Source organism: Melanotaenia boesemani, chromosome 7, assembly GCF_017639745.1.
Source record: "Melanotaenia boesemani isolate fMelBoe1 chromosome 7, fMelBoe1.pri, whole genome shotgun sequence".
Taxonomy (NCBI): Eukaryota; Metazoa; Chordata; class Actinopteri; order Atheriniformes; family Melanotaeniidae; genus Melanotaenia; species Melanotaenia boesemani.
In genome coordinates this window covers 26,548,090-26,607,181 of record NC_055688.1, presented here as the reverse complement: position 1 = coordinate 26,607,181, position 59,092 = coordinate 26,548,090, and the positions used below count along the sequence as shown (strand labels likewise).

The 59,092-nt window shown below is 40.5% G+C and overlaps 2 protein-coding genes across 3 annotated transcripts; both read left to right on the top strand.

Annotated features, from left to right (window-relative positions):
* The first annotated feature begins 411 nt into the window (after positions 1-411).
* On the top strand, positions 412-44,789 carry LOC121642758 (bifunctional heparan sulfate N-deacetylase/N-sulfotransferase 1-like). Of its 2 annotated transcripts, none has more exons than XM_041989653.1 (15): positions 412-579; positions 30,652-31,673; positions 33,368-33,850; positions 34,592-34,679; positions 35,050-35,204; positions 36,006-36,191; positions 37,175-37,303; positions 37,885-38,067; positions 38,352-38,448; positions 38,693-38,816; positions 39,082-39,256; positions 39,370-39,540; positions 41,826-41,935; positions 42,748-42,850; positions 42,958-44,789. In XM_041989653.1, exons 2-15 carry the CDS (start codon positions 31,128-31,130, stop codon positions 43,075-43,077), a joined length of 2,670 nt encoding a protein of 889 aa, XP_041845587.1. In that variant the 5' UTR covers positions 412-579; positions 30,652-31,127; the 3' UTR covers positions 43,078-44,789. The 2 variants fall into 2 exon arrangements, with proteins under 2 accessions (XP_041845587.1, XP_041845588.1); XM_041989654.1 differs by lacking the exon at positions 412-579 and adding an exon at positions 4,754-4,848.
* Positions 44,790-49,032: 4,243 nt separating this feature from the next.
* On the top strand, positions 49,033-53,306 carry cd74a (CD74 molecule, major histocompatibility complex, class II invariant chain a). The gene is made up of 9 exons (XM_041990485.1): positions 49,033-49,236; positions 50,490-50,659; positions 51,161-51,255; positions 51,417-51,473; positions 51,544-51,627; positions 51,733-51,811; positions 52,123-52,323; positions 52,417-52,479; positions 52,574-53,306. Exons 1-9 carry the CDS (start codon positions 49,148-49,150, stop codon positions 52,579-52,581), a joined length of 846 nt encoding a protein of 281 aa, XP_041846419.1. The 5' UTR covers positions 49,033-49,147; the 3' UTR covers positions 52,582-53,306.
* The last annotated feature ends 5,786 nt before the right edge of the window (positions 53,307-59,092 follow it).

Genomic DNA, 59,092 nt, shown 5'->3' with positions numbered 1-59,092 from the left:
TATTTTATTATCCAAAAAAGGTATGTTGCCAAAACTAACAGAAATGTATTCATTAAAAAATAAATAAATAAATGTTGCACTAGGCCTTTGTTGTCTTATCTGTATGCTGTGGTGATAAATCAATCACAACTGCCCCTGAGCACATTTTTACGAGAAATGGAAATCATTAAAACTTTCAGGATATTTTAACTTCCCTAAGCAATTACATTGCTTCAAGAGGGGTAGCACACAGGCCGTCAAGTCCTTTTAATCCCAGCACTGAAGAGCACGGATACAGATAAGCCCCTGCAGGAATATGTTCGCTCTTGAGGACTTCAGCATGCATGCATGCGCATACGAAACAAAAAATGTGCTGCTCTTGCGCCTCCCAACGACAGTTATGGGCTACTGCCGGTGCACAGAGCTGCAGAAAGAGAGGGGCTTTCTCACATTTCCCGATTTCTCCCAGCCGAGTCCGCCGCGCCGCTACCGCATCACGGCCGACAGCAAACCGAGACGACGACGTGCACCCAGCGTGCTTTCAAACCCGCGTTCATTCCAGGCAGCTCTTGTCTCTCGTCTCAAATCCACTTAAACAAGGTGAGTACATCGACACAACACAAGTCTGCTCGTGGTTCATCTGCTTTTGTTCGGTAAACGACCGAGAAAGCCCCGCCGCTCGGTCGGTCTCCCAGGCCGGGCTAGTGTACGCTGTCTGGCGCAGACGGGGATGAGGCCAGTTTTTTTCCGGCCTGACTCTGCCCCCCAACTCCACTCCGGTTGGAAACATAAAGCCCCGGCGATGTAGTGGAGGCTCGGCGCGGCTTCCAGCTTTCCTCGTATGGCGGCGGAGAAGGAAAAGCTAACGCTGTTGTTGACGCGGGTCAGGTCGAAGTTTGTCCCCGGGATAGAGCTGTGTCCGGATGCTTTGCTCTGTGATTTAACACCGGAATTCCTTTATCGGGTCGAGTCCCGTGATGCTACCCGGGAACCAGCGACAGCCGAGCAACTTGTTTTTGCAAGTTTGTAGCAACTGCGGCGTGTAGTCTCTTATCAAATGCTCGCCTCAAGTTCTAGTGTTTGGGAATCAGACACGCAGTGTAACAATGTCCCCGCTGTTACAGCCTCTCACAGTTTAAAAGGACAAACGATTTTATGTTTAAGGAAATTAACGTTGAAGGTGTGTAAGTCTGCACATGACAGAGATTGACAAAAGACCAGAATAGGAACGCAACGACTGCTTCGACACTATCGTTTCCCTGTAGGATTTGCTGGAATTTGGCTTGATTATCAGCTGTAATAACAGGCAGCTTGTTGTGATATGATGCATTAGATTATCACGATCTATATGAACCCCTTACAGTTTATTGTACATGAATATTCATATTTAATTTGAGTTAAGCTTGTGGATAAAAATCAAATGGGATCGTACTGACTATGACACACGATTCTCCAAACCGAGTTGCTGAGAAAGTGGGACGATTTGATCTTCAAAGATCTAGTTTTAATATGCTTATTATAGAATGCAGCAGCCATGCAGTGTCTTACTGCATGTGTCTTTGCTGCGTGAGGCTGTTTTGCAGATCTTATATGGAGTAGAATGAAACAATTGTCTGGCTTCACCAAAAACTCTTATCTATTTAACACTATAAACACTTGACTCCCTTCTGTACAGGGTGGAGGGGCAGTTCAGACCTGCCTAAAATCCTTTCCCTTGGGGTGTGTGCATGCAAGCGGCCCCTAAAGTGAGTAAGAGATTACCAAAGAAGAATGACTCACGATCAAAATGTATTTGGCAAAGTCACAAGGACTTTTCCCTGCGTTTCGCCCTCAGCTGCAGAACACATTCTTGCAACTGCAATGTGCTGTCCCTCTGGTTTCATGAGATTTATTTGACCAGTGCTTTGCATTATTGTTATTTCAAAGCCATGTGTTGTTTATCACATGCTCCACCCTGCATTTGTTGGAAGAGGAGAAAAAAATAGGGCTTATTCCATTTGGAGATTACATAAAAAAAATAGAGGATGGTCGCTGTCATTTGTTTGTCAAATTTGCAGAGAGTTGAATCTTAAGTTGTGTTCTGTTTATGCGTGCCAACTGTTTGTCTGGTTGTTTTAAAGCTCCATCTGACTGCTCCCACTGGCTGCCAAACATGCTGTGATCTCGAGCTTTCGGCTGATGAAGGACTGTCACTGCTGCTGCATTCATTTGATCAAATATCAGCATCTTTTCACTTAGATATACCTGCAGAATGGTGCAATGGAGTTACAATGTCTTTGTGTACAGGCTGATAAGGTACCACAGATATGATAGTGTATGATGAATGGCATCGCTGAGTGGCATTTGGAGGTTTTGATAGAATGAGAAACAGGGAGGCGTTTTGTTAGATTTTTTTGGGACTGTTATTAATCAGAGCTTTGGCTTCCTTTTCGCAATCACCATGCAGAGGAGGATGTCAATTTTAATTGTGCGCAGTGAGTCTACCATCACATTTAATGCTACGCAGAGTAATTGTCAGGAGCTACAGGGCCCACAACATGCCAGCTCTTGTATTTTTCCATGTCAGTGCCCCTTGTAGGAACTCTGTGTGTGGGGAGCAGACCTCTCTTTAGAGTGTGGCTAAAGCTAGGCATCTTTCCAAAACTTGATTCCCCTCCTTCCAACATTCTCTGCTGGGTATAAGCACTGCTTTGTGTCTCATCATGGTTCTTATTCATATACTACTACTACAACTGCTACTACCCCACTTTCCCAACTTATTGGAAGCATACACGAAATATCCTGTTGCATGTCAAGCAAACATTCTTCAGTAAATCAAGCTAATGCATTAAAATGCAAGAATGTCTCCTGCAAAGTATGTTGTATTAGAGTATTTCTGTCTAGAATGTGTGGATGTGGTATTCTTTTGGCTTAGGTTGTGCTGTCATGAGGGGTGTCGGAGTAGTAGCAGAGTAAATACATTTCAAACAGCTCAGCAAAACCGAGTATTAGCAAATGATCCGATAGCATCTGTAATCCTCAGGAAAACCTGGAGAGTTGTTTTTGAATGGTGCTAGTGTCCATTAGACAGTTGGCAAGCACTGGGGGTGTCCACATGTGTGACTGACTGGCTAGGCTAGCGGCGCGGCTGAATGCTACAGTATGCAGGCAGATCAGATTACTGAACGATTAGCTATGGACTCCTATCCGCGGCCCAGGGAAATGATTTTCCACTGTCATAATTCCCTAGACTGAATTACGTTGGCCGGTGACTCAGATACTCTGTACTATGGGCCTGAGTGCTGCATGGCATAACTGTGGCTTCTCTGGAGAGAGAAGATATGTTATAACATAGTTGGAACAAAGCGCAAAATAGTTGCGCAATTTGAATTATTATCTGAGCTCTTTTGCTTACTTGTAAGCAATGATTCACAGTGTGACCCTGCGACAACAGTGGATGTGTAGAGTTTTATTTTAAGCTGGAGCTGCAGTCCCAGAACTCTTAACTGTCCTCTTACTATGTGACATACATCAGAAATGAGAGCACATGACAAACAGGGGATGAGAGTGTAAATCAAGCAGGCCTCTGGTGGAATTTTGCTGAATGGAAACAGGAGGTGGGGGGTTAGCTGGCTAAGGTAGGACCGCGTTTCCAAGGTGCATACCCCCCTGAGGCAGGAATCTGATACATTCCAGAGGCTCCTGTATCCAGACGAATAATGGCGAATGGGGTGTAGCGTTTCATCAGGTGACACATGACTAGGGCAGAAGAGCTGGGAAAGTAAGAACTATGTCATAGGCTCAGAGCTGGCCAGCTCTGGTTGCTTGAGGGATCAGGAAGAGTGCCATGAGAGCTGGAAAGGTCATGTGAGATATGGATTTATCTCCCTAGTAGAAGACTGGCTGGTTTTTATAGCTTATCGTCCTTATTTCCCCTCACCACTGTTAAAATGAGTTGTTTTAGATTTTCAGGTAATGCTCTGATTCATAATAAGGAACAATGAACAAAGATTATTTTTAGATTTTTAAACCTGCCACATTTGACTTTTTGCTTTGAGTAAATTTTCAGAAATCTCTTGTTTTCTAGCTTTTGAGCTAAAGGCTATTTTTACTGCAAGACACAAAAAAAAGTGGCCTGTTTTATTTAGTGGTCAAAAAGCAAGCCGTCCGGTGTTAATGGACTTCACCTCAGCGTTTCTGATAGACCCTTGGGGTACTGTGCGCTCACATGCTCGGCACTGGCCTGTTAATGAAGCCATTTTCAGAGATGGAGAGATGCAGTAATGGGACGGCACCACTTTACTTCTGGATATTCTAACCCTGTCCTCATCGTAAGTGCTCTCAGTCATCCGATAAGATTACATTTTTTCCCTCTTTATCCATTTAGCTATTGGAAAGACTTTTTTCCAGCCTCAGATATGCAGATGAGTGCCTGTGTTGGGTTAGTGTAGCATTGAGATGTATATGGTGTTTATAATGAGAAGAGTGACTAATTGTTTGAAGACTTTGCCCTGCATAACAGGAAAGCTTTGATAAAACTGTTCTGCCAGTGGATGTGCAAATGTTTCTCTGTCTGTGCACAGTGGACTTTAAACTCACATTACTGAACCCAAAGTTCAGTAGGGGGGGAAAAAGGTAGAGGGGGTTTGAATGTTTTTACAGTTGTCTGGTGGCCTCGGCTGTGTGTGTGTGTGCACTGCAGATACCACACACACACTCTTGTTGTAGAAGTGTGTGTACTCTTGCCCATGCATGCCTCACTCTTAATACAATGTTGTTGCAAATGTCATCCAACGGATACAGAGGGGACGCGACCCTGAGAAACACATTATGGTAAAGTTTTGCACAAGTGGACTTTGAATGTTTTTGGTGCTAAAATAACTGTAACAGGTGAGAAAAGATAGTTAACTAAAAGACAACTTGCTCCGTGATGCAGTTTGATTCTTGCGAAATCAGTCATGAGTACAAAAAAATTCCATCTGTGGTCAGAACAAGATGACAACCTCTACTGGCAGCAATAGATGAGCTTCAGCTGTGACGTCTGACAACTTTAGCGACTCCTGTTCCTGAACTTGTTGAAGCTGATTTGTGATACGCACTTTATCAAATCTCCCACACAGTATGTTTTATTTTAATTGCTTGCCCTTTTCCACACAGTTTTTACCAAGGACCTCCCAGATTGTTCTGAGTTACAAACTGTCTGCTGCATCAGGGTACAAGTCAAGAGCCCTTATTATCTTTCATGTTTGCAACAAAATAAAAGAGATTTTCTGCAGTTCATTTTCCGTTCACCTTTATAAGCTTTGTCCACTATGTAGAGAAGTTCTATAACATGGTGCAGTTTTGATGTCAATGTTTATTTATGTGGTTTAGATTTTCTATGTAATAAAGGCGATGATAATGTTGCTGTGAGCTTTTAGTTAAGAGAGAAAATCAGCTTCAGCTTGAGGAAATTGCACTGCCTCCTGTCCATCAGCCACTGCAGTTGTCTGTAACTGCTGCGATGCAACAAGTGAGAGTGTAATCGGTGTCATTATATAACAGTTATGTTGATCTTTGCCCCTGTTTGACTGTTCTTCCTGAGGCTCAAACGGCATTGTAGCTATGACCTGATACTGTTTGGAAACTCCTGCTCTGTGTTTACCAGCCAGAGTTTGCTTGCAGCGCTGTCATGATGAGCAGTGATACTCTCAGGAAAGCGAGAAGCGAACACCTACACAGGGTTGTGCATGGGTTTCATTTCTCCTCTGTTAGCCTGTGATGACAGAGGTTGTTGGAAGATAGGACAAGAGCACGGCATAAGAGCAGGAAGGTCTGTTATGTGCTCTTCCACTTCACTGTTTGATGTGTTGGAGCAGACTAGGCTCGAGTGTTATGGCATCCCGCCTGGACTGAGTAAAATTTAGCAGGGCATCTGGTGCCCAGTGCCCCTGTTCTCCTCTTTTTTTCACCTCTCCACACAGTCTTTGCCCCAGAGCAGACCAAACCACCACAGCTCAGCAGGTCATCTGGTGTTCAGTCAGCATCCATCTGTGAGTGTGTTTGACTTCACTGCAAACAAAGCACTGTGGCGTGCAAGCATTACATCAAACCAGCTCAGCTCTGCAATCTAACCTAATTGTTGAGTGGAAACTGTAAGTGCTTGGCCAGAGATATGGATCATCTCCATTTCAGATCAGTATGTTTGTTTGGATAAAGTGACCATAGCCGACGACATACCTACTTTCCATTTTGAATCGCTGAAGTGGAAAGGATTGTAATGGTCGGTGCAGCCCCAAGTGTGCCCCTCCAGTGATCCGTGGCTGTGCTGTCTGCCCAGCCTGCTGTCTCATCCATCCTGGGTGGTAGGGAGATGTCAGTGCTGGTGTGCGCTTTGAGTCGGTCCCTGTCTGTGCAGGACAGGTGTTGGCAACCCAGAGGTCGGTTCAGACACAGCTGGGGCACCTAAACAGAAGGAAGCTTGGAGACTTTGAATGACAGCAGGAATGAGTTTTGTTTTGCCAAGTTTTGACCACTTTTATTTGGAGAATGGCAGCTTTGCAGCTTTTAGTGGGGGTCCATTGTGATGGTCAGGTGGTGTGACGGCTGGCTGCTCCAAGCTGAACGTGCCACAGCAACAAGCATTTGGTCTTTACATAGGAGCTTAAAGGCTGTGTGGAGCTAAATTTAAAAGAACTTTAGTGGGGCGTACAAGGCTGCAAACACAAACAGTATCCTACTCCCTCTGTGAAGTGTTAAGTGGCCGGATATGAGTGGTGAATGGGACACAGGTGTCTGGACTGAGCTGTGTGTGCTTGGCCAGAGGTCTGTGTTTGTTTTCTCTTGGTAATGCCCCACCTCCCCAAACTCTCTGCTGCAGCTCGACTCAAGCGTTTTGGCTCTCAATCGTCTGTGTGGAGCCCCCACTTTTTCTTAAGCTGTGGGATGACCTCCAGTCAAGAATCTGATAATGAAATTCACCATGACATCCCACAGCACAGTGTTGTGGCCATACACTGACAAGCTTGGTGGTTTTTAGGTTCCCCTTTCTATCTTTTTTTCTTTTCTTTATCCCTTCGTTGCGTCTGATCTACCCCAGCAAAGCAGCCATTTGAAGTTGGCAAGGCTCTGGCTTTACTGTTGAGACCTCAAAGTGCTTATGTGACAGGTAGAGAAGAGCTGGAGGGGAGTAACGTGACTCGACCATAATCCACAACCTCCCCCATCCCCATCGTCCACACCCTCATTTCCCACTTTCCTCTCTTGCACAGGCTTCTGTGCTGACGTCACTTCACTAAGCTCCCCATTGTTGAGTAATAGCCCAAAGGTGGGCTTTGAGGTTTGAGGAAAAGGCCCAAAACGGCAACACAACTCTGCACTGCGCCTCCTCTGGCAGTGCAACAGGGTGAGGTAATGGCTTGTTAACCCCTCCACCACCTCCAAGTTTGTATGTCATACTGTCAGCAGTGGCTACTATCCACCACTCTGATCTGATTGTTTGAGTAACCCTGTGGCCTCCCCAGATGGCCAGGCTTCAGAGCTGGTTTATGAAAACCACACAGTTAATATCTGGCCTACATAGCAGTCTCCCAGCTCCTTACCCACCCCTCCGCCCCCTTCTCAAACTCTGCTCTCATTTCTCTCCGCCACCCTCTGTGCCATTGTTTCTGATACCTTCTGAGTGCCCTGTTTTATTTCTTTATTTTGCTCATCTTTTTAAATTCCAGAATCCATTTCTTTTGCCCCCCAGGTACAGTGGGTGATGGCTAGAGACAGTGTAGCAAATTAAATTTGATCTTCCTCTCTCTTTCTTTTTTTTTTTTTCTTGCTCCCCATAGACTTGGGTATGATGGAACAGTGGAAGGAGAATGGGAGTGAAGGAAGCTGGAGGAAAAAGCCCATTTCCCATGCATTACTGTCTCTTTCCTCAGGGTCTACAGTGGAGTTACACCAACACCTCTATTGCTTTTTCTCTTCTCTTTAATTTTCTTTTACTTGCTCTATTGCGCCGCTGCTGCTCTTCACGCACAGCCTAACCTGAAGGTCTCCCTGCTCATGCTACCACTGCCAACACAGTCTGACCCACTTTATTAGTTTGGCTCTAGTGAATCATTAATCGAGGTTATCTAACTGTTCCCGTAATGATTCTGCTGTGACTCGTGTGTCAGAGACTTTCTGTGTTCATAACCATCAAGCTGTACCTACATGCTTCTTCCTCTACACATTTGTTCTCTATCACAACATCTCTCAAAAAGAAAGGATTAAAAAAAACATTGTTCCTCAACCTAGACTATATGTTTAATAGGTGTGCTGTGCACTGTAATATGTCATTGTGTCAGAGTACAATACGAGGACTAAGTGCCCTGAATGCAAATTAATCTTGTGGGATGGCAGCCGCTGAATAGAGTGTGGTTTTGGGGCAAGGAGGAGATAGAAGGGAGGGACAGAAGGAGGGCTAATAGTGGCGACAGAGAAGAGAGGGAGAGAAAAGAGCATGTGAGGATGAGGAGGAGGGTGGGGGGTGTTGTAGTCATAGCCAGGCCCATTCATCATGCAGTGCCTGCTGGGATGCGCTGGGGTCAGTCCCGCACAACACAATTACAGCCTGTTCTGGTGTGTTGTGCTCGGCACCACTGTGTTCCGACTCTGTTCTGTTGTCTTTTGTTAGATTCTCTCTGTTCCAGCTCTTGTTTTTCCTGTCTGCATGTTTTCTTCTCCTTCCGTTTAGTGGCATGGCTCATCGCTTTCTTCTGCTGCATATTTTTGAACTTGCGTTATCACTGAAGCAGCCCCTTTGAAGTGAGCATCTCAATTAGCTGCGCATTTGTTGTTTTTATTTTTACTTGGACTCTTAAATGCTCTTCTTTCTCTCTTATAATAATTTTATTTATTTTATTATAATAAATTTATTATATAAAGGGGGGGATGAGGGGGCTCATTGCTGTAACAGCCATTGCTCAGCCTTTTTATCCACATATGAAAAACAAAGTCTGCATTGATTTATCCAGTTGTCAGGCCTGGTTATGGGGGTGTGAGATGCAAGGAAGCATGTTTATCCTGCATGCCTCCATGAGTCTACAGATGTTTCCAGAAAGCTGTATATATCTGCTGTGAGCTGTAATGCCAGTTGACAGCATATCCGATCATAAGGCTATCTCTGTCTTCCTGTCCATGTCTGTGCTTGGTGCTGTAAAAGAATTTTCCCTGCTGGGAGCCTTAGGTGATCAAAAGATCTTAATAAAACCTCTCGGAAGGTCTGACAACTCCAGCTTTTAAAGGCTGATCCAGATATCTTTGTTAAAGTGCAATGTGATTGGACTTTATGCTGTTACCACAAGAACATCTGCTTGTTTCTCTCTGCTGAAAACAGATTTGCTTTATAGATTGATCATCTAACTGGTTTTTGATTCATGCTGTCACATTTGTTTAGATGCTTGTATTCAGTGTTTATAATAAAGAGATCTGGGTTCATTTTTGCTATTTGCGGTCTTATTTTGTTGTTGAATATATTGTAAACTACATTATAATAGATATTTTTAGTAGTTTGAAATAAAAGAAATCTCTAAATTGGGATCAGAATGATGGCTCACTATAGCTGTGATTAGCTTTTTCAACTGGTGTGTAGAGTACTTTGGTAATCCTGCACAGCTTAAACTGTTGCCAGCTGAGCTGCACATGAGGGCCACTGCCTTAACAAGAAAAAAGGTTGTTTTTACATTTCAGTGATATGAAAAATTATTAAGTCAGTTCAGATAACCTTATGATGGAAGCATGTTATTCAGCAAATTCTGGCTTGTAGAATAAACTCACCTTGAGTTAAAACCAGCTCAGTCTAATGCTTCATTAAAAATATTTTACAGATTCTGCTTGTAGAGTTGTTCTTTCACAGCTAAAATTAAAATCTTGTTTAAAATCATGTCTTTACATCTGTACTGTATTTCTATATATATATATAAGATACAGACCAAGAAACTCTCCACTCAGCACCACGTTTGGCCCAAAATAATCTAACTTCAAAATTTTTTCAGCTCAAGCAGAAAATAAATCTCATTTAAGGAACTAGAACTGGGAACTCATTGGAAAAAAAGCCATTATTTTTGTTTCATATGACACTTTAAGATATAATGTAACTAAAATGGCATTAGCTGCTGTGTAGTTTAGTTTGTCTTGGTAGTTAATAAATTGTAGTCAGTTGTAGTTCAGTGTTTACAGTTTTAACAATGGGAAAGCTACTATTTTGCTCTTAGTACAAAATGGGCCCTTGTATGTATTCTGTAATACATTGTTGGTTTTAGTTGAATATTATGAAGCTCCATTTAGCTTTTAGGCCTTACATTTAATTAACCTGTCATGAAATGAGAAGAATTAAGCATTAATTTAAGAATGATTTCCCTTAAAGAAATAAAACTTTTTTGTTTTTGTTGGTAAATATCGAGCATGAGTTTTCATTCCTTAGATTTGCGTTGTCAGCAATGAAATCATGTCCAGTTTTTACTGAGAGAGAAACAGGAGAAAAGGCCGATGCACTCAAGAAGTTAATTTGCCCGGTGAGGATGTATTGGGTGGTGGCCTGGCTGAGGATAATTTATAGGAAGCACAAAGATTGAAAGAATGAGGAATTATTGCCAGAATATGCAAAAGCACTGAGCATCTGGAAGCTATTTGAAACAATGGATTGTCTTTAGCATATCCGTCAGACTGCTTTAACACTCCTCTTTCCAGACTTTGATTTTTTTTTTTTTTTTTTTTTTTTTTGCCTCTTTTGACAACTTAGATGTTACCGTAAGACTGACTTGGCATTCTTCAATTTGATATGCAGCTCACAACCCATCGCTGACCCGTGTGTGTGATGAAAACCGTTGGTAGATTGTCAGATAAGCATCTTAGACTTTATACTCATCCACCCTTAAACCTGACAGATTTTAATGCTATCCTCTTTCCAGACATGTCAGCTGTTGCTGGCTTTGGCTTAATGCTTTGACCCCACCTTTTTAGGTTCATGAGTAGATTTTAATAATGGGTAGACATCCTGGGATCCCTGAGCTCTAGTCAACAATAAGCCAAGTGAAACCGACAGAGGCTGTGTTTAGTGTAAAGTGGCCTTTGAGCTCCTTTTATAACCCCTGCAGCCAACAATAAACCTAGCCATATTGTATTATCTAGGACAAGCCGTACCTAGTCCCATGGTGACAGGGTTGCGAAGTACACCTGCTCAAGTGCCTCCCAAACCTGCAGACACAGCAGCCTGTCTGTCATCAAGTTGTCTTTTTGCATGCCCTAATGAAGCTTGGGAGATGTGACGACACGCCTCACATTTCACTCTTCACCTAATTGTGTTGATGTGCAGGCTGATATTGTGGTTGTTAATCTTCCCTGTGAGAGGAAATGGCAGAGTCATCAAGGGACACAACACTGCTAATTACACTTGTGTATGATTTCATGTTTGAGTGGAGAGGTGGGGCTCAAGTGGCATCTGTCAGAAAGTACTGTAAGTGGAAAAAATTACTTTTTCTGACCCAAATGAGAGTTTTCATTATTTAAACGAAAGCGGAAAGTTTTAATTTATTTTTTTTAAGTTATGGCCTTGAATTTGTGTCATGTGCTTTGAATGTTGTGACAGCTTCGAATTTCTGACGGGGAGCACAATGGGAAAAGTTCAACATTCATTACCACCTGACATGTTCGCTTTTCAGCAAATCTCAGTTTCAAAGAGTCTGAAATGAAAGTAATTTGAAGTTGCTCCCACAGCTGGACCACTGGTGTAATGATTCAGTTTTTGACTCCATCCTCCCCCAAAGGAAAGTTGCTTGTAGGTTTTTAACTGCTTTGGGTTTGATGCTTCTTGCTGTCAGGATGACTGAAGATGAAACTTCAGGCCTTGTTACTGGAAAAATCTGAGGTAATGAATTAGTGATAAACATTTTAAAGACAGCACCATTAGAGGAGCTGTCAAAAGGAATTGGATTGCTTTTTCTTAGCAATTTGCCAAGCAGGTAAATTGGAGTTGAAAGGAACACAAAAATCTTTTGCATTTATTTTTCATCTTCTCTCATCTCCTGTTTTTCCTGCTTTGTGGCCCCCTTTGGCATTAAACTATTAACCTACTCTCCGCTCCTATGTCCTCATGTGACCTAGAAGTCATCGTTTGTGAGAAGTGGTCAAATGTTCTGCTGCTTCGGGTGAACGGCCTCGCTGGAGTTCTTAATGCATTACGACTCCACTGCTTGGGGGTGGGCGGATTGAATAATATATTAATATCATGTTGTGAGCTGTCACTCCCCACTTGGGTTGAGAAGTCCTATGCCAGCAAAAAAATTCTGCAGAGTCATACCCTGATAGGCTTTTTTTCTCCTTTTGAAAAGACTGCCTTAGGCCCCGTTTTGATTTTATTCTAGATTCCAACTCATTGCAGATGACATCCACCCCCCTCTTCTCATCCCCAACATTTACCGCCATCAGCACGCACACACACACACTGCATTCATCCATCCGATAGAGGCACCCTGACGACCCACGCTCCAGTCACTTGAGGGATAAACTGTATGATGGAAACTTATCCTCTGAGGTATGCGGGGGTAAATGCAGACTCTCCATTGCCTCAGCTGTTTTGTCCCTGCCGACGGGAAGGGCACAGCATGTCTCTGTTTCTGTTATTGGAGGAGTTATAGGAGCAGGGCAAGACTTTTTTAATGCTCATGAAGAGGTTTAACGCCTCTTTGTCTAAATTTGGGCTGTTGTGTTTCTTTGTGGCAGCAGTTTTATTTCACTTTGCATTCATTTATTTACACAAACAAATATCCAATTTCAATGTCGAGAATGTAACGTTTTGTTTTGTTTTGTTTTTTTTAAATACATTTAGAAATGAATGAAAACTTGGGTTTCCTTAAGCTGTCTCCACAGTTAACCTCTTGTTCGCATTGCTTGTCTTTAAAACGTGGTCGGTGGTAACAGTTTTAATGGCCACGGCAGCTTGTCTGAGGTTGGCCTCTTTGTATTGTTAATGGCAGTTTTATTTTTCCCCTGACTCAAGCTTTAGATTTGAATATGTTATGACTTAAAACTAATCAACAGAATTGTTTATGATAAAAATGCTGGATATTATGAGCCCAGGAATGAGCTTGGAAGTGACTTTAAAATCAGTCATTCTTTAGGGATTGCTGTATTTTTCTTTGATTTGAAAAAATCTCAGTAATGTTATTTAGGATCTTTTTGACCACTTAATTGTTTGTGTTTAAGCTCCACTGAGATTTAAAATATTTTTGTTTAGGGATGTGCTGCTAGAGTCCTGGATGACACATAATTTCCAACTTTCAGCTTGGTCATGACCTGACAGATCGGATACTATGCTGGTCAGATTTGCACATGAGCTCCCTGATGGTTCCTGTAATGTCTGTAGTGATGCAGACTGTAACATCACAGCGGAGTACACACCCTAAAGGCCCATTTATGCTCCCTTATGTACGTAAATCGGGACATCCGTTTCAAATGTTGTCATACGCCGCCGTCCTCATACTTCCATGCCTCTTTCATGTTGCCATGGTTTTTAAGTCAGGTCCTCCACTAGTGGGCAAGGCTGAGTTCAGAGTTCACTCCTGGACTCCGACATCAGTTTCAGACACCAGCTGACGGTGGAAGTTCATCTCTATAAAGTGGTTTCCAACCACCCAACATGCCCTAACACTCGCATAGTCTTTTTTTTTTTTTTTAATCGCACGATTTTGAGCGTTGTTGTCCTCGTCTTCATTCTTTTTCTGCTTCTTTCTTTTTTTCCTTCCTGTTCCTCTTCTTCTCCGGTTCTCTGGTTGCATGTCAGCTATTCTGCTCAGCACTGTGATTTCCAGTGGTATTGCTCCATCTTCTTAGTCAAGCCCAAATGGGCCTTAACATGTTTTTCACTGTGAGATAAGAAGATGCAAAACTCCCAATTTATTACAGAAGCTCAGTGTATTATGTGTGTTCTTACATGTGTTTTTGTGGTTTATGTGAACTGCTGATTGAATATTGCAGTACAGAGGTAATTTCTGGTTCATCCCTAGTTCGTCCTCTTATGTTGTTCTAAAAATCAGCACATAACATAGTCCATTAGCAGCATATGTTCTCAGACGGAGAGAAGATGGTTTGTGTGCCTTTAAAGTGGACTATATGAGCCTGCAGGCTGCAGATGGCAGACCTTATGTGAGGGAAAATTGTTTACCCTTGTGAGTGTGTGACTCGGATCGCATACTGACCCAACAGACCATGCTGCTTTACTGTTCAAACTTCATGGAACAATAATCTATAAGCACAACTTTGTTGCAAGCCAAGTGTTCCCTCAAGCGTAATTATTTAGACAATGAGCTGTAACCTAATATTCATCAAACAAGCTGTCCTCTCAGCTGGACAAATAATGGATGGCATTTACATGCTGCAGGTTGAAAGAGACTGGCAACAAAATGGAGCACTAATTTTATTTATACAAAAACATTTTTGACAATAACTTGAAAGGCTTTATTGTTAGATTTGTTTGAATGATATGAAGAGGTCTTCTTTTGTGTAGGTTTTATTATTTATCTGTACTGTATTTGAGAAGCTAACTAAAGAAAAATCAGTGAAGCGTGTCTGAATAGTCAGTTAAGAGTTCTTAACAAAGGGGAAACCAGAATCAGATAAATTTAGTGTGGGTCGGTCAGATTTTAATGGACTTTTTTAGTGGTTGGTTTTTAGTTAGAAATCCACCATTTAAGATGCAGGGAGTTGAGCTTTAATTTAAAGGTACAACATGTAAGAATTACTGACATCTAGTGGTACATATGGGAATAGAAATTACTTCAAATGCAAGCACAGTTGTGAATGAACGGTGGCCATCAGTGGCCAAAGTTCTTTCAGCCATAAGCATGTTTTCATCACTGAGTGGGTCCAGTGGTCTCAGGTGCAATGATGACTGTGCTACAGGTGTTGCCTTTTAAGGTGTTACTTATCCCAAACAGCACTCTAGCACCTATTAAAAAAAGCCATTACTGCAGTTTTAAAACTCAGCTGGTACTCATTTCACATAAAGTTTGTCCATTCAGAGATACCATAGTAAATATGGTTGCACAAATATTGCAGCTGTGATGTATGTGGACCCACAGCAAGTAGATATAAAGGGTTAATTCTAAGAGAATAAAAATATGTTATTTTATTAAAGTGGTTCAGTACCAATAGAAACACAGTTTTTAATGATATATAAAGTTTTTCTGCCTTTGATTTTGTTACATGCTGCACCTTTAAATGGGAGTGTTTTCATGATGTCATTTATATTTTTAAACTTGTCAAGAGAAACAAAAAGTAAAATCTTTGGTGATGTATGAAACAGTTGTCCTTCCTGTTCTTCCATTATAGCATAACCAGCACATGGCATTTCAGGCTATTTTTCCAGATGTCCATGTCTGTATTCTCTTTGTTGTTCCAAGAAAGTCTCTTTACTCCTGGGAGACAGTGAGTGACAGTCAGCAAAGTGATGGGATGCTGGAAATTTACATCATTGCCACTGTTGGTACTAGCTGCGACAGCTGGACAGCGAACATCACCCTGCCCCGATACACCTTTCCACAGCTTCGCCTTTTCAGTGGATGCAACTGTGACATCACCCTCTCATAATGTAATCCAACCATCCTCTTGGTCCCGCCCTGCTCTCGTCAGCTGCTCTGCTCTAATTAGATGAGGGTGATTTCAATAAAGTTAGTGCCGTCCCCACTCCATTAGTTATATTAACACTCGGATTCCAGCCCTGGAGTCCTCCATCTATCGTCCGCTTTTCATCGGTAGGGGGGTATCCTACTCTTTTCATGGATCTATGTAACCTAGTTACTGAGGCCCGGCAGGGAAGGCCAATCAATTAATGAACAAAGAAGCCCGCTAACTGAGCAGCGGCCCAAGACTGGGACTAGGGCGCTCCTAAAACATGGTTGCTGTCAGTTCGGTGCAGTTGTTTTGCTTTGTTGTTTTGTGTGTGTGTGTGTGAGAAAGTGAGGCTACTATTTTTAGAAGACAAATAAAACCAGGATATATTATCTGTTTGAACACACCACAACACAATATTCATTCAAGAGAGAGAAGAAATGAATTTGTTTTTGTCACTGTGTTTCAGCATATTTGAGATGTAGGTAAATGGACTGTGGCATTTTCTATCTTGGTGGTGTGAAAGGACTGGAAATAAAACACTTTTAAAGCAGCACAACTCCTAAAGTTTAGGAGCTGTGCTGCTTCCTTCAGTCAAAATATGGAGCTAAACTAATAAATTAGATATGTGGTCAAAGGTTAAACCTCCATCTTCAGAGGCTGCCAGAAGGAGAACTCTGGCAACAGGCAGATTGGGACAAGCAGTCTTCTGCCCGTTTCATCCACCTGTACTTGCTCTCTGTCTTTCACCACTTTCTCATCCTTCCATTTTCTCAATACCCCTTTCATCCCACTTACCCCCACCTACACACACACACACCTCACCTTTTTTTTCCTGTCCCTCAGAACCTTCCCTTATTCTTTTCTATCTTTCGTCTCTCTAGCCTCCCGGTATCTGTCATCCCTTTTTCTTAATCCGTCTATTCGTCCCCAGTGTTCCCCTCCCTGGAGTTTCCAGCTCTGTCTCCCTGTGTGTGAGATTAGGGAACAGGCTGTCGTAACAAGCTGTTGAATAATGTAAGCGCAGGGCTATGGACCAGAGGTTCAGTTAACCCTTTGATCTCCGATCACACAGCGGGTTTGGTGGACATATAGATGACAGCAGGGAAAAGCAGCCCAAAGGCCTTTTCTCTTCCTTCAGTCTTTACCTAAAGGGTAAAGTTTCCCCATCCGGTTTCATTGTAACCGCCTTTGTAAGCAGGAAAACACTGAGCGTCCTTGGCCTTTGTTATTCTAACATTGATGTATAATTAAAGGGTTAGCAAGGCTGTGCTAAATAATTGATATGATAGCAAAGATGTCGCGGCATTCTGAACCTTATTGTACTACGTATATTTACAGATAAAAGATTTACCAGTTTGCTTTCTTTAATGTCAATCTCGCTCAGTCTGCCTTGATTTAATGTGGCATTGTGCTGAAGCGCTTTGTCATTAACTCAGCTTTATTTCACCTTTTGTGCATATTGTACTTGTGTGAAAGCACAACACCAAAGACCTTTAAAACAGTTGCAGTGAGTCCTAAACATTGCATGTGCCTTTAGGAGTGTTATCAATTTGTTTTAATTAACTGACAAAGTTGTGCCCCCCTCCCAAAGAAAACTAAAAAAAAAAAAGCATAGCCAGCACAGAAAGTCTCATTAACTCTTTGTAATCAATACATATTTCCCTCTCCTTAAGTGCTTCTAGTTAGCTTTAAAGCCTTATAGCCAGAGGCTAGGGTGTATTGATCTGTCAAGCCGATTGGAAGTTTCCCCTCAGGAGAAAGATGGCAGTGGGACGAGTACGCCTTGGCAAGAGAGGAGTCTTCAAGACTGGATCAGCTTTCCCCCTCTTACCCCCACTTCTTACACCACACCTGTTACAGCTAGCAGAGAAAAAAGCATGCCACCAATCTATGTGTCTGTCCAAATGGGTTGTGTGTGTGTGTGTGTAAGATGGAGAGTGTGCTCAGGAGAGCAAATGGCTGAGGGGCGTATCAAATGAGAAATGTGTTACATAGGGTTTATGGTGACGGCGTGTGCCTGACTGCATCGACGATGGCAGCTGCCGGCCTGCTATGGATGGCTGGCAGGAGGGTTTTACAAAGCTATGCCAATATGTTTGCCTTTGTGATCAGGTGATTGGACCCATAACCACTGCTGATTCGCATGCACATGCTCACACATACATGTTTCGTACTGCACACATGAGTGCGCATATATACATACACACCATTAAACTGTCAGGCAGAATGTGTGTATATATGATGCTACGCAGTGGCATTTAATCCATAACGCTGACAGGCTGCTCTCCAGCCTTGAACAGACAGGGAAATACATTGCTCACTTCCCACATAAATACACAAACTTCTCCCTTTTTCCTGCACTGCTTTGGCCTGTTTCCTTCTCTAAAGAAGAAAAATGAAATATTGTTTGAGTTTAAAAGTGTTCCAAGACATTCACCAAGCATGTAGCCGTGTGAATGCTTGACCATGTGCACAGCCTCCAGCTACCCCCCTTTCTGTAAACTGATACGCATGTGTGTGTACGTGGTGTCACAGTCAGATACACAGCAGCTGTAGAGGCGGCAGTGAAAAGGGGAAATGGGAATAGCCAGCACAGTAGACAGAGCCCAGATAGACCTGTCAGCTCTGTGACACCCACACATGCCTCACACTCTGGTCCAGGATGAGAGCAGAGGGAGGGAAAGCAGCTTGGCTGGGCACAGGTAGAGCGCTGCAGTGAGGAGCTGAAATTGAGTGTTGAGCAGTGGTGAAGTTAAGGCTAAAGCTATGAAAGAGATAATGGTAATTTGTGGCAGAGCTGTGTTTTATTTCAAGGAACGTAGGAAGACATGTGGAAGAGGGCTGGAGATCTGCCAGATACAATGTCTCAAAGTATTTACTGTCTTTGAACTTTTTTATGTTGTTTATTACACTCTGGGTATAATTAGCCTTTTTTCATTGCTGATCAAAGTATAAATACTAACTGGATGTTAAAGGTAAAAACAAAGCTAATTTACATTTAGAAAAAACTTTTTTCTTTTTAATGTTATATTTTACGTTTATAGCTCTTGTACTTGGAACAGTTGCAGCTTGATGTATATGTTGCAGGGCTTTTGAGGAGTATGGACTGGCTTTTATTTGCAGTCATGACCCTCTGAGCCTGCAGTTGGTTGACTTTAGGCACATTACAAAGCTGCTTTTTCATCATATACACTGCTCCAAATTAGCTCATATTTTAATGAACTCACCTTCCTGATTGTAAACAGGCTATAAAATATTGTAAAGAAAAATAGAATTGATTGCTTATTTTAAAACGTAACAAAGACTTTATTAACAGTTTGATGTTATTTATCTGATTTACATGATGGCGTGTCATAGCTGTTCTGTGTCCATGGCAGAGTTCTGTCAGCGGACAGAATGCAACATGCCAACCAGCTGAAAATCAGACAAAACTATCAGAGGTTTTTTTTATATCTATCAGGGAGGTGAAAATGGAAACACTTGCGCTCCAGCAAGAAGCATTCAGAGTATTTCTCCTGCTCTTGTGTTACGCTGAGAACTTCATCACGGGAACAAGTACAGCTGAACAAGCTGAATCTTCCGTCATTGTAGTCATTTCTGAGCCGTTTTACATCCTAAAGTGGATCCAATAGTTATAGTTTTTACCAACATCAATACGTTATCTGAGATCTGTACTTTAAGAATATTTAGAACAATTCCACTTCATGAAATGGTCTTCATTTAGAAAGTTCTTGGTCACCGCAGAGTGGTCATTTATGAGAAATTGGTCCGCGATGAAGTCTAAAAACGCAACATGACTGAGTGTAGCTGTCACGTGATGTGTTGATTATTTTTTCATTATCAGATGTGTCATATTCACATGGTTACATGAGGTTTTTTAAATCCGGAATTAATTATTTGGAATTAAATAAAGTATTTTATTTCATGTTTACATGGAAATAGTCATTCCAATTTGAGGTTTACATGAAAAACATGTTTAATCACATTTATTCATTTCTGCTCAACAGCTGGGGGTTGGGAGAGGTTCTGATTGGACAGGGGGCCGACATGATGTATGTACATCTACCAGAAGAAAGTCTTGTTCCGGCTTCTTTTCTTTTCGGCTACAACATAGAAAGACCACATAATAAGAACCATTTTTGCTTTGATTATAGCTTTGAAGCAGCAGCTCAACATTAGCACACTACGTCACTTTCATCTACTGAGGAGGAGGAGGAGGGAAGGAGAATGTGCGTCATCGCAACAGGACAGGAAGAAAACGAGCATTTGTAGCACAACTGGAATTAATTTCAAGCGGAATGAACGTATACGTGATCGAGAATTCTTCGATTCGATTCAGATTTAAATTTAAATCAGATTTAAATCTAAATCAGTTGGATTTAAGTTTAATTCGGAATAGCCATTTTCATTCAGAATTAGGTTTTTAGGTTTATTCTTTTTAAAGAGGATTGCATTTTTTCTGAATTAAAGGGGAATTAAAACTCATTTAAACGTTGCTGTAATACTGTAATTACATGTTACAGCTACTGAGTTCCTGAAAACATGATTCAGCTTATTTTAGATTCCTGTTTACTACGCTTGTATGTAAGTTACATGTATGACACTAGAGTTTCCATGCCACACGCATCCACGATATGGATGGATGAATGGATAGATGTCCATCTGGACGGTGTTGTCATCAACCCCACCCCCCCCAAGGCTTTGAACCTGGGGGAAGCACTGTAAATAGGCTTCATATTATGGCAAGAAGTTTAATCCTTCACAGGGGCACAAGCCAGTGTCCTCTTTGTGCTGGTCCCAAATCCAGAAAAATGCGGAGGGTTGTGTCAGGATGGGCATCCAAACCTATGCTAAGTCATCAGTTCAGCCGAACAGGGAAAGAAGATAGTTATGGCAAGAAGCTCCTTTTGTTATTTTAATTAAATTAGACAGTGCTCAAAAGTTTTACTCAAAGTTAATGTATTGTACACTGCCTGGCCAAAGAAAAAGTCGCCACCAAAGAATAGGTCACACACTCCAATATTTTGTTGGACTGCTTTTAAGTCTGATTATGGCACGCATTTGCTGTGGCATTGTTTTGATACACTTCTGCAATGTCAAAGGAATTATTTCCATTTAGTCATTTTGAATCAGTTGAATTATTTTTCACCAAGATCATGTATTGATGATGGGAGAGTCTGAGTGTCATCCCAAATATTCTCAATGGGGTTCAGGTCTGGACTCTGTAGTTGTCAATCCATATGTGAAAATGATGTCTCATGCTCCCTGAACCACTCTTTCACATTTTGAGCCTGATGAATCCTGACATTGTCATCTTGGAAAATTCCGTCCCATCAAGGAAGAAAAAAATCTATTGATGGAATAATCCTCTCATTCTGAATATTTAAGTATCAGCTGACCTCACTCTTTGGGCACATAATTTTGCTAAACCTAGACCTGACCACCTGCAGCAACCCCAGATCATAGCGCTGCCCCTACAGGCTGTTACAGTAGGCACTAGGCATGATGGCTGCATCACTTCATCTGCCTCTCTTCTTACCCTGATGGAACAGGGTAAATCTGGACTCATCAGACCACATGACCCTGTTCCACTGCAGACTCCAATCTTTTTGCTCCTAAGAAAATTGAAGCCTTTTTCTCAAGTTAGCCTCACTGATTAGTGGTTTTCTTATGGCTACACAGCTGTTCAAACTCAGCCCCTTGAGTTCCCGTTTGCATTGTGCATATGGAAATGTTCTTACTGTCTCTATCAAACAAAGCTCTGAGTTCTTCTGTTATTTTTCTTTGATTTGATTTCACCAAACATTTAAGAGATTGCTGATCACCATCATTTAGGATTTTTTTTTCCAACCACATTTCTTCCACGAAGATGATTTTTCCCCACTCTAAATTTTAACAGTTTTTAACCCAGTTTTAGCTGTTTCTACAATCTCCTTACGTGTTTTCTGCATGATGCATGCCAATGATTTGACCCTATTTAAACGGACTAACCTCTTTCCCAAGACCACAAGGTGTGTATTTCAGCATAGTTGTTTAAGGTATGAGAAGCTACTCATTGTATCAGTTTGGGTTAAATAACTTGTTTCCAGCTGAAAGATAATCGGCCAATAGGAGGCTCGTACCTATCTGCTAAGTTAAATCCAGGTAGTAGCCTTTTCATTTATTCATTCATTGGCCAGGAACTGTATAACATGTACAAGTAATTTTCTGGTGATCTTTTTGGAGGTTATGCCTCGCTTTACTTCATCACCCAAGCACTCTGAGGTTCCAACTGTTCTTAAAGGGAGTAGTCGACTGTTTGGCTAGCAGCTAGAGCTAATGGGTAACCCTGCATGCAGGCTTATCATGTAATTCCACAGATGCTGCTTTTGTTTCATCTACTGCAAGTTTAAAGTCTTCAACTGACTGGTGATGTGACAAAGCTACTTTTAGGACATAAACACTGCTGTGTTAAAACAATCCCCATCTCCTCTGTGTAGGAGTGATGTCTTGCTGACATCTAAATCTTCTCCAAATTCACACTCTCTTTTTTTTTTTTTTCTTCAATGTGATGGAAGAGTTTTATGGCATAATGATATGTTAAGGTGACACCTCACATAGCATTTAGTGTAACGGCCAAAGAACTTCATTCTGCTCAAATTTTAAGCCTACTTCTGTTCAGGATTGCATGCCCTCTGGCAAATGCTAGTAGAGATGTCATCAGTTTCTTTTTGCATGTCTAGTATGAAACCCTCTGGTGACTCACCCATTCAGCAGTTATTGATTTAACTATCATGAAACTGTTTAAGACTGAACTTGCTGTACTGAAAGGGATCACTTTGAGATTTTCTTTGTACTTTCTTTTGTTTTAGTAGATTTCTTTACCTTATATGCAGGGTTTTGTGTTTTCATGGTTTTTGTAGGTTTTTGCCTCTTTAAGATATTTACTGAATACATTTAGCAACCTTAGAAAATCAGTTGCACTGCTATGGAGTTGCATCCACTTTTTTAAATGGTTGAAAACATACATGGAAGAAAACCGGGCTGCAGTGAAAAACTTGACTGTGGTGGTCTTTTTAAAAAAAATACCACTGAAGCAGAATGTATGAAAGAGAGAAGAAAAGCTGGAGTTGAGGCTCAGTTTAAAAAACAGGATTTATAATTGGATTCAAGATCGGGCATACAACTGGGATTTTAATTAGTTATTCGTGATAGGCCAATCATGAGGTTGAGTTTTAACATGTTTAGTTTCCTGGAGTTGTTTGGGCGGGGGGGGGGGTATATGTGTGACATGTGTGCTGTTTGTTTATGTAAAACACAATGTAGACAAATTTCCTCTTCCAACCATTTATCTGTGGTTCCTGATTGTGCTTTGAAGGCAAGCTGATGATTATGAGTGGGCTTTTCATGCAGGAGGAAAAATCCTATCCGTTTGATCTCGCAGGCAAAAATATGGGCAGCACAACAGAATCTCATTTCTTGTGTCAGCTTTTCTTCAGCACCGTGATATTCCCATGGGAACGCATTTGTGCTGCGCAAATCACAGACAGATCAGTGCGGGCCGTTTCTTATCTGGACATGAAAGAAGGGGAGACGGAAGAGAGAGGTGAGAAAGAGAAAGGGAGAGGAAGGACTCCCCTGGGTACCATAATACCTGAATTTCGTGGGCAGCCTCTTGAATCTAGCTCATCATGATTTCATGAGCAGGTATTGTACTTATCCATTTGCCGGGCCAAGACACGTCTTCAACTCATTTGTTTTCCCTCAGATAGATTGAATAGATTAGATGGTAATATTGTTTATGTGAGCGTCACAGCCCTGTTACAGCAAGCAGAGGATTTTATTTGTTTGAAAGTTTTCTTTTATTCATATGCAGCCATCGTGAGCATTGTTATTGTTTGATAGTGTTCTGCTTTGGGTTAAGCCAGCAAATCTGTTGCTGCGGCAGGTGTTCGAGTCCTACTAATACTGTGTGCTGTAGTCAGACGTTCTTCAGAGCACTACATGGGTTAATTCAACTGAATGGGTATTTAAATTTGATTGGCAGACTTTGTAGAATGAAACCACTGGACAATCACTGTTATGTCAGCTCATGGAGCCCCAAAACTCCCACACCTATTCACACATTCACCCTCATCCACGAGCAGTTTGACTTTCAGCTCTGAGTGATGTGTATTATCTATATGATGTGGGGACCCATTACGAATCCTCTGTCCCAGTGGAGACATTGTGCTGCCCGCCATGCCCCCTTGTCCTTCAGTCGTGTCCTGAGATGGCAGTGGATAAACAATGGGAACAAACAGTCACTCCCACCAGCATTGATCTGCTTCTTACCCCTCCTTGCTTTCACCACCAACACCACAATGATTTCACCTACACTGATAATATATGAACCCCCCCCCCCCCACACACACACACACACACAAAACACACACCTCCTTTCTCTTGCAAGACTGACAAAAATGATAAATGACCGACCCCCGTCTTCCCGCTGCCACCACCTCCCTCTGCCTCACGTTGGATGTCCGAGTCACTACAAGCTTATTTCTACCATCAGAAATTCAACGGAAGTGTGCTTTTTTTCTTCTTTTGCTGAAAGAGTCGGGGTCCACCCTATAATTTCCACACATAAACATGTCACTGCCATAATTTCAGCCCTACAGGACATTCATATGCATGACATCTAAGAATTAAAAGAAAAGGAGGGGGGGGGGGGGGGGGGGGGGGGGGGAATGAAGGAATTATAATGCATTTCAGTGATCACTCATCCTGCGGCTACTGCTTAATAGCCTGCAATGTCACTCAAAGATGAAGTTATGTGCGCATTCTTTGATGTGAGGTCAATTATTTCCATCCATTTCCATCCGTTCTCTTATGTGATCATTATCTGGATAATTTGTCCACCGTGAATCAAATCAATTAGATTGTAGTTAATTCAGACATCATCCTGTATACAACAATGGTGCCACTGTCCAGCTGCATAGAGATTCAGTTTTTGAATACCCACCCCCCCCCCCCCCCCACACACACACACACACGCACACACACATATCCAGTGTCCCCCATGCTTGTAAATGGGACACATGGTGTCTATAAATAGCTATAATGTGCTAGCATGCTGCCGGTGGTAATGAGCGTGAAGGAAGGTTTGTGGTCGTGTGGTTCTACGCTGAACTGATCGAGGCCGTTGATGGAGTTGTTGGTTTCCGTGAACTCTCTGTTCTTCAGTGACTCTCACTCCTTCTCCGCCCAGATGCAGTTTTCCCATGGCTCCTGCAGCTCATCCGCACTGCTCTTCCCTCTGTGAAGTAATTCATTTTATACTTCCTGTTGCTCTTGGATCCCCCTGTCCCCCTAATTCCTTTTGAGATCTTAAGTACCCTGCAGGGTTAGGTACCTATCTGAGATTAAAATAACTCAGAGCCATGTATATTTTATTTCCAGCCTTCCCTGTTTCTTCATCTTCGTCCTAGTCATCCTCACATAAAATGAATGTGTAGCCATGCCTTGATGTCTGTGCCTGTTAAGGTTATCTTTCCTGAACAATGATCTATGTTGGTGGTTTCTCACATGATTCCTTTAATGGAAGTCTTAAAGGTTGGATCTTGCTCTGTCCTGTGCAGAAATTACAATGCCATTGTGGTGCCAAGTGTTTTCTCTAATTACCGTTGAATGCACTTTTGCTGTCTTACCATTCTGTTGATAATTGCTCTTACGAAAAGATTGCAGTCTCTTGTCTGTATTTGAAGATGATTCTTTCACTCTTTTTTCCCATTACTGTGTCAAAGACACAACATTGCAATCATTTCAATTACAACAGTGCTGGGATGGCGGTCTCAAGTAGGGCCTTGAGATGTAATTGGAAGGGCACGGGCGAGTTGAGGAAAGGCATTTTTCCTCTGTGAAATTGCCTCAGTCTTGGGGACAGCAAATTGAGTTGTTGAAAAATGATGTGATAATTCAGCCACATGGTTTGGTCGAGTAAATTGTCTGAAAGTCACTTTCTGGAGAATTAGAAAGCAAAAGTACATTTCCCTTCTGAGTCCACTGTCCTTCACGCAGTGGCATGAAATGAATTGATGAGACAGAGAGAGAGGGAAGCATCGCTGTAAATGTTTGCAGCTCAAATGAAGCCGCCTGCTTGCGCATTCAGATTGGCTGAAGGGTAGGAGGCGGAAGCTGGAGTGAGGACATGGCACCTCTTTCTACGCTATTTCACGGCCTAAGCCTTTAATCGCCGCAACCGCAATGAATGCACAAAATGAAATTCAAATTTCAGATTGATTGATTGTGTATTGGCGATTGCCAAGGCTGGCTTAAGAGAGAGTAAGAAAAAATTGTGACAGTGGCTTTAAATGTAACCTCTTTAAGGAGCCGAGTCCTTGCTTCTTTCATGTGCTTGTTGTGTCGCCTTAGATGTGCTTTAAAAGAAATATGAAAATCCTTGCTTTTTGAAGTTTAATCTCCTGCAAGTAAGGGTAGGAGGCTGAATGCAAATGCAGAATTTTGCTTTAGTTTAGCTTCTCATTGCTTTTGGTGGAAGCCTAGTGATCTAGTTGCACCTATAAAAGGGAAAAAAGTTTGTTCCCTGTAGTCTCCTAAATGAGGAAGCTGCAGCAACTGAAAGCAAAACTTGAGAGTAAATATAAATATAATTTTAACCTCTCTACTAATATCTTATTGGAACCGCTCTGTAGTCATGGTAATGTGTCTCATTTGTTAATCCCTTCAAGACATCTCACACAGTGTCAGAGCTGGCATAAGCACATTTGGTACTGTTTGCAGTATCAAGATTAACAGGATTACAGTTTGGGGATTACATTTGTGTCTTTCTTCTCCATTTAACCTTGACCCATGCCCCGCTGAAACATTAAATGCGGTCAGAATAAATTGGTTTATTGTCTTTCATAAGACTGAAGTGTTAGATAAATGCTGAGGAGCATTGTGAGGGGAATAAATACAAACAAGTAGACCTTCTAATGAGCCTCTTGGGTCTGTCTCTTCTGTGGTCAGGCCTATTTGGCGTACCCACATCAATACACGACTAAGACAGAAAAGTGACAACAGCAGCAGCCTTTTGATGAGTGTCCTATGGATTACTGCTCTTCCCTTTGCACAGTTTCCCTGCCTCTGAAAACGACGCATCTCTAGCGTTTCCATGGAGAACGTGTGGTTGCCAAGGCCTGTGGCAACTGAACGCAGAGGGTCATCGTTTATTTTTGTCAGTCAGCAGCAGAGAGGGGACAGATTGGCGAGAGGACAAGGGCGGGCACCGTTGGGTCCTCAGGGGTTTGCAACAGTCCGGCTATCCTTTATAAGTTTATTTGTCCAAGAGAGCACCTGCGGGTAGTCTGACTTTGGTTGATGGTGTTAATGTACGGACTTCTCGCAAATCCCTGGGCCACTTAGTCTTATTCACACTTTAAACAAAGTGTAGCAGCAGTGTCGGGGAGGGAGAGGTGGAGCAGGGAACAGGATGTGTGAGGAGGCTACATATGGCCAACCGCAGCGTTGTTTATCCCGAACGTTGTTTCAGCTGAGGACCAGCCTCCGTCCCCCTCCTCCTCTTCATCTCTCATTAATCTAGCAGTATGTTTCTGGACTGCTACCCGGGCTGTTAAGCCAGCAGCTTTGAATGACCACCCACTCGGGGGAAAAACATTAGTCTACCCTCCTGGCCATCACCTGCTATTTATGCCCCCAATTCATTCTCGCACTATCTTTCAGCTGCTGTAAAATAATGAGGGGAATATTTTAATTGAGGTGTTCAAAGCTTTGAGATTGATGGTTGCCTGTAGGGGCTATTTTCTTTTTAAATGTCTCATACCGAGCTGATTTGTTTCTCAAGGTTTTTTTTTCTGTTCTACTGTCCATCCTTTTCTGTTGTCTCCCTTTCCACTCAATCCTTTCATTTGGTGGCTCTTTTTTTTCTTTCCTTGGTCTGCCTGCCACCTCTATTTAGGGAAACTTCAAATCCACGTGTGCAATTAGATAGCTCATTTTCAGTCGGCGCTCCTTCGATCGCTGAGAATGAAAAGGTTGGCTAGCAGATACACATATGTTTCCATCCCCTTCTCTTTCATGCATGAGTTAAGACTTTGGCATCCTTAACAGTCTGAAAGACTGTGTTACCTCCAAACCTTTTGGCTTTTCCTTATATTACCAATATGACTGCTGGCTATACCTCTCATTGACTTGAGCAAAAGAAATTAAATATTCATGTTCGCTTTTCTTCCCTCTGCATTTTTGCATCAGTTTTTTTGGAGAAAGGAGAGCGCAGACATTGGCAGGCTTCTCTTGGGGTACATGTTGCACAGAAAGCGGAAAGATGCATTAGGTGAGATGAGCATGGAGACATTTCAGATCCATTAGCCATTATTCTGTTAAGTCAGCACTATATCGTCATTACAGACTAATGTATTATATTTCTTTAGCCAGGCTGATATCACTGCTTCACACTTGAGGCCTTTAAGTTTTATCTGTCCCAGCAGCTCTCACTTGCCATCTAAGGCCATCACCCTTTCTCACACCTTCGTCCTTCTATCCTCCTTTAGTTGTAGCTCTGTGCATCTCAGTCTGAAGGTCAGCATCAGGAGGCGGTCATCTCTACTGTGAAGTGGGCAAGAAGTGAACCTCTACTCTGTGTGTGTTTTGTCACCATTAAGTCTACTCCCAAGTCATGTCAGCAGGATCATTAGAGTCACAGCAGAGCTTATTGTGTCCCTGCAGACGTTGGCCAAAGATGGATGTCTTCAAGTCTGAGTGTTTATTAACAGAAAATAAATATAAAAAAGCTGTATCCTCAAACACTGAAGGCACGACACAAATAGAACTTTTCCAAGCTATAAGATAATATTTATCTATGCAATATTTTTGATGGTTGAATTATGTTTTTATTCTAATGTTTTAATAGACGGACAATTAATGCTGCAGTTTACCCAAATACACATTTCAGCGCTTCTTTATGCAAATCTTGTCGACCCTGATCTTCAGTATATCACAAGAAAATTAGCTAGCATGGTAATGAACAAACCACAGCAGATTTTTAAAATATTTATATTAGCAAATAGTGATCTTTATTTTTACATAGTAATCCTGGAAGAGAGTTTTGTGAATTGGTCTAAACTGAGCCATCTTCAGCTCTGCATCATCAAAGCAAAAGTGCTAGGGGTGAACTTCAAGAGAGCCAGAATATTTTAATATTTTTCATATTAGTTTTACAGCTTAAGGATCTCTGTTATTGTATCAAATGATTTTTAATTCAAGGAAAGTTAAAGTTCTATTTATTCTTGTTTTGTTTTCTCAGTTTTTATAAGGCTAAATCACATGATTTTGCTAAAAGCAGATGAGTAATTATCTCCAATTACTGCATCTAAATTAAGTTTTTTTTTTTTTTTTAGAAGTTTCTCAAGTCCTTCACCCAAAAAGTCTAAAAAAGACCCCTCAGAACTACTCAGCTTCTGTGTCGTGTTCAAACTTGTCACTGTCGCCTTGCCTCCTGCCTCGCTGTTTCCTGCAGAAGTCACTTCCTGTGACTAATCATATTTTGATATGCCGTGGCACAAACCTCTGGCTCCCTCAGAAATGAACAAACAAGGTAGTCAGGGGATCTCGAGGCGACCAGCGCTGTTGGTTTTTGTCTGCTGCACTGTGATACATTCTCTGAACGCCCACTGTTTTTTCACGGCCTCTCTTTACATTAGACTCTGCATCCCTGTGAAGAGGAAAGTTGGACCCGTCTCAGAGAGAAAGAAGTGTGATTTCTGCCGCTGCACTCGCGGGGAGATTTAAGGCATCCTTAATCTTAGCTGGAAGGATGGAGGGTGCAGAGATATTTGCCAGAATTATGGTCTTGATTACATTAAAGGGATACTGTAAGAGCTTGATTTTTTTTCCCCCCAGATCAGTTTCCCAGTGTCGCACTGTCTACATGAATGATAACTTCAGTGATCAGAGGATTATCTTTAAGGAATTGTGTTTCACTGAGGTGTCATGTCAAATCTCGTACTTTTAATGTTATCCACCTTTGATTAAACCTTGATTTATAATTAAATGAATTAATGAAAAATACTTTATTTATCTCAGAAGGAAATTTCAATCCCAGAGTGAAGTGTGCAAGTATAAGTACAACTATAAGTGTGTTATAGAGCAACTAATAAACCTGAATGGCATTATTACATCTATTTTATGTCCACTTACGTTTGAGTCTTGATGAGTTTTGTGGTCAGTGTTTAATGTGTTTGTGTTGAAGAGGATGTGTCTCTAATGTGGTGCCCAGGGTTTCATAAAGGGATATGTGCACCATGATAGCTCTCCAGTTTAATGGTCAGAGGATTTCCATACAAAGGTAATGATGCTCTGCTCATTTCTCTTAGCCGCCCTCTAAATGGAGAAATGATGTTTTTGTAAGTGCCTAGCTCACACCATTCTCATGCTGCACCCTGGTCCTTTCACACTTGGTTTAATGGAGATAGACTAAAGGGCTGGGATATTATGTCAGATCTCTAGAGGGTATGGATATGTATATTGAGTGCACTGAGAATTTTTTTTTTTTTTTTACCCTGTCAAAGAGGAAGGGGTCCTATTGTTGCCAAGTCTGTCTGTCACTGTTATCCACGCCTCTGCTCTTGGATTGCTTTCCTTATATCAACATGCTTTTGGTCTTGGGACTGAGAGGGTTTTAGAGGAATGGGAGGCGAGGGTACCCGCGGGTGATGGCTTCACTTGTATTCAGTCACACACTGAATTTGGAATTAGCTTGCTGCAGAGCTTTGTTGTCACTCACTTTCTGTTTATTGATTATGTGGAAGCTGCGTGAGCAAGTGAACCCCCCAACTTTTTTTTTTTACTATTGGGTGTGTGCGTGCATGCGTATGTGTAGAAGGAATTGGCAGCTCTTAGCTTGAGTAGGTGATAGCGAGAGCTACTTTAGAGTGAACTTTTAGAGCATTAGCACCAGCACTATGCAAACGTCTCCCACACACCACCAAACCTACACAACAAAACAATGCAGTATGCTGTTTTGTCTATAGGAGCTGGCGTCGTGCTGCTGCATTTTAACATTATTTTCTCTTTCTTTCTCTTTTTTGCAAGGTCAGAAGATTTGATCCTGAGGGAATGATGCTGCTGAGATGACCTGTGTGGCCTGTCTTTCCGCAAGAGATTATTCTCCAATCAAACGAGTGAGGCAAACTCCAACCTGGATATGGTTGACAGCTTCACATGACAGACATGTGATGGAGTCTTCCATCATCTTTCTCCCTCAGTGACTTGGCCTGCCAGTCCTTCCTCTGAGACACAAGCGTGTATCAGCGGTCCAAGGCCCCCCTATTTCTCTGCCATGGTGACATAAGCAGTGCAGCAGCATGAGGGAGCGCCAACATGACCGTCTCATTACCTTCTTCAGTAGCTGCTGCAGCTGCTACCTTAATGCCATTTGTGTTTAGCTCCATAACAATGGAGACTTTGTTGTGAATAATTCCTGCTCGTGTTTTTCTGCCCACGCTGAGAGAGACTGTCCCTGAGGCGTGTTGCTGGGCCGGTGGGGCGGAGCGGTGCGGTGCGAGACGATGCTGGGATGCGTGACACGCCTCCGTCGGCTGGTCCGCCTCCTCCCCCTACAGACCTCCCTGCTCCTCCTCTTCCTCTTCTGCACCATCAGCGTCTTTATCTTCTCTTACTTCCTCTATGGCGTCAAGCGGGAGCCGGAGCCGTCTGGAGGAGGCGTGTCCGGGGCCGAGGGAGCTTCCGCAGACTCGGACGACCCAAGGGTCACACCGTCCCGGTTGCTACCTTTGCGGGGCGTCTCTGGGGGCCCCGGGGTGGAACCCGGAGGGGCCAGGACAGATCCTGTGGTTCTGGTGTTTGTGGAAAGCCAATATTCTCAACTGGGGCAGGAGATCGTGGCCATCTTGGAGTCTGGCCGGTTCAAGTACCGGACTGAGATCTCTCCTGGTAAAGGAGACATGCCCACACTGACAGACAAAGAGAGAGGGCGTTTCACACTTGTGATTTATGAGAACATTCTCAAGTATGTTAACTTGGACGCCTGGAACCGCGAGCTGTTGGACAAATACTGTGTGGAGTATGGAGTGGGCATCATTGGCTTCTTCAAGGTTAGGACAACACCACATTCCCTGTGCCTCCCTCCCTCCTTTCCCTCCTCTCACTCACACCTTCTGCCCTGTCCATCTGGCTCCACCGTCTCTAAGGAGATGGGATTTACAGAGTTGGAAACACGTCTGGCTTAATATCACTCAGTACCTCTGCACTGTCTTGCATGTTTCTCTTCTGTTCATTTTATTTAGTTTTTTTCTTTTGTTCTGCAATTAGCCCTTCTTAACCTTTCATTTCTAGTCGTTTAATTCCCGTTTGTTGTTTTTCTTTGCTATGTCATAGTCTCTCTAGGTTTTCAGGCCTCTGCCTCTTTCTCACTTTCTATCTTTTTCTCCTTCTCCCTGCCAGTAATCCCTGGAGGCCCGTTTGCCCAAGGCCAGTTTTCAGGTCTTATGGTTTTAATCACCCGATCTCAGCCATGGACAGAATAGAGAAAGAAATGTGGAGGCATGGATGGTGTTGCAGGGCAGTGTAGATGAAGGTTAGCCTGGTGGGATTTGCTACCTATTGAGAGAGAAGGAAGAAGAACAAGGATGTGCATGCCAATGGCTGTGTCGCACAGCAGTGCTGCTCTGCTTTCTGAACTTTTTGTTTTGATCCCTTACAGATCTGCATATACTCTGTACTGAATGGTGGCTCATAAGTTGCAACATATTTTTATTTAGAACCAGCTTCACAAGTGCAAGTATATTTTAAAACGCTGTCTTCAGCACAACCCAGGGTAACAGTGTTTTTTTTACTTTTTGATAACGAGTGGAAGTAGCACATCAGATATATTTATCTCAGCAGATGTACGATGAGGTCCCCTTTTAGCTGCTCAACATGATTAACACTGATTCATAAGATTAGTTCTTTCCAATTTTATCAGAATGATATCTTTCAGAAGTCCACTGCAAAGACAGATGCATCGTTTCATTTAGGCTCTCAGAGACTCCAGCTCTAAAACATAGAGCAGATTTTCATCTGTTCTATTTTTGTCATTTCCTTTTTATAGTCTTTATGTTAAATTAAACCCTCAGAGTTCCCCTTCGAGTCTGTAGAATCTCATACTGCACATTCTTTTGAGCTACAGATATGTTTAAACAAACAAAACACACTAGATTATAAAAAAGACCCATTTTATGTCAAAAGGAAAGAATTGTTTAATGCTTTGTGTGTTTTTCAGAAATGATCCAAGAAAATTAATTATAGTTTTATTTTTAGCATTAATTATCATATTTACATCCACAGTTTTGTCATTTGAGCCAATGTGTAAAGCCAATAATCTAAAAATAAAGTAAAAATATCAGTCATTTGTGGCCCATATTAGCTTTAACTTTATGATGTCATCATCAGCACGCCCACACAAGATGGTGAAACTCTTAGTAAGACCAAAATGAGATGCAAAGAAAAAAGTGAGAATCAGAGAACAACAAGTCCTGTGGGGAAAGTGTAGCGAGTACTTGCTGAACCTTCAGTCTCAGCAGGAGTTTTTGCTTTTGAATGTAAACTCGGAGCATAGCAGATTGAGCATAGCAGATTGAGCATAGCAGGTAGGAGCTGCGTCGTGCCTTCACATCTGAGTAGGCCTGACATTCCTTATTTCACACATAACTGGAGAAATTAGGGGAATTATATCCAATACATTACTGTCTTCATCACCATGGTGTGTAATGAATCTGTGTTGTTTCTCTCTTTTCTCTGTGTTGATCAGGCCAATGAAAACAGCCTGCTCAGTGCTCAGCTCAAAGGTTTCCCCCTCTTTCTTCACTCCAACTTGGGTCTGAAGGACTGCACAGTCAACTCTAAGTCCCCACTTCTCTTCATCACTCGATCAGGGCATCCTCTGCCAGGTCCGCTCCCTGGAGATGACTGGACCGTGTTTCAGTCCAACCACTCCACATACGAGCCAGTGTTGCTGGCCAAGACCCAATCAGCAGAGAGTGTTGCATCGATGGGGCAGAACGCTGCAATGCTTCCGTCGGTGGTGCAGGACTTGGGGCTTCATGATGGTATTCAGAGGGTCCTGTTTGGCAACAATCTGGGCTTCTGGCTGCACAAGCTGGTGTTTGTTGACGCTGTAGCCTTTTTGACTGGGAAGAGGCTCTCGTTGTCCCTGGAGCGCTACATCCTAGTGGATGTAGATGACATCTTTGTCGGCAAGGAGGGTACCCGCATGAAGGTGCCTGATGTAAAGGTGAGTTTGTGCATTTGAATAGAGAGAAAAGCTACTTATCTGTTCATCAACCAATTTTTTCAACACCCCTTTTCTATGGTTTAAAAAAAAAAACAAAACACCCTCACTCATAGCATGAGCTATTCTCTCTGCCAGTCACACAGAAACCCCCTCTCCTCGCTCCTCTTCTCCTTCTGAATGCATTTGTCCCAGTAGGCTGCTCAAAGCTGACAGGCCCTACCGCTCACACTGTCACAGAAACTCCGCAGCGATGAATATTTCAGGGGCCCAGACATACAAAGAATGTTAAAAAGCTCCTCGCTTGCGCCCCCTCGGAGCAGAACAGACTCCCCTCACATGTGGAGGCACAAGGTTTAAGAAAAAGTTATGGAAGAGACATCAAGGCCCCCACACTGGCAGCGCAACAGCAAGCTTTTAGGAACAAATCACACTGACAGGATGGAGAAATCTGAGAGTGAGTGGGCGTGTATGTGCGTGTGTGCCGGGAGTCTCATCCAGGCATGGAGATCAAATGAAACAAACACCCGAATCAGAGGAAAGCAAAAGATATCAAACAGAATGAAGGAAAGGAGAGAGGCAGCTGGGAGTGGATGTTGGATGTTTACTGAGAGAAACTTGGAGAATGAAAGATGTATGTGGGCACGCGCCCGCCCGTGTGTTCACGCTTCCTCATTATCACATTGTGCACCAGTTTGAGCACTTCATCTGTTGACTCATTCTTCATTCCTCCCACTGTTTTAGGCCCTGTTGGAGACACAGAGGGAGCTTCGCACCCATGTGCCCAACTTCACCTTCAATCTGGGTTTCTCAGGGAAATTCTTTCACGCCGGTAAGATGCAGCCGTGTTCCTTTTAGTTTGGTCGAGAACCTACACTAAACTAAAAGACAGATCATCTATAAGTTTGTAAAGTTGATGTGTCTGTTACTCCTCTGCTGTGTCCTGACCCTGATTTTCCATTGCTCATTCTTCACATGCTTCACTTTTATACTTGAACTTTCTTCCCCTTTGCTACACTGACTTTCATTTCCTCTTTTTGTCACTGGCCCCATCTCACCTTTGCTTCCCCTTCTGCCTTTCTCCATTTTTATCTCTTCAATTTCCTCTTAACCCTCTACTCCCTTCACTTTTCTGGCAACGTCTTTGGCTCACTTTAATTTCTTCCTTTCCATCCCACCATCATCCTCTACTTCATATCCAGGATCTGATGAAGAAGACCTGGGAGATGACCTGCTGCTTTCCCATGTGAAGGATTTCTGGTGGTTTCCTCACATGTGGAGCCACATGCAGCCCCATCTATTCCACAACCAGTCCGTGCTGGCCGAGCAGATGTTGTTAAACAAGAAATTTGCCATGGTGAGTCACGTGAGCTGTGAGCACCGTTATAAACACCACTGGATTTTAAAGAATTAAATGTTTTATTTTTTTTGTAGTGTTTTGGGGGGCATGTACCTCAACAGGTTGAACAGGGGCTGAAGTACTATACATGATATTTCTTTAGATTTCATCCAGCTGTTATAGAGAGGTCCGAAGATAGTTCAGGTAGTCATGCTAAAATGGATATAACAGTCACTATAACAATCCTATTGATGGCGTTTAAGAGGCAGCTGCAGGGTTATGTTTGCATAAAGAATCCATACTGTGCTTATTGAGAAGTTAATCATTTTATTACAGGAGCCTATTACAATAAGATCATACACTTTGGTTACAAAATTACTAAACATTTAACTTGTATTCTGCATCTGTTATCCTCAGGTTTTTTGCTCCTGTCTCTTTAAGACAAACATGGCCGTCATGGCTAAGTGGCATTTTATTTTGATTCAGCCACTTTTTGCGAGCGTAGATTTCACAAATAATTCTTGCTGTTGCAGGCCTGATCTGGGAGGAAAACAAATGAGGCTGTCATCAATTAGATTAAATTGCTCTGAATTACATGCTTCATTGTTTTCCTGTGAATTTCCTGTGCTTATTCAGGTGGTGTGAATGCAGCTGAGGAATTTCAGACTCCACCACTGGTTTCAGGAGAAAAAAAAAGAGAGATTTGAGTTTAGCATCTTGGGATTTCAACGAATGTTGATGAATAATCATTTTATTTTTAAGCTCTTTCTATTTCCCCTTCTTGTGTCCTTTCTCTTACCTGTGTAAATTCATTTCCAGGAGCATGGCATTCCCACTAACATGGGCTACGCAGTGGCGCCTCACCATTCGGGTGTTTATCCTGTACATATGCAGCTGTACGAGGCCTGGAAGAAGGTGTGGGGCATCAAGGTGACGAGCACAGAGGAATACCCTCACCTAAAGCCTGCTCGCTTCCGTCGGGGTTTCATCCACAGCGGCATCAGCGTAAGACCTCATTATTTTCTGACCTCCGGTCTTTTTTTTTCTGTTCTCTGCCGTCTCTTCTACCATCTGCATTTTCAAACCTTATCTCCATTTTTATCTCCAATTTCTTCTTATTTATTCCATCGTCCCCCAACCTCAACCCACTTGCTTTTCCTTATCCTTGTCCCCTAAAGACGATGAGCAAAATGTTATTTTTGTTCACCATAAATTACCAAGGCAACAGATGTCCTGAAAAAGACAGTCATCTCATCTGTCCTGCTGGGTTTTTCTACAGAGTGGGAGATGATAATGTAGTCAAGAGAAGCAGTCTTGCATGAGACACCTGTCTGGGTCGTGCTGCCTAGCAGGCCTCAGCAGCAAAACGAAGACTGACATCTTTGGCAAGAACAAAGCAAGTGTCATAACCAATCACTGAATGTCAACACCCCAAAAAAAACTTTATTGGGCTTTATTTGGGGCTGAATAACACAGTTATGAGGGCAAAATTAAATTAGAATAAATTCAAGAGGCCCTGAGGATAGAAGAAAATCTTATCTCTTTCCTTCTGAGGCTGACCTTCAGAGCTGATAAGGAACGGTGCAGCCTCAGACCGCTTGCTTTGTTGTGCTGGCGTCCAACCGGCCTGTGCAGTCTCAGAGCTCTGTTCCCGTCCTTGAGATACCAGAATCTGAATGGACATTCCCCACTGCTTACTGATGATTGATATTCAGTTCCCCCGACACTCCAAACTGTAAATGCATTTCCATGAATTTCCATATAGACTCAGTGAATAAGAGGTTTGCTTTGGCTAGATGAGCTGCATAATATGAATGTTATTGAGCGCAAACAATGTGTGGGGTAACAGCCTGGAGTACTGGCAGCTCCGCTCCCCTCACAGCAGAGTGCTGATGGGGTGTCTATGTGAATTCTTTTTTTTGTGATCTTTTTATTTTTCATGTTTTTATTCCTCTCTTATGGTGACTCTGTGTGTGTTTGTATTGCAGGTGTTGCCCAGGCAGACATGTGGGCTTTTCACACACACTATCTTCTATAAAGACTACCCAGGCAGTCCGAATGAACTGGACAAGCTCATCAATGGAGGAGAACTCTTCCTCACTGTTCTGTTGAACCCTGTAAGTCACCCGCATGGCACAGCTTTTGTCTTGCACACTTGGAAACCCATTTAGCTGGTAGTGCAAATTGAAATTTAAACAAGGGACAGGACAATGACTTCTCTCCAACTCAAACAGTGATGTCTGTGTGATGCTTCCTCCTTTTACATTTGTAAATAAATTGCTTTTTAATAGAACCCAAATACAGTGGTGCAAATTGCTTGGACTTGTCAACATGTTTTGTTTGAGATTATATTAAATGCTTACTTGCATAGACTGCAGATAATTGTAACACTTGTTTATATGTGTAATGTTTGTTTAAACATTTCTATGGTTGTTTGGTCTTTTCTGTCAAAGTCAGTTTTAACTCTGCATGAGAAGCTTTATGCTTTTAATTAGTTTGTAACAGATCAAGAAAAATGCCACAATACTCTTACGTTCAGACAGGTTTGATTTCTTTCTTTTTTTTTTTTAAGACAAATTCTCTTTCTGCACATGTTTAATTAATCTCTCTATTAACTTCTAGATTTGTTTTTGTCTGGAAAATGTTAGAATATAATGTTTATGGCTTTTTAATCTTACCATTTTCTCTCTGATCACAGATCAGTATCTTTATGACCCACCTGTCCAACTACGGGAACGACCGCCTTGGCCTGTACACCTTTAAAAGCCTGGTGATGTTCATCAAGACGTGGACCAACCTGAAGATGCAGACCCTGCCACCTATCCAGCTGGCTCAGAAGTACTTCAGCCTGTTCCCCTCTGAGAGAGATCCCTTATGGCAGGTCAGATAGAGAACTTTTTTTCTTTTTTTTAAATTCTTTTTCATCTTGTAATGTTTTCATTCAAATTTCCCAAACAAATACTCCTTATATTCTATTGCTTTGTCAATAGTTGCTGATGAATTTTTATTGTCCTCAGAGGCTTTAGTAAAGGCTTACTGGTGCATCCGTGAACCATTTCCATTTGCTTTCATATTTACTTTGACTCTTACATGTTTAGTGGGATCTCTGTGGAATCTCTGTTAAATTAAAAAAGCCGTTTTTGTGTTTTTGGGGGGCGGCTGCAGGACCCTTGTGAGGACAAAAGGCACAAGGACATCTGGTCCAAGGAGAAAACATGTGACCGCTTCCCCAAACTTCTTGTCATCGGGCCTCAGAAGACTGGTAAGATGCAGTACTTTGACACCCTCTGCAGGACAGAGTTAAAAGTGAAGCAGAAGTTTTACCATGAATACGAACAATGGTTTGAACATTTCTTTGAAAATATGAGAAATTTATTTGTTTTACTAAATTACTATTGTTTATTAACATTGCATTTATATATATATTTTTTATTACATTGCCCTAAACCTCTTTTTTTCTCATTCTCCTCCTTTCTATCCCACATGGCGTATTATTCTCCTCACAGGGACGACGGCTCTCTACTTGTTTCTTGGCATGCACCCTGACCTGACCAGTAACTACCCCAGCAAGGAGACGTTTGAGGAGATCCAGTTCTTCAATGGACACAACTATCACAGAGGCATCGACTGGTAAGACACCTTAGACTTGCCTCATTTCTTGCTCTCCATCAATGAGTAAATTACATTAAAAAAACACTGTATATTTCCAGAAATGCTCATATTAACATTGCCTAATTACACAAAGTTAAATTTCTATTTTGTGTGTGTATGGGGTGCCCCGTAGTTTTGCATGGTTAATCAATCATACGTTCTGACTACAGAAGTTCTATTTAACTACAGTCAGCAACTAGGAATACAATTGTAACTCTGCTTTTATTGCTTGTTGTGTGTTAAGGTACATGGAATACTTCCCTCTGCCGTCCAACACGAGTTCAGACTACTATTTTGAGAAGAGTGCCAACTACTTTGACTCTGAGGTGGCTGCTCAGAGGGCTGCAGCTCTTCTGCCCAAAGCCAAAATCATCACCATCCTTATCAACCCAGCAGATAGAGCATACTCTTGGTACCAGGTCTGTCATGGCCAGCCCTGAATTTCACCCATTCTTGTGTCACTTCTGCACTATATATATATACAAAAAGCACCCAAGTGTCGCTCAGTCTTTACTTTGTTTTCATGCTACAGCACCAAAGAGCGCATGACGATCCTGTGGCATTGAAATACTCCTTCCATGAAGTCATCACTGCAGGCCGCGATGCTCCACTCAAACTACGGGTCTTGCAGAATCGCTGTCTGATACCAGGCTGGTATGCCATCCACCTGGAGCGCTGGCTCAATTTATACCACACCAGCCAGGTATTATGGGGGTTGTTCATTCACATAGAAGTGGGCAACAGGCAATCAGTGAGCAAACACCAATGTTATATATCGCTCAGCAACCCAAACCTCCTCAGAGTGGGTTGGGAAAAAAAGAGAGATTCTCCAGTGGGGTATATTAGGATTCATGACCCAAGGATTCAAGAAGTTGATAGGGAGGTAAGGGAGGCTTACGTGTGTGTTTGTATTCCTTACAGAGAATATTTTAAATCCAGCTGCCCTTGGTGAAAGAGGTGCCCTTTAGGAATACTCTCAAAGGGAAATAAAAGAGCCCTTGGTGTTCCAAACTGTCCAGATTTGTAAGCTGCTCATGCAGGCAACCATGAAGTGTGGTTACCAAACTAGACTGTCAGTAATAGTGTGCTCTCATTTAAAAAAATGTATTTATTCAGTTAGCACATTAAAAAAAAAAAAATCTAAAATGGTGCCATTTGTGTGCAAAATACTTTCTTTATGTATTTGATTTAAAAACATTTTTCTCTTATTTCTCTTAATGAATGATTGGACATGTTATTGATTAAAAAATGATACATTTTGTTGACGATCACAGCATGGAAAATCAGGCCCTGATTGTCTGGAAATAACAAAGCAGAGTCGGACACAGAAAGATATATATTTATGATTCCCATAGTTTAAAAATAATCAATGATGTCATGGTGGAAAATATTGAGTACTAGTTAATTTTCTCCTAAATGGGTTTGTATTGATTAACCCACCGTCACACAATTTCCAGTAAATTCTGTCAGCACTTCCTACAGACCAACAGAGAGCTGAAGCATGTGGATCAATTTTTCTGTCTGATGAAATTCAGTAAACAAGCCGTTAATATTTACACACACAAATTAATATTCTGGTTTTATTCTAAGAATAGATTTGTTTTTAAGCATCTCTGTTTTTAAATGTAAAGCGAATTCACACATCAGTTTGCAAAAGAAGCTAAAATTTAAATTATACCCTTAATGGAAAAATCTGATGTTTAGTCATGCTTTAGAAAATATATTAAATAATGAATTTTTATTTTAGACACAGAGCAGCACCTCCCGACCTTGTCTTCCTGCCCCACTTTATAAGGGGTGCCAAATATTACAAAGTGTGTGCCCAAGGCCTTAACTGCTGATGCTGTTTAAAATTAGATTTGCACACCTACCAAATCATAACCATTTCATGAACTATCCAAAATATGTGTGAGGACAAAAACACAGATGTAGTCAGGTCACAGGACCATTTACAAACAGTCTTTTTCTCAGGTCCTTTTTCTAATAGTGTTCTCATTCTGTAATTTTACAATGTTTTACAAAATACTTATAAAACTTACATATGCTGAATATCTCCTCCTCACCTGTTGTCTCCATGTTTGCTGTTTACTAAAAGTGGCTGTGACACCTGGCTCCTGTATGTTTTAATAACAAAATGCCAAAAGAGAGTAATGATGCGTTCAAGGTGCCTTGAAAACACGGGTAGGATAAACTGTGCTAATCGATGTAACCATGGGTTTTACCCATGTGGACATGCTATGAAAGCTACACTGCGCATTTAGCCGGCAGATGTATCTGATGCACACTGAAGCTGTTGGTGCAGCCGCATCTTAAACGTCTGTCTCGGACCACTGATTCAGATCAGTGAAAATCTCCATCCCTAATCTATAAACACAAACCTACTCTATATGAAGACTTATTATTCTACCCTACAGTCATTTAGTAGATGCTTTTCTCCAAAGTCTTGCCTAAGGACCCAACTAGAAGGTTCATCCCTTGTGGGATTCAAACTTGGGTCTCCCACATGGGAATTGCAAAGGAATTGTGAGACCTTTTACATTTCAAGCCTCAAGGACTCAGAATGTGATGATGACCTCACTTCTAAGATGATTCAGCGTAAAAGGTTGTTGCACCCAGACTTGCCAAAAATGTAGTTAAAGCCTGTTCTCCCATTCAGAGCCACGTACCTGCTGGACACTTCACTCACAGTCATCGTGTTTGCATTTAAGTGTGTTCACATAGACTCGGCAACAAGCAGGAGTAGTTTTTAGGAGCTTTTTCAGAAGCATAGATAAAATTGCGGGGGGTCTACAGGAAGTGCATAAGAAAACCGCAATTAATTGTTTTTCCAATTTATTTTAATGTTCTCACCCATTAAAAGATTATTTCAGGGATTTTAAGCAGTTATTGGGTTTTTTTTTATTAGATGGGTTTGATTTTACATCAAAACTTTCAGATACACAGTTGTCCTCTTCCTCTTCTGATTCTTTACTTTGTGTCTTTACCCAGTTGTTGGTTTTGGACGGACAGATGCTGAAGACCGAACCTGCCGCAGTCATGGATAAAATCCAAAAGTTTCTTGGCCTCGCCAACGTTATCAACTACCACAAGATCTTAGCGTAAGTACCCCCTGCGCCTTCATGTAGTCTTGCTTGTTCACAAGCTTACAAACGGATTTAGACTAAGTGGTGACTTTATTGGTTTCAAATACAAACCCAGATATGACATACTTCCTTTTTATTCACCAAACAGCAATGATTTCCGCTTTATGTTACCAAACTCTTGAAAAAGTTTTTGACATTTTATGTTCTGGTGTGTTGCATTGTGTTGCATTTAATGGGATCTGTTACCATAAGTGTAATTTTAATATTTATAAGTGTAAATGGCTTAATTAATATAGAGTTTTTATAGTCTTACAGACCACCCAAAGAGCATTACTGTACAAATCACAGAATCACCTTCTCACCCACCTGCAAACTGCCTGTTTTATTATATACTTGGTATCCTGTTTTTATAATATGTAAACTCGCACAAATTATATTGATGTCTTGGGGTTTTGCATCTTTCACAGAACTGATGTATGAACTAGAGGGAATACGAGGGACTATTGATAGATGTTACTAAATTCTTCACTGCTTTTTAAATAATGCAGTTTTTTTTGCTTTTTTTTTTTTTTTAAAGCTGATTTTGGAGAAACTTTCCATTTTCAACTAATGAATGTAATAATGGCTCACTTATAATAAACAATAATAAATTATATAATAAACAATAATATTATTCCAGCATGAAAATAGAAAAACAACACCGAGGAAATGCAAGCAAAGCATATTTTAAGTAGTGCACTTTTTGATTTATACTTTTTTAGAATTTAATTATAGATTGAAATCATGTTTTGTAGTTCATAATGTATTCGGGTATTCATCATGCGCAGGTTTGACCCCAAGAAAGGTTTCTGGTGTCAGCTGCTGGAGGGAGGAAAGACAAAGTGTTTGGGAAAGAGTAAAGGACGCAGGTACCCTGATATGGACCCTGAGGTAAAAAAAAAAAAAAGGGGGGGGGTGGGGGGTAGTCGTCTTTAGTCTCAGTTTACTTTTAGATTATTTTCCTAATATAATTTAATTTAACTGCTGGTCTTCTTCAGTCCCAGGAGTTCCTCAGGGAGTACTACAGGGATCACAACATTGAGCTGTCGAAGCTGCTCTACAGGATGGGTCAGTCGCTGCCCAGCTGGCTCCGAGAGGAGCTGGTCCACACCAGGTAGCAGAACCGCAACAGGGGAAGACGACAGCTGCTCGACTCTGCAAGGGCTCCCCAGCCAAGTGGCCTGATATGTAGAAGATCCCAAGTTGTTCTCACAGATACTGTAATCTGTGGAAGTTTCAGGATGGGGATACAAAACTAGAACTCGAAACCTAACTGTGATCTTCCAAAACAGGGCCAACCAAGAATACGGCTGCCCTAAAAGGTTTGTGCGTCACTGACACACTCGTTGTTGCCCTCAAAGGACCTTCAGGGTTTGATAATCACAGATCAAATTTTAATCAGACCTCCTATCATCACATAAACTTCTTGCTGGAAATCCAAGAAAGGAAAGCAAACTTTGAGTTGTCTTTGGTCTCAGTTTTGTAAAACGAGTGTCAGAGATATGAACGCTATCGTGCGTCTCCAGAGGAAAGGTGTGGTGTGGAGCACATGGCGGTGGGCAACATGGAACCGACACAATGGAAGACAGCCTGAAAGACAGAGAAGTATTGGGAATCTTGACTCAGGCTGCATCTTGTAGCCTTACTTGATAAGCCTTGGTAGAATCTAGTTATTGCATTTACAAGTGCCAGGACAGAATCTTCATCAAACGATCACCACATGGACTTTTGAAGGTTCTTTTTATCATATTTTTTTTTTTTATTTGTATGTTTTGTTTTCTTTTCTCAGATTTAACATTTCTGTGTTGCTGATGGAAATGCATATTTTTTAGAATGTACCAAAACTAAACATTTTAGCTGTGTTGTTTTCACATGAGCAAGATGTACAGTACGGTTATTTATACTGTTTTTTTGGCTCAGCCTGCTCTTTAGTCAGTTTCATGACCACTGAATGGGCTAAAGCAGAAACAGTAGGATAGATGTTGAAAGCACAAAAGGCACTCATGTGAGCATCAATTCTGAGCGTACAGGTAACTGGAAAGCACACTAACTAAATGGCTCCTACTACAATCTGTGAAGAAGATCATAAGCTAGCTACTGTATGTTAATTGAGCACTCTGATCATTTAGATTCAGATGGTGTACAGAAGAAGAGTGCATTTCACAATCTGTTTTCAGCATTGGGTTTTCATCAAAATTGTATATCTTGTTTTATATTTTATTTTATTTCATTTACTGGAGGATTTCAGACTTTGGGAAGGGGTAGAAAAAGTTGGGTATTGGTTTGAAAATTAAGTCACAGGAAAACTGACGCCATACAGATGTTTGGTTGTCCATCAAGGTTGTTACCACTGCTACAAGATGTCAAGCATAGTTAACAAGAAGCTGCTCTTACCGCAATAGTTTTGTACATTGTTCTGATGTAATAATGATGCACATGTTGGTTCATCATTTCCTGACGTTGTAATGTACATAATGCGAAACCCTCAGTAGACCTAAATTATTGAATGTGCTTGGGTTTACGTCCCATCAGCCCGTTGTTGTAGTGTGAAACGTCAGTGCTGCACTGAGGGCAGTTTGGATAATTTTTCATCGTGTGGAGGTGTCGAAAAGAGTATTTCCTCTCATGTCCTCTCACTGCCAACTGTTGTACAAAAGTACTGAGTCTCTCCATATAAAGTATTACGTGATAACACATAACAGCAACGATGGTACTAATCTCCTGGACTGTATGATAAATATTTGTAATTGTTGTCAATAATTTTTACAGTGTAACTAATATTGTCGGTGCTTTTTAATTTGCAAATAAAACACCACTGTATTTTTCAGTATTTGGATCTTTTTTCTCTCTTTTTTAATGATTTTCTGTAGTCAGGCCTGGAAGTATTTGAATGCTTAAGTAGTTGCATCTTTGCCTATGAATGAAATGATATGAATGTGGGGTTTAAGTACAGCTTCACCATTTTGAGGGCACTTAGAGCCACATATGGGTAAAGGCTGAAGAATGGCAGCTTTCAAATAAGTAGATCCCCCTGGATCAAAAGTATTTATTGACAATGTGATGGAAGACAAGTGACTTGATTAATTCTATGGTGCTTAGGGAAAAACAGCTGACTCAGCTTAAATTTAATGCAGCCAAGTTGATTAGACAGTGCTTCACAACACAAATGGACAATAAGCCATATTGCGGGGTCAACCCCAAAAACCTTTTATATGTTTATTTAATTGGGACAATGCAGGTTAATGAACATTTTAAAAAAATCAACATGTCAAATTATAGCATAGAATGCTAATTTTCATGTGTTGTCAGCACAGTCATTTAGCAGATGCTTTTCCAAAGCAGCTTACAGTGGGTAATAGAGATGGAATTTATGGTTCTTTGAAGGGAGCCGGATCTTGAGGTTCCTTTCATTCAAAAGACTGGCTCGTTCTTACAATATCTTAAAAAAACTTCACAATATATAAGAATGACAATCTAAATATGTACCAATATAAAATCTACTATACAAGATTTAAAAAATGATGGGAAAAATATAGATAAAAAAAAAGGATAAACCTGAGCAGTCAGTGCAAATTCTGGTAAGTGTTTTGGATAGAACTCAGTATTTATTTCCCAACAATACTCTCTGCCCATAGATGCTTCACATGAATCGAGCGTGTTGGACAGACTTCTGTGATGACACAAATGTGATGAAGGCAGTGTGGAAAATTTGTATAAGATTGGCTCACAAATGAACGGCTCACAGCACTCATTTAAAAGAGCTGTTCAAAAGAATTGATTTGTTCATGAACGTCACATCTCTACTGGTTAATATTCATCCCCTGGGGGAATCGAACTATGGTATCCCACATGTGAGACAGATGCTCATACAAGAAAAGATAAAATCATGATATATATATATATATATATATATATATATATTGTTGCAAATATTTTATAAGCATTTTGATTCATTTACTCATTTATTATTCATTTACTCATTTAAGCATTCTTATTCATTTACATTTTATCCTTAGATTTTAGTAACGTGCATTAGGCTCTGCTTTTAATTAATAGAACTACAGCTTAATTGTTATCATTGCTTTGCAGGTTACAGATAGTGCATTCACATAAACTCATATAAGGTTACTGAGTTCAATACTGAGAAAAGAGCTGAGAATTAGCGGCCTTGACAATGTTCTGGATGGCCACTAGGGAGTAATCTAAATATTGTTACATCTCTTTGCTTATCTATTCACGCCTAGCAGAACGGAATTTCCCAGTAACTTAGAAATCATTAAAAGAATAGCCTTTGTGTGAATATTGTGAGAAAAAGTACAAGGGAGTCAGTAGAAAGGCAGAAAAAGATAGTGAAGCAGAGCATAGTATCTTTTTCCTTTCAGCTCTGACGCACCTCAGACGAAGGACCTGGAGGAATCAAATTCCCGGAAGAAGGATGGACCACCTTGCAAAATACACATTCACATGAAGGCTCACCACATGCACGCACATAGCCACAATGCTTTGTATCACTATAAATGAGGAGGATAATTTAGTTAGGCGGGTCTTTTGGCTGAACCGAAGGGTCCCGACACTTTGTGTATTAGTGATCAGAAGCTAAGCTAACAGGCCTCCTTCTCGAGAAGATATGTATTGTTTTCTTATTACTGGCTTAACAAAGAATTGTCAATTCTACTCAAACTCTGGTGTTTTTGCCTTCTTTTAAAAATGTGGATTTTTGAACACTCTTCCTTCTGATGATTGATTTACAGGTGGTGAACAAATCTTTTAAAGCCAACAAAGAATATTTTAAAAACTTCAATATATATATATATATATATAAACATACGACAGACACATATGAACAGAAAAATTTTAAATAATCAAGGCTTGATGTTCCTCTAACCAGTTTTTGAGATGAGCCTTGAAGATGGAATATTTAGAAGACTTAAAACAGGAAAATGGCTATTCCAATGTTTACTTCCATTTGCTGATAGCGCAGCGTGTCTAAATGGTACCACAAGGTCAGCTCTTGTGGGGAACCAGGTGCCACTACCAAGCATCTGTTTAAGAAATGTATTAAAAAGAGTAAACTCTTGGAGAATTTTCTAATGAAACAAGCTAATTTCATATTTATAAAGTTATGAAAATGTATGTTTTTCTAGGATGTTACAATGATGAAATGTTAATGATTTCTGTCAGCAACTTTCAGATCTTTTTTGACGGGATTCTAAAGTTAAGATGTGTTCCTCCTGTAAATGCAACTGCTAATGCAATATTCAGTGTGGGGAAAAATTATATAATGTGAATACATCTTAGCAACAAGTTTCTGAAGGTAAAGAAAGTGGATTATTCTGTGCAATTGTCTGGTCAAAACCCAGGTCATATTTCACTTGCTAAAGTCAACAACAAAGGCAGAAAGACTCCAAACAACACCTTGTAGTAAAAGCCTTGCAGAATGCTAGAAAAGAAGTGGAGAAAGGGATTCTCAGTAAAGTTTTTCAAATGAACATTTTATCTATTGTAATTAAGACCTAAATTAAGGCACTAATATTATTTAAGAGCTGTGATTCCTAAACATTCCCTCTAATGTGGATCTAAATCCCTGAAATCTGCTGCACATTTAGCCTTTTTTTCATATACAGCTACAGCCAGATAAATAATCCAAAAGATACAAGTAATTCCAGACTTATAATAATCACCTACAATTCAAAATGGTGACTGCAGTTTTCTAGAAGCTTGCCACTTTCTTGTCAGTCTGGTTTGATTGGAATTAGTTCTTGCTTTGGTTTCACTTCACTGTGACATACCTTCCAGAAGCAGAACAAGTCAGTACCTTAAAATTATGTGACACACACTAGAGGTCTTCACATGATTTTAAGGGAACAACTGTTTTATTTAATAAAAACCATAAACACTAGGGCTGGGCGAATAAAAGATAAAATCAATAAATTAAATTTTCTGTTTCTGAAAATGTATTTTTATGAAAACCTGATTTTTTTTTCCTCTTTTATATGCACCACAAACACTACATACTAACAGATGTACAGTGAAGTGAACCGTCAGTCCCGCCTGGACTGTTGCTGTGCATTAAATTCCACTGACAAATGCTGCTCTCTTTAAGATGCAGAAGACAACTACAGGCCGCAAACTCTCCTTAAGAGATGACCCCTATTAGGGGAATTATTTCTGCAGTGGATCCCGTATGAGAAGGAAAGAGATCACAGATGCAGTTGTGTTGTATGCAAGCTATGGTAGAAAGGTTATGACGTTCTTTACTTTGTTTCTGTTGTTCACTCATGTAAATAAATCGATAAATCATAAACAGATTTTAAGCTTAACATTGTTTTTAATAAGTTTAAAATGTTTTTTTTTTAAGAAAGAAAAGGAAAAAAAAGGATTCTTATTGGAAATCAGCTTTGGTTTGAAAAAATCTGAGATTTTATTTTTAGGCCACATCACACAGCCGTAGTAGATACTGACATTTGTTCAAACTCAGAGTAAATATACTTGGAATTTATGCTTGCTCATTTCGATTCTTAGCCTGGGAGAGCACCTAAAGCCAACAAAGAAGCCTCTTCTATTGTACCAGGAAGTAAACACAAAATAAAAATGTCTTCCTGCTTATTAAGTTTAAGTTATTAAGCTAGTTTCCATAAGCTGAACTATTGTCAGTAGGTGTAGTGTACGTTTGAGAAGTGCATTTTAATGTAAACGTCTTGGTTCTCCTTTGACTTCATGAGTTTTTACGTAGAATTATTTATTTTATGTTTTTGTTAACTTTCTTGTTAACATTTCGAGTTGTTTTTTAAAGAAATTAATACAATGTAAAGTTCTCTGTTTTCAGTATTCCATTTATCTATGTGACTTTTTATAGCATTAAAAAAATACTAATTAACAACAGAAAAACAAAAAACTAACTAAATAAAATAAACCCCAACATAACATGAAACTTAAAAGCATTCTGGCCTTTAAAGCTTCATCTTCGCTGTAGTCTGCCTCTATCAACAGGTGATGATGTGAAATCTGACCAATCAGAGCTTTCCCCACTGATCCATCCCACAGTACTTTTTAACAGAGGGGCTTTTTTACATTCTTTGGGACCTGAGAAGTGTTTCTTCCTTAATCAGAAGGCAATTTATGCAGTTGACCTGGTGAATTTCCTTCAGTTTTATACTTTAGAGGAGCTGAGAGAGACTTCCACAAAAGATGGATCACCCTGCAGAAGATGCTCCCATGGCCAGAGGAAGCCTGGCAGGCAGTGAAGAGGCTCTTGTTGGCCATGAACAGCCCAGAGGGTGAGAGGAACTGATCATACACATTTCTTTATGTACAACACTGTCTTGTTTATTCAGAGATGTCTACGGACTGTGTATATACATATATCTTTTATAAGGAGAGGGTATTTGTTTTATTTAGCTAAACTGATTTATATTTTAATACCGCCTGAGTTAGGTTGATTACATATAGTAGTAAGGCCATCTTCATTAACTTATTTTGCAATAAACAGACCTGAATTCTGTAAATTCTAAATAGAATATGAGTTTTATATTTGGTCTTTTCATATCAGAAATAATAAAACTCAGTAAGCAGTTTATTATCACTAATATCTATTAATCTAAATAAAATGTTGATAATTTTTAGATCTTTCAGGCATCAATACCCCTTCTTTATATGTAATATTCTTATTTATTTCCAGTGAACAGCCACTTTCTATAACCAGACCAGAGTTTTACCTAGCAACTGATGACGTTGCCATTGGCATTGGCTGTCGGTGCTCTTTTTCACTTTTAAAATTGAAATAGTGTTATCACTGTAACTTCGTGTATACCTTAAGAAAAACTATTTATTTGTATTATTTAAAGCTGGTGGCTTCTATAACAACACTAAATGACAACATATGACAACATCATTTCGTCGGACTATAGGCTAGTTAAATAAACATTGTTTACATCTATTTTATATGTTAGTTTCCGGGTTAAAGTTTCACTTTGATTATCCAAAAATGGTAATGAAACAAGCTAAAATAGTTATTGTCGTTATGAAGGACTTTGTGAGAGTAAAATGGTCTAATTTAACACACGTCTAGTTCTGTAGGTCTTAAATGATTCGTGTGGTAACGTCGTGGCATAAGATCGCATCTACCTAGTAACAGATGATGCTCGCATGCGATTGGCTGTTGCAGAAAAAAAAACGGCTGAGGAAATAAGAATTTTTTCAACGTAACTAAACAATGATATGGCAACTTCAGCAACAATAATTGGTAACAGTAATTATAATAATGATTTAACATTTAAGGAGTGTTTTCTAAACTAATACAGGGTTTCTAATGAGTGACAAAATAAGCATTTTATGAAGTCAACAAAATATAATAAGAAAATAGAAGATAAACTATTGCAGCATAAAATAACAAAATGTATTTCTTCTATTTGTAATTTGTAAGACTATTTGTAAAGTTATTACATCGTTATTTCTGGATATGTTCTCTAATAATGTATAGATACATATAAATAATTGTTTTTCTTTTTATAATTTTTTTTTTCTCTTGCAGGGGGTCTAACAGCCGTGCCCTGAAGATTGCAGGCCTGACCACGTTGGCAGTTCTGTTGCTGGCCAGCCAGGTCTTCACCGCTTACATGGTGTTTGATCAGAAGCAGCAGATTCACTCACTTCAGAAGAACTCAGAGAGAATGGGAAAACAGATGACACGCTCATCCCAGGGTAAAGGGGGAAATCTTAACATATTGTAAGCTGTATTGTAATAAGGATGTATTACAATCAGTAATGCTTCATCTCCATCAGTGAGTAGGAGAAGGGCTGAAGAGGTAGAAGGAGAAGTGAGCATTAGTTTTAAAGAAGTTCTGAAAAAATAGCCAGATAGAGAAATGAAAGTGTTGCAGTGATTCATGTGGAGGGGAAATCAACTGGGAAATGTTCATTTTATAATTAGAAGAATTTAAGCAGTGACATTTAGAGTCATAATAATAAATCCCATGTCTGTTCTGTCTTAAACTGAAAAAGATCTGTAAAAACAATCTGGTCAGTTTTATTTTTCTATTAATACATTTCAGCCCATGTTCTTTTTTGTTCTTTTTAAAACATTTTTTCTGTTTGTTTCTATAGAGATCTACTTTTCCATTTAAATAAAACACATCTGATTAAATGTGACCTTTTTTTCCCACTGTGTCTCATTTGGATTGTGGTATTGCTGCTGTTTTCCAGCTGTGGCCCCAGTGAGGATGGCCATACCAATGAACACCCTTCCTCTGCTGAGGGACTTCACTGATGATGATTCCTCATCTAAGACACCCTTGACAGTAAGTTTGTTTTACTTTTTCCCCCAATAATCTTTTCAACTGTGGTTTTAGTGGCAGTAATGACTTGCATTTGAGAAAGTAAAATTTAAAAATTTCTAATTCATATCATAAATTTCAGTGTAACTCAACAACTAATTATTTGATCACTGTTCTTCCACCAGAAACTGCAGGACATTGCTGTTGTCAGTGTGGAAAAACAGCTGATGGATCTCATGCAGGTATGTTGAGCTCCTGTGTTTTTTGTTGTATATGGACAGGCTGTTGTAACTAAGCCCTTGCCTTCAACAGGACGTCAGTCTGCCACAGTTCAATGAAACCTTCTTGGCCAACCTGCAGAGCCTGAAGCAGCAGATCAATGAGAGCGAGTGGAAGGTAAAGCCTTAAGTGCACATGTGAAAGCTAATAAAGCTCAGCTTAGAGTGAATCAAATTAAATTATATAGTCAGACATGTTTGTTTAACATGGTGCATTCTGCAGAGCTTTGAGGCCTGGATGCGTTACTGGCTGATCTTCCAGATGGCCCAGCAGAAGCCTCCAACCCCCACTCCTCAGTCAGGTGACTGCAACTTGCTTTTCTTTTTCTATTAGCTGATGTGCTGATCCAGAGAAGTGCTGAAATAGCAGATACTTATTTTCCTATATCCAACTATCCAGTGTGTAATATATTCCAGTGATCAATTTAGGACAGAAAGGTGGAGTTTTTTGTATAGATTTGAAATATTGAGATATAAAACATAAGAAAAAAAAGATTTTTTCACTGGGAGGTAAATATTCAAGTCAATCCATTTCCATAAATACCTCCACATTGTTAATTGTACCACATAGTCATAATAATTAAAATTCCTTCCATTGTTCAATGTTCGACAGCCTCTCTGGTCAAGACCAAATGCCAGCTGGAGTCTGAATCTGGAATCAGCAAGATTGGTTCCTACAAGCCCCAGTGTGACGAGCAGGGCCACTACAAGCCCATGCAGTGCTGGCACGCTACTGGCTACTGCTGGTGTGTGGATGAGTCCGGCAATCCCATTGAGGGCACCACCATGCGAGGCCACCCAGACTGTCGCAGAGGTAAAGGATGCAGATAAGATGCAGATAAGAGATTTGATTTTATTATCTAAGGCCATCATGAACAATGACAAACTGACCTTTATTCCTGTTCAGGCACACCTTATCGTCGCATGATGGTTGCACCCAGGATGATGCTGAAGACTTTCGACCCTGAGGGTAAGATCTAAAGGAAAGCTTGTTTTGTTTTTTGTGGATTATCACTCCATTTACAAAAACTTTTGGTTGTAATACTTTTTTTTTCTTTTTGCAGAACAGTGAAACACATGAGGCAAACCACCATACAAGGTGTTCCTTCTCATTACCCAGTTTTTGCAAACATATGAAAAGGGTTATTTTTAAACTTGATGCTAACATGCCACTGTAGCAGTGAAATTTCCAATGAGCTGCTCTTTCTTGTAATCTCTTGATTTTAATCATTTTGCTAACTGATGCCAATCAAATTAGTAGAATCCTGTTACAGTGTACTGCTTCAAATGTCTCCAATTGCTGTAGCTTATAAAATTTATTTTGGGTGTCCTCTTTTAATATGCATTAAGTACAGTAAACTTTATGAGTGTTAGATTTGTTTATTTGTAAAGAATGTTTAAAAGATCGGTTCAGCCAAATTACAAGAACTGAATGCAGTTTGTGTTTCACCTGCTGGATTTTGGGACACCGTCTCTTTGTGGTGTCTACAACAACAAAAAGCTCTGTTTGAAAATAAGAAAATAGCCACTACTGCTCAAAGTAGTTCTGTTGAAAACAATTTCCAATTAAGTTTATGGATAATCAGAGTAAATGAGGGTTATTTCTGTTTATTTATCAAATGCTTTCAACACTGTAAAGTCTAATATTGAAGGCCCTTCAAATGGATATGTGCATGAAAGTTTAGTTTTTATGATTTGGATGAGCCTGCCTTTTAAAAGGATGTGACCATTTGAGGAAGCGGTTTTTCTCTGAAACTGTTTGTGTTAAGAATGCTAAATAAAGTCTTTCTAACAACAGCTTATACTGCTATGCTTATGTCCTATTGTCTAATATTCTAATAAATTACAAAGCATGAAATGAAGCCTGAATAAATGTAACTTGATTGGATGAAGTAAAAATGCTGTTATTCATGGATTATGTGGTATGTGTTTTAGGTTTTCAGTAAGGTAGACTTCAGATCATTCTGTTTGCATTAATTAAACCTAAAACACTTCTTTTCATTAAAATGCATCTTTCACTACTTGATCAAGATATGCATAGCATGTATTAACACAGAAGTGTGTGGTTTTTTCTGGCAGGAGCGATACCGAGAAAAGTAACAGTGGTTTGGATAAGTTAACAGTTCGTATGAATTCATGTTAAGAGAAAGGCACTAATGTTTCTGTAAACATCTTCATCTAATATGTGCTTCATCTTTTTTTCTCCACTGCTTGCCTGAGTCTGCTCAGATGTATGGTTTCCCTGCCCAAGCTGTCTTTAAACTGCCCGGTGCACTGACACATTGAGCAGTGTGTCAAAACACAGATCGGCTCCTCAGTCGTCAATTCAGCAAGCTGTCAAGGTGTAGTTCAGTAGTGCAGACAAACAGAGAAGAGTGGAGCCACAGAGTCAGCAGAAAGATGTACACTTGTGAAATGGAAAGACAGCAGAAAACATTAAGGAGTCTCATGGTGGACTGAAAGAAATATGAGTCTTTGGCTTGATTGTGCCAGCATACGACTAATGATGTGTCACTAAAAGAAAGCACTAGATACACTTTATCCTCAGTGGGTAGCCAAGACATTAGACTTCTTAGGTGTGTTTGCTATAACTATATGCTATATACAACTCCTTTAGCATATACTGTAGACGAGAGGAGCTGAAAATAGTAATACTGATACTGATGGCCTCATTTCCTCCTGTGCCACAGCGACCCTCACCCATGACAGTTCTACTAACAGAAAAACCTCCATGCTATCAGATTGACATGAATAAAGCCTTGGCTTTCAATTGACGCAATCCTTGATTCAAGTTTATGTTCAAAACCTTTTCAGTAACTTCAAGCATGCTTAATTGAACCATCCTTAATGTCTTTAATTCCTCTGTATATTCCACCGCAGAAAAGACAGTAAGCTGGCTAAAAGTCCAGTTAAAGTAAATTAGAAAAATCATCTTGCATGTATCATGTCCCAGCTATTTGCATGGTCTTCAGAGCTTCCAGAGGGGTTATCATGGTACCTGCTCATTTACAGTGTGTGCAGAATTATTAGGCAAGTTGTATTTTTGAGGATTAATTTTATTATAGAACAACTATGTTCGCAATGAACACAAAAGACTCATAAATATCAAAGCTGAATATGTTTGGGAGCTGGAGTGGGGCTTTTTTAGTTTTAGTATCTTAGGAGGATATCTATGTGTGCAGGTGACCATTACTGTGCATAATTATTAGGCAACTTAACAAAAAGAAAATATATACGCATTGCACTTATTTATTTTCACCAGGGAAACCAATATAACAACTCAAAATTTACAAATATACATTTCTGGCATTCAAAAACAAAACAAAAACAAATCAGTGACCAATATAACCACCTTTCTTTGCGAGGACACTCAAAAGCCTGCCATCCATAGATTCTGTCAGTGTCTTGATCTGTTCTTGATCAACATTGCGTGCAGCAGCAACCACAGCCTCCCAGACACTGTTCAGAGAGGTGTACTGTTTTCCCTCCCTGTAGATCTCACATTTGATGAGGGACCACAGGTTCTCTATGGGGTTAAGATCAGGTGAACAAGGAGGCCATGTCATTATTTTTTCTTCTTTTAGACCTTTTCTGGCCAGCCACGCAGTGGAGTACTTGGATGCATGTGATGGAGCATTGTCCTGCATGAAAATCATGTTTTTCTTGAACGATGCTGACTTCTTCCTGTACCACTGCTTGAAGAAGGTGTCTTCCAGAAACTGGCAGTAGGACTGGGAGTTGAGCTTGACTTCATCCTCAACCCGAAAAGGTCCCACAAGCTCATCTTTGATGATACCAGCCCATACCAGTATCCCACCTCCACCTTGCTGGCGTCTGAGTTGGAGTGAAGCTCTCTGCCCTGTACTGATCCAGCCACGGGCCCATCCATCTGGCCCATCAAGACTCACTCTCATTTCATCAGTCCATGAAACCTTAGAAAAATCAGTCTTATGATATTTCCTCGCCCAGTCTTGACGTTTTATCTTGTGTGTCTTGTTCAGTGGTGGTCGTTTTTCAGCCTTCCTTACCTTGGCCATGTCCCTGAGTATTGCACACCTTGTGCTTCTTGGCACTCCAGTGATGTTGCAGCTCTGAAATATGGCAAAACTGGTGGCCAATGGCATCTTGGCAGCTTCACGCTTGATTTTCCTCAGTTCATGGGCAGTTATTTTGCGCCTTGTTTTTTCAACACGCTTCTTGCGACCCTGTTGACTATTTTGAATGAAACGTTTGATTGTTCGATGATTACGCCTCAAAAGCTTGGCAATTTTAAGAGTGCTGCATCCCTCTGCAAGACATCTCACTATTTTTGACTTTTCAGAGTCCGTCAAATCTCTCTTCTGGCCCATTTTGCCAAAGGAATGGAAGTTGCCTAATAATTATGCACACCTGATATAGGGTGTTGATGTCATTAGACCACACCCCTTCTCATTAAAGAGATGTACATCACCTGATATGTTTAATTGGTAGTAGGCTTTCAAGCCTGTACTGGTTGGAGTAGAACAACATGCATAAAGAGGATGATGTGATCAAAATACTCATTTGCCTAATAATTCTGCACACACTGTAGTAGGAAAGTACTGATTTTTGATTTTTGCTTTTCTCAGTGGTGAAGATGTGCTAAGATCTGCCTGCTGAGATCATTGTAAGGAACTCATTCATGCATGGAGGACATGTCCAGTACACAGACCTTCCCCTTGTTTTAGAGGTATCAGGTTAAAGTGATGAGAGGAGTTATAGTCTGATCTCATAAGTAAGTTGCAGATAACAAATCTAAGCTTTCAACTTGGTTAATAGCTTGTTTCTTTTCAATTGGTTTAGATTGTGATAGTTATTATTACTCAAGATTGAAGTGTATACTGTTATCTGAGGCATTGCATGGAAAACACATAACAGACATTCATCGGTAAATAAGACAACAAGCAAACTACTTTTAAGGAAAAATGATAAATAATAAAAAAGCTCAGTTTTTTGGCATGTTTACTTGGTAATTATTGTTGCTAAAACATGATACATTAAAAACAGCTCAAGTCAAATAATTGTTAAATTTAGGGATGTTAAAGAGTTTCAGGATCTTTTTCAATCTTAACTTTGCTTTACAAACACAACACTGCACCATCTGCACCCTGAATCTTTTCAGTTGTCGCTGTTTTTCTGAGGAATCCTTCAAAAATTCCGATAATAAAATACATATTCAATAAATAATAATATTCACTGATGATAGGCAGAAACATTAGCAACTTTTCTTGGCTTTTTCAGCAACATTGACTTATGTGCAACATTCAAATTATTTTGAACCAGAAAGCTCCGTACTTTTCAGGCTTTGAAGCTCTGAGCACACTGGAACAGCTTGGATGCTCTCTTTCCCGAGAGCTGCCCCTGTTAGTGTGAGACCATCATCTTTCAGGACGGCACAGATGGTGCATCTGTGGAGGACTCACATGAGAGTTTATGTGTAACAAACCAGCAGTGCAGCAGGGGGCTCCGATAATGAATTTGTCTCTAAAAATATGCCAAGTGGAGCTGTGGAACACAACACTTCGCATGACATTCATTTGGTTGATGTTTGCAGCGGAAATCGATGGGTAGGTACATTTTTGAGTATAATTATTGTTCAAAGGGGTATTTAGCATTAGCATTGAATAGATCGGGTTTATGAATGAAATAAAACAAATAAAACCCTGACATGACAAAATAGCAAGAGCCAAACACTAACAGACATAAATCTGAAATAAAAAATGCAGCTATGAGTTTGTAATAGTTTTTTAATCTTTTAGCAGCCACTTTGAGACTCCTCTGAATCCCTCTGGGTCCCTTTGTGAACATTTTGCATCCGGATGCATTCTCATACTTCATTTATGAAGAATTTAGTGCATCTCTGTGGTCATTTGGCATCCATTTGTGTGTTTTTATCTTGTAATCTTGACTCTTTTTCTTATAAAGCATTTTATGTTTAAAGGCACTTTATTAAGTATTTAATAACTGATTAATGTACATTTGTGACAGTTTTTTTTTGCCAAATCGATGGCAGAGATTTCCAAAACATGAAATAATTTCCAACAGTAACTAACAGACCAGTTAAACACTAATAACCCGTAACTCTCCATTGATTACAGGTTAGTAACCATTAATATTAACGTAAAAAGTATGGTGTAGTGGACTCTTAAGTACATAATTCACCGTGCAGTAATATAGACTGGTGTTTAACGTTATAGCAAGTTGTTCACTGTTGCCCGGTAACCCCAAGACTGTATTTGGGGTTCCCTGTTGTCTGTCTCCACGGGCACCTCCATATTGTTTTTCCTAAAAAAGTCTGTTCTTCTGTTTTGAATAAAACGACACAAGTTGTGTAGTTAAAGTGAGAAATTGTCTCTTCGCTTCCTTTCTACAATTTCCACAATGGCATTTTAAAAAGTTTTTTCAGAAGTTAGTATCATTGTAGGTTGTAAAACGTACAATAAATGGGAGATAAATAGTTTCTAATCATAGTTGTCAATTTTTTGGGGAACTAAAATTGTGTCTATACATACCTATACATATAGATATACATACAGGTGGTAAAGACATATTTTTGTATCCCTACCTCAACAACTTAAACAGCATATGAATGATTTTTGTCCATCAGTTTGCAGAGACATGATCTCTTTATCCATCTTTGTAACTATAACCTGATCATTTAGACTAGTAGTAGCAAAGTAGATTCTGCCTCATTAATAATTCAGTCCATAGAAATGAGATCCAGCTGAGACAGCGGCTGTGTGAGCCACTCACACAGGATGGCCACACTGGACATCAGTGCGCCTGTAAGTATATATTTACACAACAGTATATACAGATCTTTACATCAGTGATTGTCTTGATAGTGGGATTTAAAGGAATGAAGATTAGTTTGTTTGCTTCTGGTAATCTCCCTCACTAATCTCCATTAACTGACAGGAGTGTGAGGAAGCTGAGGCAGTAAAAGTGGGAGTTGTACTCACTACAAACTCAGGTCAAGCAAGTACAGAAACTTGTACATTTACACTGTTGAGGGTGAGTGGTGAATTTAACTATACATATCTGTGTGTGTTATGTTTTTTTAGAGAGTACAGACTGTGTAGTTATTGGCGAGGATGGGCATAGAGTTGACTACAAATTTGCAAAGACTGAGGTAAAAAAAAAAAATCCAAACTGCTTCAGATTGCAGTTTTAAGTTGCTCTATGAAAGCGTTCCCTTTTCTTGTGTTTTTAATTTTTTAATTAGGATAAAAAGTCCTTCACGTTTGACCAAGTCGTGACTGCTGACAACATAGAGGTAAAAAATATCTTCTGACCTCTGATGCAGCTGTTATGTGTGAGCTACTTCACTATACTCAAGCCTTTCTAAGTCTGTCCATGAAATACTGGAAACTAAAATCTGAACCTAAATGTACAGACTCTGCACTCTGAGCTCCTGCAGCCTCTCACCGTGTCCATATCGAGCGGCTATAATGGAGCATTACTGATATGTGGAGCCTCCACGGAGGCAATCAGAGGACTGACTGACTGCAGTATCGTCAGACAGGTGGAACCTAAAACCAGACTGAACTGTACATTAGCAGATT

Bases quoted from the DNA above. Each gene is read 5' to 3' on its own strand.
- cd74a (XM_041990485.1), top strand. From the start codon at position 49,148: ATGGATCACCCTGCAGAAGATGCTCCCATGGCCAGAGGAAGCCTGGCA. The intron at 50,660-51,160 runs GTAAAGGGGGAA...GCTGTTTTCCAG, and splicing joins GATGACACGCTCATCCCAGG to CTGTGGCCCCAGTGAGGATG. The intron at 52,324-52,416 runs GTAAAGGATGCA...ATTCCTGTTCAG, and splicing joins CCACCCAGACTGTCGCAGAG to GCACACCTTATCGTCGCATG.
- LOC121642758 (XM_041989653.1), top strand. From the start codon at position 31,128: ATGCTGGGATGCGTGACACGCCTCCGTCGGCTGGTCCGCCTCCTCCCC. The intron at 38,068-38,351 runs GTCAGATAGAGA...GGGCGGCTGCAG, and splicing joins AGAGAGATCCCTTATGGCAG to GACCCTTGTGAGGACAAAAG. The intron at 39,541-41,825 runs GTATTATGGGGG...GTCTTTACCCAG, and splicing joins ATTTATACCACACCAGCCAG to TTGTTGGTTTTGGACGGACA.